The sequence below is a fragment of the Rhinopithecus roxellana genome, chromosome 16 (assembly GCF_007565055.1).
Source record: "Rhinopithecus roxellana isolate Shanxi Qingling chromosome 16, ASM756505v1, whole genome shotgun sequence".
Taxonomy (NCBI): domain Eukaryota; kingdom Metazoa; phylum Chordata; class Mammalia; order Primates; family Cercopithecidae; genus Rhinopithecus; species Rhinopithecus roxellana.
The window spans coordinates 6,900,279-6,972,367 of record NC_044564.1 but is presented as its reverse complement, the minus strand read 5'-3'; the positions used below and the strand labels follow the sequence as shown (position 1 = coordinate 6,972,367).

Sequence of the window (72,089 nt, the reverse complement as noted above, 5' to 3'; positions counted from 1 at the left end):
TAAGTGCAGGGGCATGAGGAAGTGGAACAGGGACGGGAAAACCAATAAAGAATTTATACCTATTGGCCCAGTGTAACTTAATAGCGCTCTAGGTTACCAAGCAGTTACTCTTGTGTGCAACCGGAACATAATCGTATGGGGAAATTCTGAGAAATTACATCAAACACACACCTCACAGTCATCCCATCTTAGGGGTGCAGTTGCCAGGCTATTTGTATACCTATCCTTTTCATCGATGAGTGAAGGCTGCTCCCAGGAGATGTCAATTCCCTGCCATTACAGCCTGGTGTGCACTTGCATAGAACAGCTTTCTGTAGTTTCTCAAACACTCCTCAAGTGAATAGAGGCAGCTCCTGGCAGTCGGAAAACTCTAGGAACACACTGAATTGATAAGGCCCGAGGGTGGGGTCCCGCTACCTACCCCTGGGTTGAGGGTATCGTATCATTTCCCAGCTGGTGGGTCAGTAAAAGTTAGTTATCTTTGTAGAGTGGCCATGTAATTTATTATCAGAACTATGACACTTTTAAAAGTGAAGGGGACACTGCCTGGCCAGTGGTTGTATGTGTATTCGGTCTCTCTGTTGTGAATTATTGAAAAAATAGTTTGAATAGAAATGAGATGGCTTAAGAGTCAAGAGATCTAACTCTGATAAAGAAAATGTGTTACATATACACCACAGCATACTACGCAGCTACAAAAAAGAATGAGATCTTATCCTTTGCAGGGACATAGATGGATTTGGAGGCCATTATCCTAAGCAAACTAATACAGGAACAAAAAACCAAATACCACATGTTCTCACTGACAAGGAAGAGAACACATGGACACATAGAGGGGAACAACACACACTGGGGCTTGTTGAAGGGTGGAGGTTGGGAGGAGGGAGAGGATCAAGCAAAATAACCAGTGAGTACTAGGCTTAATACCTGGGTCATGAAATAATCTGTACTACAAATCCTCATGACAAAAGTTTACCTATGTAATAAACCTGTACTTGTACCCCTGAACTTAAAATAAAAGTTAAAAAAAAAAAAATGATGCTGGGACAACAGGTATGAATGGGAATGGTTCCAGGCACACCATGTGGATGGTCACTCCACCTCTCTGGATACCCTTCCTATGTAGGCCTGTAAACTTCCTCCTTCTAGCTTTTGTGTTAACAAGTTCTATAGTGATTAAAATAACTGAGGAAAAGGGCAGCCAGAGTCCTATCTGTGTGGTTGGATATATAACAAAGACTATGGAAGATGTAAGGGATTCATTCATTCATTCATTTACTCACTCATCGAACACTAAATATCTACTCTGTTCTAGGCACTGTCCTAGACTTGCAGGCCACAGAGATGCCTAGGGCAGCATCCCTTAAAAGATTCTAGTTAAGCAGATGAGACAAATGCAGAATCCAATAAATTACGATATAGTACTTAACTGCAATGCAAATGTTTTCCTAAATTATACATGGAACACAATGATAGCACTAAGAAAAGGGAGAGAAAGAAAATGTGTGGTGGGGGACTGTCAGGAAAGACTCTCTGGGGAAGGTGAAATGTGTGCTTAGAAGGATTAAAAACAGTTTCTCCAAGAGCAAGAAGGGGAAGAGTTTCTAGGCAGAGGTAATGGTATGTTTATAGGTAAAGATGAACAAAATGAATATTTAACTGAACACTTACTGTGCACCAGCATTGTTCCAGACCATGGGGAATTACTGATGACCAGACTCCTATTTTCAAATAATTATACACCAATGATCATTGAATGGATAAACAAAATGTAGCATATACATGGTGTAAAATATTACTTAATATAAAAAAGAATAAAATTTTGATACATGCTACAACATGGATGAACCTTGAAAATATTGTGCTAAATGAAGTAAGCCAGTCATAAAAGAACAATATTGTATGATTTTATTTGTATGAATTACTGAGAATAGGCAAATTCATAAAGACAGAAAGTAAAAGAGGAGTTAGCAAGAGTGGAGAGAAGGGACTGGGGAGTTATTATTTAATGGGTACACAGTTTCTGTTGGGATGATGAAAAGTTCTAGAAATGGATAGTGGTGATGATTGCACAATAATGTGAATGCACTTAATGCCACTGAATTGTACATTTAAAAATGGCTAAAATGGTCAACCTCATGTCATGTATATTTTACCACAATTTTAAAAACTTCCTATTTTGGTAGAGCCTACATTTTGGAAGAGGAGACAAACAATAATAAATGAACAGATAATAGACCAAGATGATTTTAGATTATGATAAGTACAATGAAGGAAAAAGACAGAGGGATAAGATGGAAGGACTAGGGGAGTTTATTTTGGGGCCCTCAACATGTGTTTATCAACAGCAGCTTGGTACCCCTAGAGAATTAAGACTACTAGAAGAATGCTGGGAGACAGGGCTAGAAAAGTAGTTGGAGGCCAGGATCCACATTACGGAGAATCTTGTATATTAAGATGCTTTGGCTTTATCCTGAGAACCAACGAAGAAAGGCAGTCATGTGGTTAGCTTCGGCCGCAGTGCACAGGAAGCATTGGTGGGTGAAGCCAGATGCAGAAACACATGTGTAGGAAGTTGTTTCTGCTATTCTGCTCTGTGGAGGAAGGCCTCAACTTGGGTGGTGGCAGAGGACAAGAGAGGTGGAGAAGTATTCCCCAAGGCCTGGGAATTGGTCAAATGTGGAAATCGAGGGGGCAGGAAGGAATCCAGGTTTCTGGCTTGGGAGACTGGGTGGATAGTGGTACATCAGCTAAACTAAGGATCAGAGCTGAAGGAAAAGATGGCAAGTTTGAGATTTAACATGTTGAGTTTGAAGGGTTTGGGGAAGCTGTTGATAGAGGACTCTGGAATGTAGGAATGACCGGCATCAGAAATATAGATTGTAAAGCCAGTGCAGTGGCTCACACCTGCAATCCCAGTACTTTGGGAAGCCAAGGTGGGAGAATTGCTTGAGCTCAGGAGTTTAAGACCAGCCTGGGCAACATAGGAAGCCCCCATATCTATCAAAAAAAAAAAAAAAAATAGCCAAGCATGGTGGTGTGCACCTGCAGTCCCAGCTAATTGGGAGGTTGAGGCAGGATGATTGCTTGAGCCTGGGAGACAGACATTGCAATGAACCAAGATTGTACCACTGCACTGCAGCCTGGGCGACAGAGTGAGATCCCGCTTCTTTATATATAATGGAATCACATACACTGAAGAAGGTTTAAAAATCACAAGGATAGCTGACAATTTCTCAGATGTGAGTACAGCGTGAGAAGAGGCCAGAATCAGGACTCTGGGATACACCTAATAGAAAACAACGGAGATACAGGGGAAAAGAGAAAAATGATCAGCAAGGCAGGTCACCAGGAGGCAGAAGTAGTCAACAGGCAATCGCTGTCCTATTGAGCAGTCAGGAGGTCGTCCAAGATCTTTGCCACTGCAGATTCCACGAGGTTTCAGCTTAAACATGCCTTGCTCCAGAAATTCTTTCCCGGCCCATGAAAGGATAGGCTGAACCTACTAAGTGCTTCCATCTTGCCAGAACTCCTGGTCCTGTCAATGATCAATCTCCATTGTAATAATCGTGAGGCTAGGACTGTCTTCCCCACCAGGCTGTGGGCTCTGTGAGGACATCCCAGGCTGGTTGCTCTCACCATTGCTTCCCTGGTGCTCCAAACAGTACCTGACATGCCATAGAGGCTCAGTGCTCTGGTAGATAAGTGCATAGGTGAAGGAATGATTTAGTTAATTATTTTGGGGTGTGTGTGTGTGGTGTGTATGTAAGGAGAATTTAGGGTATGTGTTACTGGAATTCGCAGGGACAGGTAGCAGAGCTCTGTCAGCTGACAGTTCCCCTTGTCCCAGCTTTAACTTCTCTTTAGCTTGGGAAATGGCAAAGTCAGCAATACATCTGTCCCTGTGCTGCTCCGAAGATACTGCGCATCAACCTGTGGTGTCCCCTGTGGCAGCAAGGGCAGCTTCATGCAGGACACGAAGGGGGCCACTAGCCTGTTCTTTTTCCTGGCCCCTCAGAAGTTTTGGACAGCCTGCCAGGGGCTAAGCCCATGCAGCCACAGTGCTGAGACAGAGAGAGGCTGTGACAGGAGGTTTTGGGGTGAGCTCACGCTGCCAAACCTGGAGTGGGGCCTCCAGCTCCCCTCTGGCACCGTTTGTGTCTTCCTGCCTCCTCCCAAACCACTCATCCCAGGTGGGTCATGAAGAAGAGAACAGTATAGCCACATATTTATAGTCTCTGTGAATCACTGGTGACTAATTTTTCCCATTTTGTCACCCCAAATAGTTTTCTCTTTAGGCTTCCAGTGAAGGCACACCACCAACCAATCATTTCCATGAAAATGTACATATTTATTTAAAAAAATTCCTCTCTTAACACAGAACAGAATGTTCACTGAACAATGACCAGCTTTCTTTCTTTAAAAGTGGCATTTTTATCTGCACCTAGTTCAGTAGTGGCAGAGAACTTTCTCCACTGAATCTCTGGACTAGGAGGACATTCTGAGGCTCTATGGTCTATCTTCTTACACTCAGGGAAGATTTTAAAATGAAAGAAAAAAAAAGGCCATGTGCAGTAGCTCACACCTGTAAATCTAGCACTTTGGGAGGCCAAGGTGGGCGGATCACCTGAGGTCAGGAGTTCAAGACCAGCCTGGCCAATATGGTGAAACCGTGTTTCTACTAAAAATACAAAAATTAGCCAGGCTTGCTGTTAGGTGCCTGTAATCTCAGCTACTTGGGAGGCTGAGGCAGAAGAATCACTTAAACTAGGAAGGTGGAGGCTGCAGTGAGCCGAGATTGCGCCACTGCACTCCAGCCTGGGTGACAGAGCAAGACTCCATCAAAAAAAAAAAAAAAAAAAAAAAAAAAAAAAAAAAAAAAAAAAAATTCCCAGGGTGAAAAGTATCACTGCTATTTTCCTATTTTCCACTGTGTTTGTTGGCTGGATCTCCTTAGCAAAGAAATGGTCTTTCAGTATTTTGGTTACATATCATTGTGTTCCATTTAGTAAATCCAGCTTACAAAAAGGAGGCTGGGGCAGCCAGTTTCCAATGCCCCAGTGCCTGTGACAAGTTCTTATTTAATGTTAATTGCTCCCTGTAAAACTTGGCCTCTTGAATTTTGTTTTTCCATGATCAGCATTCTTTACGTCTCCAACCAAAAGGCTCCATCACTCACGCATAACTCGGATAATTTATTGCATTGCCTCTGAGGAATTTCTTTCTATGGCATGTTTCTAGAAAACTCATTCAACTCCTAAATAAAACAATGGAAGGATGGATGGGATGGGATCAGGAGAAGGATCTGGAGAGAAGATGTGGGGTAAAAGGAGAAAATATCTAAGGATGGTGTTTAATCAGAAAACAAGATTTTCAGTTAGCACTTCTAAATTGCTGAGAAGCCAGGTGTGGTGGCTCATACCTGTAATCCCAGCACTTTGGGAGGCCGAGGCAGGCGGATCACAAGGTCAAGAGATTGAGACCATCCTGGCCAATATGGTGAAACCCTGTCTCTACTAAAAATACGAAAATTAGCTGGGTGAGGTGGTGGATGCCTGTAACCCCAGCTACAGCTAAGGCAAAAGAATCGCTTGATCCCAGGAGGTGGAGGTTGCAGTGAGCTGAGATCTACCACTCCACTCTAGCCTGGGTGACAGAGTGAGACTCCATCTAAAAACAAAACAAAACAAAACAAAACAAAACAAAATTGCTGAGAAATGAATTGACAAAGCTGTTTAGTACAGAAGAGAGTGTTCAGCTTAAAGATGGCCCATGTGTGTGTAAGGAGGTGACAGAAAGTGTGCTGAGAAGGTGCAGCCAGCTAAGTGGTAGGACCAGGCAGGGGGAGGTGGGAGAGAGACTGGCTGGAAGGAAGGAGAGTCAGGAGGCCATTGGGCATCTGAAGAGCAGACAGGATGGGTTCTGGGAAGCCCTGGTTTTCCCTGACGTGGCTGTGGCCCAACCAAGCTCACCAAGCTCAAGACTCACATCCTGCACCTTTCCCCAAATTACTCCAGCGAGGGCTGGCTGCCTCTCTCAACTCCCACTGCATGAATGTGTTTGTGCAATAATTTAAGCTGGCAACCCACAGCCATTTGAGGCATGCAATGTCATTTTGCCCTTGAGAGCTCAAACCTGCTACTTTGGGTTTGATTCAGTTTCGTATTCCCAGAAGCAAATGACTTTTCACCTCTGGGTCTCCACCCAAAGCATGTTTGGACCATGGACCCAGGCAGGCTTCGAGGAGCCAGATTTTCCTGCCTGCCAACTGAGGTTTGCTAGTGCTGATTTTACACATTCCTATTAGTTTTTAATGAGTATTTTGTTTTAGTTATAAAATAGCAACTGCAGAGCCATAAACTTACAGATCACGTGGTTGGAAGTGCATGCTTCAATTTTCAAAGGGTCTCTATGTAGAATGAGGTTCCTAACTCTTTATTAACTCCTATCTTTGGTCAACTACTACACAAGAATGAATTGAGTGCTTACTTTATTCAAAGCCCCAAGCTAGATACTGTGTTCGTCTGTTTTAACACTGCTGATAAAGACATACCCAAGACTGGGTAATTTATAAAGAAAAAGGGGTTTAATGGATTTACAGTTCCACGTGGCTGGGGAGGCCTGCCAATCATAGTGGAAGGCCAAAGGCACATCTTACATGGTGGCAGGGAAGAGAGAATGAGTACCACAGGAAAGGGGTTTCCCCTTATAAAACCATCAGATCTCATGAGAATGATTCATTACCAGGGAACAATATGGGGAAAACCGCTCCCATGATTCAATGATGTCCCACCAGGTCCCTCCCACAACATGTGGGCATTATGGGAGCTACAATTCAAGATGAGATTTGGGTGGGGACACAGGAAAACCATATCAGATGCTATAGAAAGACTGAAAAAAATCCAAACCTCCTCTCAGGATTCGACACAGGAAAGGATTGAAGAAGTGAGTACCAACTGGTTGACTGCATCAAACCAGATGTACCCTTCCACCTGTTGCTGGTACTCTATTACCTCCCCAGCCTCATTTTCCTTCATGCTGTTGCCCTCTGTTCTCCAACTATCAGAAACTGAGAAGTTTCTTTCTTTCTTTTTTTTTTTTGAGACAGAATCTCACACTTTCACCCAGGCTGGAGTGCAGTGGCATGATCTTGGCTCACTGCAAGCTCCGCCTCCCGGGTTCACGCTATTCTCCTGCCTCAGCCTCCCCAGTAGCTGGGACTACAGGTGCCTGCCACCGCACCCGGCTAATTTTTTGTATTTTTAGTAGAGATGGGGTTTCACCGTGTTAACCAGGATGATCTGATCTCCTGACCTCGTGATCCGCTCACCTCGGTCTCTCAAAATGCTGGGACTACAGACATGAGCCACCATGCCCAGCCCAGAAACTGAGAAGTTTCTAAAGAAAGTTGGGATGGGCCATGAAGAATAAGACCTTCAAGTACAGGTGAGGGATTTGTGTTTTGTACTTACTATAGAGCCTTTGGATTATCTGATTTTGTGAGGTTTTTTTTTTTTTTTGACGCTATCAATTCCATATTATTGTCAAAGGCATTTCAGAACCTAGGACTAGCTCTGATCCCTTGACCAGCACTTTCCAGGGTCTTTGATACTGGAAATGTTAACAGATGTGTGATTTTTTTTTTTTCCCAGTCAGGCAAAAAAGGGTAGTAGTCTCAAAGGAACCACACAACAAAGACACCAAATACTTGACTTTTGAGGCCCAAGGCCTCAATCCAGGTGTGAAACAGGAGTGATCAAAAAACTACCTACTGGGCACTGTGCTCACTACCTGGGTGACAGATCATTTGTACCCCTAACCTCAGCATCACACAATAAACCCATGTAACAAACCTACACATGGAGCCTGAATCTAAAATAAAACTTGAAATTATTTTGAAAAGATGTGATATATAAAATCTTTACTTAATAGTTCTCCCTGTCCCCTGCCCCACCCCAGACCAATAGCCTCTAAGCTGGAGAAGAGGAAGAGAGTTTAGGGAGTGAGATGCATCCTGGGAGGCCTGAGCCCTGTTTCCTTTTGGATCCTGGCATGGAGGAGATGACAGAACACACCTATAAGGATGGGGTTCAGGCAGGTGAGGACCATGTCTCACTTCCCTGGGAAAGCCCTGAGTGGTGCTGAGCCTCAGAGGGTCCTCTGGCCACCATGGTGTGGCAGCTGCAGAGCAGAAGTAGAATGTGGCATGCCTAGGCAGAGAACCCCTGACCCCCACCCTACTCCTACCCCTCCTTCTCACCCCGAACATCCAGGTTTACTTGGCTTTTCCAGGGGGTGGAAGTGAGCACAGAGAGAGACCTCCAGGAAGCTGCCAGCTTGCAAAGGGGCTTTCAGCAGGAATGGGGGCATGGAGCAGAGAGGATGCTGCCACAGGGATCATCTACCAGGGATTGAACAAGGGCAGCCCCTGTAATGGCTTGGAAAGGGAACGTGTTTAAGGACCAGACAGGAACATGTTACATCTCAAAAAAAGAACTCGGGGCAGATTGAGCAGAAACATAGCCTCCCTTTTCCATGGATGCTCCAGATCCTGCCCTTGGCATCAACTCCAGGGAGTAAGAATGAAAATCTTAAATTTAATAGAATTAGAATACTGAAATGATTGAGAAAATGACTTAAGGGACTGTTTTACTTGGAAGTAGTTTTTCAGCATCAGCCAAAATAAGAGCTTGAAATGAAAAATAAGACCAATTACAGAAAAATAAAGAAATGACCTTGTACATAGAGGAGCCTCCTGACTAGGGAAATCAAACCCTTGCATTGATCAGGGGTTCGGGGGTTCTCTGCCTACACATGCCACACTCCACTTCTGCTGCCATACCATGGTGGCCAAGAGGACCCTCTTCCAGCCTCTACCCCATCCTCTTCCCTTCCCTTCCTTCTTTTTCTTTCCTTCTTTCTTTTGATGGAGTCTCGCTTTTTCACCCAGGCTGGAGTGAAGTGGTGCAATCTCGGTTCAGTGCAACCTCATCCCCCTGGGTTCAAGTGATTCTCCTGCCTCAGCCTCCCAAGTAGCTGGGATTACAGGCGCCTGCCACTGCACCCCTCTAATTTTTGTATTTTTTTTTTTTTAGATGGAGTCTCGCTCTTTGCCCAGGCTGGAGTGCAGTGGCATGATCTCGGCTCACTGCAAGCTCTGCCTCCCAGGTTCACACCATTTTCCTGCCTCAGCCTCCTGAGTAGCTGGGACTACAGGCCCCCGCTACCAGGCCCGGCTAATTTTATTCTTATTTTTATTTTGAGTAGAGACGAGATTTCACTGTGTTAGCCAGGATGGTCTTGATCTCCTGACCTCGTGATCCACCCGCCTCGGCCTCCCACAGTGCTGGGATTACAGGTGTGAGCCACCGCACCCGGACCCCAGCAACTCTTTATCTACCTTTCATCCAGATACATTTTTCCCTTGTGAAATTTGCGTAGATTACTTGTTCAGGGGGAGCAAAGGTTAAATGCTTCCAGTTTGTGGAAGAATGCAGAGTCCCTGATACCTGGATGTAGACTCGGGGTAGTGTTCCTTTGTTAGTTTTGAGAATGTCTTCTTGATCTCTGTGCAAAAATTATTTCTTCCCGGCTTCCACATTTCTCCCCACTCCTCTTTACCTCCTTGGCTCCTTCATATGCTCTTCTCCCATCTCCCTATATAAAACTTGGTCTCAGATCATTCATTCCCACTATGTATGATTTATAACTGGGCAAGTGACTCCTCTTCCTAGGTTGCATATTTTAAATGTTATTGATGACTTCAGTGAATTCTCTAATATTAGAATTTTAGTTAGAGAATTTTGGAAGTACGGGGGACTTCCAGGACCTTAAAGAATAAGGATGAGTTTACAATCAGTTTTTTACCCACTGAGAAAAGACGAGAGTAGAGGCTGGGCACGGTGGCTCATGCCTGTAATCCCAGCACTTTGGGAGACTGAGGTGAGTGGATCACCTGAGGTCAGGAGTTTGAGACCAGCCTGGCCAACGTGGTGAAACCCCGTCTCTACTAAAAATACAAAATTAGCCAGGCTTGGTGGCGATTGCCTGTAATCCTAGCTACTTGGGAGGCTGAGGCAGGAGAATCACTTGAACCCGGGAGGCGGAGGTTGCAGTGAGCCGAGATCGCGCTATTGCACTACAGCCTGGGTAACAAGAGCGAAACTCCATCTCAAAAAAAAAAAAAAAAAAAAAAAAGATGAGAGAGGAGTACTAGATCAGGAGCCATGAGACTTGTGGTCTGATGTAAGATGTGTTGCTAATATGATGTGTGATTTATTAAACACTTTATTATAACCATTTCAACTAAAAGTATAGAAAATAGTATAATGTAATTGAACCCCATGACACATCACCTAGCATAGTAATTTAAACAATTTTTCCAATCTTGTTTAATCTATATGCCTCCTCCCCTTTTTATTTGCTGGTGACTGTTTTACAGCAAATTTGCAGATATTGCATAAATTCATTGACCTACTTCAGAATGCATCTTTCAAAATGAGAATTTAAAAATTAAAATATCGGGGGGGGGGGGCAGAGCAAGATGGCCGAATAGGAACAGCTCCAGTCTCCAACTCCCAGCGCGAGCGACACAGAAGACCGGTGATTTCTGCATTTTCAACTGAGGTACTGGGGTCATCTCACTAGGGAGTGCCGGACAATCGGTGCTGGTCAGCTGCTGCAGCCCGACCAGCGAGAGCTGAAGCAGGGCGAGGCATCGTCTCACCTGGGAAGCACAAGGGGGAAGGGAATCCCTTTTCCTAGCCAGGGGAACTGAGACACACGACACCTGGAAAATCGGGTAACTCCCACCCCAATACTGTGCTTTAAGCAAACGGAAACACCAGGAGATTATACCCACACCTGGCTGGGAGGGTCGCACAGCCACAGAGCCTCCCTCATTGCTAGCACAGCAGTCTGCAATCTAACCGCAAGGCAGCAGCGAGGCTGGGGGAGGGGCGCCTGCCATTGCTGAGGCTTAAGTAGGTAAACAAAGCCACTGGGAAGCTCGAACTGGGTGGAGCTCACAGCAGCTCAAGGAAACCTGCCTGTCTCTGTAGAATCCACCTCTGGGGACAGGGCACAGCTAAACAACAACAACAAAAAAAGCAGCAGAACCCTGTGCAGATGCAAACGACTCTGTCTGACAGCTTTGAAGAGAGCAGTGGATCTCCCAACACGGAGGCTGAGATCTGAGAACGGACAGACTGCCTGCTCAAGTGGGTCTCTGACCCCTGAGTAGCCTGACTGGGAGACATCCCTCACTAGGGACAGTCTGACACCCCACACCTCACAGGGTGGAGTACACCCCTGAGAGGAAGCTTCCAAAGTAAGAATCAGACAGGTACACTCTCTGTTCAGCAATATTCTATCTTCTGCAACCTCTGCTGCTGATACCCAGGCAAACAGGGTCTGGAGTGGACCTCAAGCAATCTCCAACAGACCTACAGCTGAGGGTCCTGACTATTAGAAGGAAAACTATCAAACAGGAAGAACACCTATACCAAAACCCCATCAGTACATCACCATCATCAAAGACCAGAGGCAGATAAAACCACAAAGATGGGGAAAAAGCAGGGCAGAAAAGCTGGAAATTCAAAAAATAAGAGTGCATCTCCCCCTTCAAAGGAGCGCAGCTCATCACCAGCAAGGGATCAAAGCTGGTCAGAGAATGACTTTGACGAGATGAGAGAAGAAGGCTTCAGTCCATCAAACTTCTTAGAGCTAAAGGAGGAATTATGTACCCAGCGCAAAGAAACTAAAAATCTTGAAAAAAGAGTGGAAGAATTGATAGCTAGACTAATTAATGCAGAGAAGGTCATAAACGAAATGACAGAGATGAAAACCATGACATGAGAAATACGTGACAAATCCACAAGCTTCAGTAACCGACTCGATCAATTGGAAGAACGAATATCAGCGATTGAGGATCAAATGAATGAAATGAAGTGAGAAGAGAAACCAAAAGAAAAAAGAAGAAAAAGAAATGAACAAAGCCTGCAAGAAGTATGGGATTATGTAAAAAGACCAAATCTATGTCTGAGTGGGGTGCCTGAAAGTGAGAGGTAAAATGGAACCAAGTTGGAAAACACTGTTCAGGATATCATCCAGGAGGACATCCCCAACCTAGTAGGGCAGGCCAACATTCAAATTCAGGAAATACAGAGAACGCCACAAAGATACTCCTCGAGAAGAGCAACTCCAAGACACATAATTGCCAGATTCACCAAAGTTGAAATGAAGGAAAAAATCTTAAGGGCAGCCAGAGAGAAAGGTCGGGTTAACCACAAAGGGAAGCCCATCACACTAACAGCAGACGTCTCGGCAGAAACTCTACAAGCCAGAAGAGAGTGGGGGCCAATATTCAACGTTCTTAAAGAAAAGAATTTTAAACCCAGAATTTCATATCCAGCCAAACTAAGTTTCATCAGTGAAGGAGAAATAAAATCCTTTACAGATAAGCAAATGCTTAGAGATTTTGTCACCACCAGGCCTGCCTTACAGGAGACCCTGAAGGAAGCTCTAAACATGGAAAGGAACAACCGGTACCAGCCATTGCAAAAACATGCCAAAGTGTAAAGACCATCGAGGCTAGGAAGAAGCTGCATCAACTAACGAGCAAAATAACCAGTTAATATTATAATAGCAGGATCAAGTTCACACATAACAATATTAAACTTAAATGTTAATGGACTAAATGCTCCAATTAAAAGACACAGACTGGCAAACTGGATAAAGAGTCAAGACCCATCAGTCTGCTGTATTCAGGAGACCCATCTCACATGCAGAGACATACATAGGCTCAAAATAAAGGGATGGAGGAAGATCTACCAAGCAAATGGAGAATAAAAAAAAAGCAGGGGTTGCAATCCTAGTCTCTGATAAAATAGACTTTAAACCATCAAAGATCAAAAGAGACAAAGAAGGCCATTACATAATGGTAAAGGGATCAATTCAACAGGAAGAGATAACTATCCTAAATATATATGCACCCAATACAGGAGCACCCAGATTCATAAAGCAAGTCCTTAGAGACTTACAAAGAGACTTAGACTCCCATACAATAATAATGGGAGACTTCAACACTCCACTGTCAACATTAGACAGATCAACGAGACAGAAAGTTAACAAGGATATCCAGGAATTGAACTCATCTCTGCACCAAGTGGACCTAATAGACATCTATAGAACTCTCCACCCCAAATCAACAGAATATACGTTCTTCTCAGCACCACATTGCACTTATTCCAAAATTGACCACATAATTGGAAGTAAAGCACTCCTCAGCAAATGTAAAAGAACAGAAATTGTAACAAACTGTCTCTCAGACCGCAGTGCAATCAAACTAGAACTCAGAACTAAGAAACTCAATCAAAACCGCTCAACTACATGGAAACTGAACAACCTGCTCCTGAATGACTACTGGGTACATAACGAAATGAAGGCAGAAATAAAGATGTTATTTGAAACCAATGAGAACAAAGATACAACATACCAGAATCTCTGAGACACATTTAAGACAGTGTGTAGAGGGAAATTTATAGCACTAAATGCCCACAAGAGAAAGCAGGAAAGATCTAAAATTGACACTCTAACATCACAATTAAAAGAACTGGAGAAGCAAGAGCAAACACGTTCAAAAGCTAGCAGAAGGCAAGAAATAACTAAGATCAGAGCAGAACTGAAGGAGATAGAGACACAAAAAACCCTCCAAAAAATCAATGAATCCAGGAGTTGGTTTTTTGAAAAGATCAACAAAATTGACAGACCGCTAACAAGACTAATACAGAAGAAAAGAGAGAAGAATCAAATAGATGCAATAAAAAATGATAAAGGGGATATCACCACGGACCCCACAGAAATACAAACTACCATCAGAGAATACTATAAACACCTCTACGCAAATCAACTAGAAAATCTAGAAGAAATGGATAATTTCCTGGACACTTACACTCTCCCAAGACTAAACCAGGAAGAAGTTGAATCCCTGAATAGACCAATAGCCGGCTCTGAAATTGAGGCAATAAGTAATAGCCTACCCACCAAAAAAAGTCCAGGACCAGATGGATTCACAGCTGAATTCTACCAGAGGTACAAGGAGGAGCTGGTACCATTCCTTCTGAAACTATTCCAATCAATAGAAAAAGAGGGAATCCTCCCTAACTCTTTTTATGAGGCCAACATCATCCTGATACCAAAGCCTGGCAGAGACACAACAAAATTGCAGAAAAGGCTTTTGACAAAATTCAACAGCCCTTCATGCTAAAAACGCTCAATAAATTCCCTATAGATGGAACGTACCTCAAAATAATAAGAGCTATTTATGACAAACCCACAGCCAATATCATACTGAATGGGCAAAAACTGGAAAAATTCCCTTTGAAAACTGGCACAAGACAGGGATGCCCTCTCTCACCACTCCTATTCAACATAGTGTTGGAAGTTCTGGCTAGGGCAATCAGGCAAGTGAAAGAAATAAAGGGTATCCAGTTAGGAAAAGAAGAAGTCAAATTGTCCCTGTTCGCAGATGACATGATTGTATATTTAGAAAACCCCATTGTCTCAGCCCAAAATCTCCTTAAGCTGATAAGCAACTTCAGCAAAGTCTCAGGATACAAAATTAATGTGCAAAAATCACAAGCATTCTTATACACCAGTAACAGACAAACAGAGAGCCAAATCATGAAGGAACTTCCATTCACAATTGCTTCAAAGAGAATAAAATACCTAGGAATCCAACTTACAAGGGATGTCAAGGACCTCTTCAAGGAGAACTACAAACCACTGCTCAGTGAAATCAAAGAGGACACAAACAAGTGGAAGATCATACCATGCTCATGGATAGGAAGAATCAATATCGTGAAAATGGCCATACTGCCCAAGGTTATTTCTAGATTCAATGCCATCCCCATCAAGCTACCAATGAGTTTCTTCACAGAATTGGAAAAAACTGCTTTAAAGTTCATATGGAACCAAAAAAGAGCCTGCATTGCCAAGACAATCCTAAGTCAAAAGAACAAAGCTGGAGGCATCACGCTACCTGACTTCAAACTATACTACAAGGCTACAGTAACCAAAACAGCATGGTACTGGTACCAAAACAGAGATATAGACCAATGGAACAGAACAGAGTCCTCAGAAATAATACCACACATCTACAGTCATGTGATCTTTGACAAACCTGAGAGGAACAAGAAATGGGGAAAGGATTCCCTATTTAATAAATGGTGCTGGGAAAATTGGCTAGTCATAAGTAGAAAGCTGAAACTGGATCCTTTCCTTACTCCTTTTTTTTTTTTTTTTTTTTTTTTTGAGAAGGAGTCTCGCTCTGTCACCCAGGCTGGAGTGCAGTGGCCAGATCTCAGCTCACTGCAAACTCCGCCTCCCGGGTTTAGGCCATTCTCCTGCCTCAGCCTCCCGAGTAGCTGGGACTACAGGCGCCCGTCACCTCTCCCGGCTAGTTTTTTGTATTTTTTTAGTAGAGACGGGGTATCACCGTGTTAGCCAGGATGGTCTCTATCTCCTGACCTCGTGATCCGCCCGCCTCAGCCTCCCAAAGTGCTGGGATTACATGCTTGAGCCACCGCGCCCGGCCCCTTTCCTTACTCCTTATACGAAAATTAATTCAAGATGGATTAGAGACTTAAATGTTAGACCTAATACCATAAAAACCCTAGAAGAAAACCTAGGTAGTACCATTCAGGACATAGGCATGGGCAAGGACTTCATGTCTAAAACACCAAAAGCAACGGCAGCAAAAGCCAAAATTGACAAATGGGATCTAATTAAACTAAAGAGCTTCTGCACAGCAAAAGAAACTACCATCAGAGTGAACAGGCAACCTACAGAATGGGAGAAAATTTTTGCAATCTACTCATCTGACAAAGGGCTAATATCCAGAACCTACAAAGAACTCAAACGAATTTACAAGAAAAAAACAAACAACCCCGTCAAAAAGTGGGCAAAGGATATGAACAGACATTTCTCAAAAGAAGACATTCATACAGCCAACAAATACATGAAAAAATGCTCATCATCACTGGCCATCAGAGAAATGCAAATCAAAACCACAATGAGATACCATCTCACACCAGTTAGAATGGCAATCATTAAAAAGTCAGGAAACAACAGGTGCTGGAGAGGATGTGGAGAAATAGGAACACTTTTACACTGTTGGTGGGATTGTAAACTAGTTCAACCATTATGGAAAACAGTATGGTGATTCCTCAAGGATCTAGAACTAGATGTACCATATGACCCAGCCATCCCATTACTGGGTATATACCCAAAGGATTATAAATCATGCTGCTATAAAGACACATGCACACGTATGTTTATTGTGGCACTATTCACAATAGCAAAGACTTGGAATCAACCCAAATGTCCATCAGTGACAGACTGGATTAAGAAAATGTGGCACATATACACCATGGAATATTATGCAGCCATAATAAAGGATGAGTTTGCATCCTTTGTAGGGACATGGATGCAGCTGGAAACCATCATTCTTAGCAAACTATCACAAGAAGAGAAAACCAAACACCGCATGTTCTCACTCATAGGTGGGAACTGAACAATGAGATCACTTGGACTCGGCAAGGGGAACATCACACATTGGGGCCTATCATGGGGAGGGGGGAGGGGGGAGGAGGGAGGGATTGGATTGGGGAGTTATACATGATATAAATGATGAATTGATGGGTGCTGACGAGTTGATGGGTGCAGCACACCAACATGGCACAAGTATACATATGTAACAAACCTGCACGTTATGCACAGGTACCCTAGAACTTAAAGTATAATAAAAAAAATTAAAATATCATCATTATCCCTGAAAATAGTGACATTAGTTAATTGATATCATCTAATGCCTAAACCATATTCAGATTTTCTTGTCTTAAAATTTACTCTTTTCAGTTGATCTTCTCAAATCAGACTCTGAGTAATGTTCACGTGTTACATTTTTGTCACTGTGTTTTTAAATATATACCAGCCCCATACCTTTTTGGTTATTATTTATTGGTACCCTATTGTTAGTAATACTAAAATTTGCTGGCAATTCTTTAACTCTTCTCTGCCTCTCTCAAAATACCTGACTTAAAATAATACTTCGTAATTTCAAGTTAATAATAGGCAATACGCAAGCTTATTTTATTCTTTATATCCTCCTCTCATTATTCCCACGTTTTGTTTATTGTATGTAACTACATAGTCGGAGCATTTATCCATGAACAGTATTCTCTTACCTTGTAACCATCATTTAATGTTAGTTCTACAGTTAAATATATGCTTACTGTTTATCACCAGTTCTTAAGTTGATGTCTCTCCAGTCATTTTGGTTGCCTAAAGCTTGTTCTGTGGTAAGTTCCTTAAGAGTTCTTGAATAGTGAAGGTAGCCCTTATATTTGAAAGTAATTTTCGTTGCATATGAAATTTTGACTCATCTATTATTTTCTTGAGGATCTTTTTTTTTTTTCTTTCTTTCTTTCTTTTTTTTTTTTTTGAGATGGAGTCTCATTCTGTTGCCCAGGCTGGAGTGCAGTGGAACGATCTCAGCTCACTGCAAGCTCCGCCTCCCGGGTTCCGGCCATTCTCCTACCTCAGCCTCCCGAGTAGCTGGGACTACAGGCGCCGCCGCCTCGCCCGGCTAGTTTTTTTTGTATTTTTTAGTAGAGACGGGGTTTCACCGTGTTAGCCAGGATGGTCTCAATCTCCTGACCTCGTGATCCGCCCATCTTGGCCTCCCAAAGTGCTGGGATTACAGGCTTGAGCCACGGCGCCCGGCCTCTTGAGGATCTTAATATCCAGAATCTACAAAGAACTTAAAACATTTGCAAGAAAAAAATAAACAACCCCATTAAAAAGTGGGCAAAAGACATAAACAGACAATTCTCGAAAGAAGACATTTATGCAGCCACAAACATAAGAAAGAAAGCTCAACATCACTGGTCATTAGAGAAATGCAAATCATAACCACCATGAGATACCATCTCATGACAGTCAGAAAGTCAAGGAACAACAGATGCTGGTGAGACTGGAGAAATAGGAACACTTTTACACTGTTGGTGGGAATGTAAAATAGTTCAACCATTGTGGAAAATAGGGTGGCAATTCCTCAAAGACCTAGATCCAGAAATACAATTCAACCCAGCAGTCCCATTACTGGGTATATACCCAAAGGACATAAATTATTCTATTATAAAGATACATGCATACGTATGTTCATTGCAGCACTATTCCCAATAGCAAAGACATGGTATCAGCCCAAATGTCCATCAATGATACACTGGATAAAGAAAATGTGGTACATATACATCATGGAATACTATGAAGCTATAAAAAGGAACAAGATCATGTCCTTTGCAGGGAAATGGATGGAGCTGGAAGTTATTATCCTCAGCAAACTAACACAGGAACAGAAAACCAAACTCTGCATGTTCTCACTTGTAAGTGGGAGCTGAACAATGAGAACACACGGACACAGGGAGGGGAACAACCCACACTGGGGTCTGTCTGGGAGTGGGGAGGGAGAGCATCAGGATAAATAGCTAATGCATGTGGGGCTTAATACCTAGGTGATGGGTTGATAGGTACAGGAAACCACCATGGCACACGTTTAGCTATATAACAAACCTACACGTCCTGTACATGTATCCTGGAACTTAAAATAAAAATAAGTTAAAAAAAAAGTAAGTTAGTGTTCTCAGGACTAAAGAACATAATTGGATTTATAAGTTAATGGTGGCATAATTAATGAATTTATTTATTTAATGTATATGTAATATACATATAATTTATGAATATATTTATTTAATATAGATATTCCAAACATTCTGAGGTAGCTAACTGAACTTTTTGGTTGAGCATGAGAAAACTATGGCACATAAATTGAATAAGTAGAAATGGTACATATCTTCTAGGCCTGCATCCCACAAACCAAATGATCAGTGAGAGATAGTAGTGAAAACCAGGTGTGCCTGTACAAACATGAAGGTATTGCTTTGGGTTTCTTTCCTAGCTTTCTGGTTACTCCCTTATAATTAGGAGCACATAGTGAAAGCACTAGCAGGGACCTTGATGTTGGAACCTAGGCATCCCTGTATTTCCTTGGACACTATTCACCTTTTACTAAATCTTTAAGGCCAAAAAACTTGTATTCAGCATCAGGTCCTGCCACACAAGCTTGTGACCTAGAAAAGCAGATGGTTGTGGGAACTTTTATTTTTATTTATTTTTATTTTTTATTATACTTTAAGTTCTAGGGTACATGTGCATAACGTGCAGGTTTGTTACATATGTATATTTGTGCCATGTTGGTGTGCTGCACCCATCAACTCCTCAGCACCCATCAAATCACTATTTATATCATGTATAACTCCCAATGCAATCCCTCCCCCCTCCCCCCTCCCCATGATAGGCCCCAGTGTGTGATGTTCCCCTTCCCGAGTCCAAGTGATCTCATTGTTCAGTTCCCACCTATGAGTGAGAACATGCGGTGTTTGGTTTTCTCTTCTTGTGATAGTTTGCTAAGAATGATGGTTTCTAGCTGCATCCATGTCCCTACAAAGGACGCAAACTCATCCTTTTTTATGGCTGCATAGTATTCCATGGTGTATATGTGCCACATTTTCTTAATCCAGTCTGTCACAGATGGACATTTGGGTTGATTCCAAGTCTTTGCTATTGTGAATAGTGCTGCAATAAACATACGTGTGCATGTGTCTTTGTAATAGAATAATTTATAATCCTTTGGGTATATACCCAGTAGTGGGATGGCTGCATCATATGGTACATCTAGTTCTAGATCCTTGAGGAATTGCCATAATGTTTTCCATAATGGTTGAACTAGTTTACAATCCCACCAACAGTGTAAAAGTGTTCCTATTTCTCCACATCCTCTCCAACAACTGTTGTTTCCTGATTTTTTAATGATTGCCATTCTAACTGGTGTGAGATGGTATCTCATTGTGGTTTTGATTTGCATTTCTCTGATGGCCAGTGATGATGAGCCTTTTATCATGTGTCTGTTGGCTGTATGAATGTCGTCTTTTGAGAAATGTCTGTTCATATCCTTTCCCCACTTTTTGATGGGGTTGTTTGTTTTTTTCTTGTATATTTGTTTGAGTTCTTTGTAGATTCTGGATATTAGCCCTTTGTCAGATGAGTAGATTGCAAAAATGTTCTCCCATTCTGTAGGTTGCCTGTTCACTCTGATGGTAGTTTCTTTTGCTGTGCAGAAGCTCTTTAGGTTAATTAGATCCCATTTGTCAATTTTGGCTTTTGCTGCCGTTGCTTTTGGTGTTTTAGACATGAAGTCCTTGCCCATGCCTGTGTCTTGAATGGTACTACCTAGGTTTTCTTCTAGGGTTTTTATGGTATTAGGTCTAACATTTAAGTCTCTAATCCATCTTGAATTAATCTTGGTATAAGGAGTAAGGAAAGGATCCAGTTTCAGCTTTCTACTTATGACTAGCCAATTTTCCCAGCACCATTTATTAAATAGGTAATCCTTTCCCCATTTCTTGTTTCTCTCAGGTTTGTCAAAGATCACATGGCTGTAGATGTGTGGTATTATTTCCGAGGACTCTGTGCTGTTCCACTGGTCTATATCTCTGTTTTGGTACCAGTACCATGCTGTTTTGGTTACTGTAGCCTTGTAATATAGTTTGAAGTCAGGTAGCGTGACGCCTCCAGCTTTGTCCTTTTGACTTAGGGTTGTCTTGGCAATGCAGGCTCTTTTTTGGTTCCATATGAACTTTAAAGCAGTTTTTTCCAATTCTGTGGAGAAACTCATTGGTAGCTTGATGGGGATGGCATTGAATCTAGAAATAACCTTGGGCAGTATGGCCATTTTCGCGATATTGATTCTTCCTATCCATGAGCATGGTATGTTCTTCCATTTGTTTGTGTCCTCTTTGATTTCACTGAGCAGTGGTTTGTAGTTCTCCTTGAAGAGGTCCTTGACATCCCTTGTAAGTTGGATTCCTAGGTATTTTATTCTCTTTGAAGCAATTGTGAATGGAAGTTCATTCCTGATTTGGCTCTCTGCTTGTCTGTTACTGGTGTATAAGAATGCTTGTGATTTTTGCACATTAATTTTGTATCCTGAGACTTTGCTGAAGTTGCTTATCAGCTTAAGGAGATTTTGGGCTGAGACAATGGGGTTTTCTAAATATACAATCATGTCATCTGCAAACAGGGACAATTTGACTTCTTCTTTTCCTATGTGAATACCCTTGATTTCTTTCTCTTGCCTGATTGCCCTAGCCAGAACTTCCAACACTATGTTGAATAGGAGTGGTGAGAGAGGGCATCCCTGTCTTGTACCAGTTTTCAAAGGGAATTTTTCCAGTTTTTGCCCATTCAGTATGTTATTAGCTGTGGGTTTGTCATAAATAGCTCTTATTATTTTGAAGTACGTTCCATCTATACGGAATTTATTGAGCGTTTCTAGCATGAAGGGCTGTGGAATTTTGTCAAAAGCCTTTTCTGCATCTATTGAGATAATCATGTGGTTCTTGACTTTGGTTCTGTTTATATGCTGGATTATGTTTATTGATTTGCGAATATTGAACCAGCCTTGCATCCCAGGGATGAAGCCCACTTGATCATGGTGGATTAGCTTTTTGATGTGCTGCTGAATCCGGTTTGGCAGTATTTTATTGAGGATATTTGCATCGATGTTCATCAGGGATATTGGTCTAAAATTCTCTTTTTTTGTTGTGTCTCTGCCAGGCTTTGGTATCAGGATGATGTTGGCCTCATAAAATGAGTTAGGGAGGATTCCCTCTTTTTCAATTGATTGGAATAGTTTCAGAAGGAATGGTACCAGCTCCTCCTTGTACCTCTGGTAGAATTCAGCTGTGAATCCATCTGGTCCTGGACTTTTTTTGGTGGGTAGGCTATTAATTATTGCCTCAATTTCAGAGCCTGCTATTGGTCTATTCAGGGATTCAACTTCTTCCTGGTTTAGTCTTGGGAGAGTGTAAGTGTCCAGGAAATTATCCATTTCTTCTAGATTTTCTAGTTGATTTGCGTAGAGATGTTTATAGTATTCTCTGATGGTAGTTTGTATTTCTGTGGGGTCCGTGGTGATATCCCCTTTATCATTTTTTATTGCGTCTATTTGATTCTTCTCTCTTTTCTTTTTTATTAGTCTTGCTAGCGGTCTTTCAATTTTGCTGATTTTTTCAAAAAACCAACTCCTGGATTCATTGATTTTTTGGAGGGTTTTTTGTGTCTCTATCTCCTTCAGTTCTGCTCTGATCTTAGTTATTTCTTGCCTTCTGCTAGCTTTTGAATGTGTTTGCTCTTGCTTCTCCAGTTCTTTTAATTGTGATGTTAGAGTGTCAATTTTAGATCTTTCCTGCTTTCTCTTGTGGGCATTTAGTGCTATAAATTTCCCTCTACACACTGCTTTAAATGTGTCCCAGAGATTCTGGTATGTTGTATCTTTGTTCTCATTGGTTTCAAATAGCATCTTTATTTCTGCCTTCATTTCATTATGTACCCAGTAGTCACTCAGGAGCAGGTTGTTCAGTTTCCATGTAGTTGAGCGGTTTTGATTGAGTTTCTTAGTTCTGAGTTCTAGTTTGATTGCACTGTGGTCTGAGAGACAGTTTGTTATAATTTCTGTTCTTGTACATTTGCTGAGGAGTGCTTTCCTTCCAATTATGTGGTCAATTTTGGAATAAGTGCGATGTGGTGCTGAGAAGAATGTATATTCTGTTGATTTGGGGTGGAGAGTTCTATAGATGTCTATTAGGTCCGCTTGTTACAGAGATGAGTTCAATTCCTGGATATCCTTGTTAACTTTCTGTCTCGTTGATCTGTCTAATGTTGTCAGTGGAGTGTTGAAGTCTCCCATTATTATTGTATGGAGTGTAAGTCTCTTTGTAAGTCTCTAAGGACTTGCTTTATGAATCTGGGTGCTCCTGTATTGGGTGCATATATGTTTAGGATAGTTAGCTCTTCCTGTTGAATTGATCCCTTTACCATTATGTCATGGCCTTCTTTGTCTCTTTTGATCTTTGATGGTTTAAAGTCTATTTTATCAGAGACTAGGATTGCAACCCCTGCTTTTTTTTTGTTCTCCATTTGCTTGGTAGATCTTCCTCCATCCCTTTATTTTGAGCCTATGTATGTCTCTGCATGTGAGATGGGTCTCCTGAATACAGCAGACTGATGGGTCTTGACTCTTTATCCAGTTTGCCAGTCTGTGTCTTTTAATTGGAGCATGTAGTCCATTTACATTTAAGGTTAATATTGTTATGTGTGAACTTGATCCTGCCATTATGATATTAACTGGTTATTTTGCTCGTTAGTTGCTGCAGTTTCTTCCTAGCCTCGATGGTCTTTACATTTTGGCATGTTTTTGCAATGGCTGGTACCGGTTGTTCCTTTCCATGTTTAGGGCTTCCTTCAGGGTCTCTTGTAAGGCAGGCCTGGTGGTGACAAAATCTCTGAGCATTTGCTTATCTGTAAAGGATTTTATTTCTCCTTCACTGATGAAACTTAGTTTGGCTGGATATGAAATTTTGGGTTGAAAATTCTTTTCTTTAAGAACATTGAATATTGGCCCCCACTCTCTTCTGGCTTGTAGAGTTTCTGCCGAGACGTCTGCTGTTAGTGTGATGGGCTTCCCTTTGTGGTTAACCCGACCTTTCTCTCTGGCTGCCCTTAAGATTTTTTCCTTCATTTCAACTTTGGTGAATCTGGCAATTATGTGTCTTGGAGTTGCTCTTCTCGAGGAGTATCTTTGTGGTATTCTCTGTATTTCCTGAATTTGAGTCTTGGCCTGCCCTACTAGGTTGGGGAAGTTGTCCTGGATGATATCCTGAAGAGTGTTTTCCAACTTGGTTCAATTTTCCCCCTCACTTTCAGGCACCCCAATCAGATGTAGATTTGGTCTTTTTACATAGTCCCATGCTTCTTGCAGGCTTTGTTCATTTCTTTTTCTTCTTTTTTCTTTTGGTTTCTCTTCTCGCTTATTTCATTCATTTGATCCTCAATTGCTGATACTCTTTCTTCCAGTTGATCAAGTTGGTTACTGAAGCTTGTGCATTTGTCACGTATTTCTCATGTCATGTTTTTCATCTCTGTCATTTCATTTATGACCTTCTCTGCGTTAATTATTCTAGCTATCAATTCTTCCACTCTTTTTTCAAGATTTTTAGTTTCTTTGCGCTTGGTATGTAATTCCTCCTTTTGCTCTGAGAAGTTTGATGGACTGAAGCCTTCTTGTCTCATCTCGTCAAAGTCATTCTCTGACCAGCTTAGATCCGTTGCTGACAATGGGCTGCGCTCCTTTGCAGGGGGAGATGCACTCTTATTTTTTGAATTTCCATCTTTTCTGCCCTGCTTCTTCCCCATCTTTGTGGTTTTATCTGCCTCTGGTCTTTGATGATGGTGACGTACTGATGGGGTTTTGGTATAGGTGTTCTTCCTCTTTGATAGTTTTCCTTCTAATAAGGAGGACCCTCAGCTGTAGGTCTGTTGGAGATTGCTTGAGGTCCACTCCAGACCCTGTTTGCCTGGGTGTCAGCAGCAGAGGTTGCAGATGATGGAATATTGCTGAACAGCGAGTGTACCTGTCTGATTCTTACTTTGGAAGCTTCCTCTCAGGGGTGTACTCCACCCTGTGAGGTGTGGGGTGTCAGACTGCCCCTGGTGGGGGATGTCTCCCAGTTAGGCTACTCAGGGGTCAGGGACCCACTTGAGCAGGCAGTCTGTCCGTTCTCAGATCTCAACCTCTGTGTTGGGAGATCCACTGCTCTCTTCAAAGCTGTCAGACTGAGTCGTTCGCGTCTGCTCAGGCCTCTGCTGCTTGCCCTGTTGTTTTTTTAGCTGTGCCCTGCCCCCCAGAGGTGGATTCTACAGAGACAGGCAGGTTTCCTTGAGCTGCTGTGAGCTCCACCCAGTTCGAGCTTCCCAGTGGCTTTGTTTACCTACTTAAGCCTCAGCAATGGCGGGCGCCACTCCCCCAGCCTCGCTGTTGCCTGCGGTAAGATTGCAGACTGCTGTGCTAGCAATGAGGGAGGCTCAGTGGCCGTGGGACCCTCCCGGCCAGGTGTGGGTATAATCTCCTGGTGTGCCCGTTTGCTTAAAGTGCAGTATTGGGGTGGGAGTTACCCGACTTTCCAGGTGTCGTGTGTCTCAGTTCGCCTGGCTAGGAAAAGGGATTCCCTTCCCCCTTGTGCTTCCCAGGTGAGGCAATGCCTCGCCCTGATTCAGCTCTCGCTGGTCGGGCTGCAGCAGCTGACCAGCACCGATTGTCCGGCACTCCCCAGTGAGATGACCCCAGTACCTCAGTTGAAAATGGAGAAATCACTGGTCTTCTGTGTCGCTCGCGCTGGGAGTTGGAGACTGGAGCTGTTCCTATTCGGCCATCTTGCTCCGCCCTCTTTTCTTTTTTTTTTTTTGGCATCCCCATGGCTTTTTTTTTTTTTTATTATTATACTTTAAGTTCTAGGGCACATGTGCATAACGTGCAGGTTTGTTACATATGTATACGTGTGCCATGTTGGTGTGCTGCACCCATGAACTCATCAACACCCATCAACTCGTCATTTACATCAGGTATAACTCCCAATGTAATCCCTCTGCGCTCCCCCCTCCCCATGATAGGCCCCAGTGTGTGATGTTCCCCTTCCAGAGTCCAAGTGTTTTCATTGTTCAGTTCCCACCTATGAGTGAGAACATGCGGAGTTTGGTTTTCTGTTCTTGCGATAGTTTGCTAAGAATGATGGTTTCCAGCTGCATCCATGTCCCTGCAAAGGACACAAACTCATCCTTTTTTATGGCTGCATAGTATTCCGTGGTATATATGTGCCACATTTTCTTAGTCCAGTCTGTCACTGATGGACATTTGGGTTGATTCCAAGTCTTTGCTATTGTGAATAGTGCCACAATAAACATACGTGTGCATGTGTCTTTATAGCAGCATCATTTACAATCCTTTGGGTATATACCCAGTAATGGGATGGCTGGGTCATATGGTATTTTTAGTTCAAGATCCTTGAGGAATTGACATACTGTTTTCCATAATGGTTGAACTAGTTTACAGTCCCACCAACAATGTAAAAGTGTTCCTATTTCTCCACATCCTCTCCAGCACCTGTTGTTTCCTGACTTTTTAATGATTGCCATTCTAACTGGTGTGAGATGGTATCTCATTGTGGTTTTGATTTGCATTTCTCTGATGGCCAATGATGATGAGCATTTTTTCATGTGTCTGTTGGCTGTATGCATGTCTTCTTTTGAGAAAGGTCTGTTCATATCCTTTGCCCACTTTTTGATGGGGTTGTTTGTTTTTTTCTTGTAAATTTGTTTCAGTTCTTTGTAGATTCTGGATATTAGCCCTTTGTCTGATGAGTAGGTTGCAAAAATTGTCTCCCATTCTGTAGGTTGCCTGTTCACTCTGATGGTAGTTTCTTTTGCTGTGCAGAAGCCCTTTAGTTTAGTTAGATCCCATTTGTCAATTTTGGTTTTTGTTGCCATTGCTTTTGGTGTTTTAGACATGAAGTCCTTTCCCATGCCTATGTCCTGAATGGTAGTACCTAGGTTTTCTTCTAGGGTTTTTATGGTATTAGGTCTAACATTTGAGTCTGTAATCCATCTTGAATTAATTTTCATATAAGGAGTAAGGAAAGGATCCAGTTTCAGCTTTCTACTTATGGCTAGCCAATTTTCCCAGCACCATTTATTAAATAGGGAATCCTTTCCCCATTTCTTGTTTCTCTCAGGTTTGTCAAAGATCAGATGGTTGTAGATGTGTGGTATTATTTCTGAGGACTCTGTTCTGTTCCATTGGTCTTTACCTCTGTTTTTGTACCAGTACCATGGTGTTTTGGTTACTGTAGCCTTGTAGTATAGTTTGAAGTCAGGTAGCGTGATGCCTCCAGCTTTGTTCTTTTGCTTTAGGATTGTCTTGGCAATGCGGGCTCTTTTTTGGTTCCATATGAACTTTAAAGCAGTTTTTTCCAATTCTGTGGAGAAAGTCATTGGTAGCTTGATGGGGATGGCATTGAATCTATAAATAACCTTGGGCAGTATGGCCATTTTCACGATATTGATTCTTCTTATCCATGAGCATGGTATGTTCTTCCATTTGTTAGTGTCCTCTTTGATTTCACTCAGCAGTGGTTTGTAGTTCTCCTTGAAGAGGTCCTTGACATCCCTTGTAAGTTGGATTCCTAGGTATTTATTCTCTTTGAAGCAATTGTGAATGGAAGTTCCTTCATGATTTGGCTCTCCGTTTGTCTGTTACTGGTGTATAAGAATGCTTGTGATTTTTGCACATTAATTTTGTATCCTGAGACTTTGCTGAAGTTGCTTATCAGCTTAAGGAGATTTTGGGCTGAGATGATGGGGTTTTCTAAATATACAATCATGTCATCTGCAAACAGGGACAATTTGACTTCTTCTTTTCCTAACTGAATACCCTTGATTTCTTTCTCTTGCCTGATTGCCCCAGCCAGAACTTCCAACACTATGTTGAATAGGAGTGGTGAGAGAGGGCATCCCTGTCTTGTGCCAGTTTTCAAAGGGAATTTTTCCAGTTTTTGCCCACTCAGTATGATATTGGCTGTGGTTTTGTCATAAATAGCTCTTATTATTTTGAGATACATTCCATCAGTACCGAATTTATTGAGAGTTTTTAGCATGAATCACTGTTGAATGTTATTAGAGACCTCTTCTGCATCTATTGAGATAATCATGTGGTTCTTGTCTTTGGTTCTGTTTATATGTTGGATTACGTTTATTGATTTGTGTATGTTAAACCAGCCTTGCATCCCAGGGATGAAGCCCACTTGATCATGGTGGATAAGTTTTTTGATGTGCTGCTGGATTTGGTTTGCCAGTATTTTATTGAGGATTTTTGCATTGATGTTCATCAGGGATATTGGTCTAAAATTCTCTTTTTTTGTTGTGTCTCTGCCAGGCTTTGGCATCAATATGATGGCCTCATAAAATGAGTTAGGGAGGATTCCTTCTTTTTCTATTGATTGGAATAGTTTCACAAGGAATGATACCAGCTCCTCCTTGTACCTGTGGTGGAATTCAGCTGTGAATCCATCTGGTCCTGGACTTTTTTTGGTTGGTAGGCTATTAACTATTGCCTCAATTTCAGAACCTGCTATTGGTCTATTCAGGGATTCAACTTCTTCCTAGTTTAGTCTTGGAAGAGTGTAAGTGTCCAGGAAATTATCCATTTCTTCTAGATTTTCTAGTTTATTTGCATAAAGGTGTTTATAGTATTCTCTGATGGTAGTTTGTATTTCTGTGGGTTCGGTGGTGATATCCCCGTTATCATTTTTTTATTGCATCTATTTGATTCTTCTCTCTTTTCTTCTTTAGTAGTTTTGCTAGCGGTCTATCAATTTTGTGGATCTTTTAAAAGAACAATTCCTGGATTCATTGATTTTTTGGAGTGTTTTGTGTCTCTATCTCCATCAGTTCTGCTCTGATCTTAGTTATTTCTTGCCTTCTGCTAGCTTTTGAATGTGTTTGCTCTTGCTTCTCTAGTTCTTTTAATTGTGATGTTAGAGTGTCAATTTTAGATCTTTCCTGCTTTCTCTTGTGGGCATTTAGTGCTAGAAATTTCCCTCTACACACTGCTTTAAGTGCATCACAGGGATTCTGGTATGTTGTATCTTTGTTCTCATTGGTTTCAAAGAACTTTATTTCTGCCTTCATTTTGTTATGTACCCAGTAGTCATTCAGGAGCAGGTTATTCAGTTTCCATGTAGCTGAGCAATTTTTATTGAGTTTCTTAGTTCTGAGTTCTAGTTTGATTGCACTGTGGTCTGAGAGACAGTTTGTTTAATTTCTGTTCTTGTACATTTGCTGAGGAGTGCTTTACTTCCAATTATGTGGTCAATTTTGGAATAAGTACGATGTGGTGCTGAGAAGAATGTATATTCTGTTGATATGGGGTGGAGAGTTCTGTAGATGTCTATTATGTCTGCTTGGTGCAGAGATGAGTTCAATTCCTGGATATCCTTGTTAACTTTCTGTCTCGTTGATGTGTCTAATGTTGACAGTGGGGTGTTGATGTCTCCCATTATTATTGTATGGGAGTCTAAGTCCCTTTGTAAGTCTCTAAGGACTTGCTTTATGAATCTGGGTGCTCCTGTATTGGGTGCATATATATTTAGGATAGTTATCTCTTCCTGTTGAATTGATCCCTTTACCATTATGTCATGGCCTTCTTTGTCTCTTTTGATCTTTGATGGTTTAAAGTCTATTTTATCAGAGACTAGTATTGCAAACCCTGCCTTTTTTTGTTCTCCATTTGCTTGGTAGATCTTCCTCCATCCCTTTATTTTGAGCCTATGTGTGTCTCTGCATGTGAAATGGGTCTCCTGAATACAGCACACTGATGGGTCTTGACTCTATCCAGTTTACCAGTCTGTGTCTTTTAATTGGAGCATTTAGTCCATTAACATTTAAGGTTAATATTGTTATGTGTGACCTTGATCCCGTCATTTTGATATTAACTGGTTATTTTGCTTGTTAGTTAATGCAGTTTCTTCCTAGCATTGATGGCCTTTACAATTTGGCATGTTTTTGCAATGGCTAGTCTGGTTGTTCCTTTCCATGTGTAGTGCTTTCTTCAGGGTCTCTTGTAAGGCAGGCCTGGTGGTGACAAAATCTCTAAGCATTTGCTTATCTGTAAAGGATTTTATTTCTCCTTCACTGATGAAACTTAGTTTGGCTGGATATGAAATTCTGGGTTTAAAATTCTTTTCTTTAAGAATGTTGAATATAGCCCCCACTCTCTTCTGACTTGGAGAGTTTCTGCCGAGAGATCTGCTGTTAGTGTGATGGGCTTTCCTTTGTGGGTAACCTGACGTTTCTTTCTGGCTGCCCTTAAGATTTTTTCCTTCATTTCAACTTTGGTGAATCTGATAATTATGTGTCTTGGAGTTGTTCTTCTTGAGGAGTGTCTTTGTGGCGTTTTCTGTATTTCCTGAATTTGAATGTTGGCCTGCCTTACTAGGTTGGGGAAGTTGTCCTGGATGATATCCTGAAGAGTGTTTTCCAACTTGGTTCCATTTTCCCCCTCACTTTCAGGCACCCCAATCAGACGTAGATTTGGTCTTTTCAATCACATAATCCCATACTTCTGGAAGGCTTTTTTCATTTCTTTTTCCTTTTTCTTTAGACTTCTCTTCTCGCTTCATTTCATTCATTTGATCCTCAATTGCTGATACTCTTTCTTCCAGTTGATCGAGTCAGTTACTGAAGCTTGTGCATTTGTCACGTATTTCTGAGGTCATGGTTTTTATCTCTGTCAGTTCATTTATGGCCATCTCTGCATTAATTATTCTAGCTATCCATTCTTCCATTCTTTTTTCAAGATTTTTAGTTTCTTTGCGCTGGGCATGTAATTCCTCCTTTAACTGTGAGAGTTTGATGGACTGAAGCCTGCTTCTCTCAACTCGTCAAAGTTATTCTCCGTCCAGCTTTGATCCATTGCTGGTGTTGAGCTGCATTCCTTTGGAGGGGGAGATGCGCTCTTATTTTTTGAATTTCCAGCTTTTCTGCCCTGCTTTTTCCCCATCTTTGTGGTTTATCTGCCTCTGGTCTTTGATGATGGTGACGTACTGATGGGGTTTTGGTGTGGGTGTCCTTCCTGTTTGTTAGTTTTCCTTCTAACAGTCAGGATCCTCAGCTGTAGGTCTGTTGGAGATTGCCTATTGCCTTAGGTCCACTCCAGACCCTGTTTGCCTGGGTATGAGCAGCAGAGGCTGCAGAAGATAGAATATTGCTGAACAGCGAGTGTACCTGTCTGATTCTTGCTTTGGAAGCTTCCTCTCAGGGGTGTACTCCACCCTGTGAGGTGTGGGGTGTCGGTCTGCCCCTAGTGGGGGAATGTCTCCCAGTTAGGCTACTCAGGGGTCAGGGACCCACTTGAGCAGGCAGTCTGTCCGCTCTCAGATCTCAATCTCCCTGTTGGTAGGTCCACTGCTCTCTTCCAAGCTGTCAGACAGGGTCGTTTGCATCTGCAGAGGTTTCTGCTGCTTTTTTATTGTTTAGCTGTGCCCTGTCCCCAGAGGTGGTATCTACAGAGACAGGGAGGCCTCCTTGAGCTGCTGTGGGCTCCCCCCAGTTCGAGCTTCCCAGTGGCTTTGTTTACCTACTTAAGCCTCAGCAATGGCAGGTGCCCCTCCCCCAGCCTCGCTGCTGCCTTGCTGTTAGATCACAGACTGCTGTGCTAGTAATGAGGGAGGCTCCGTGGGCATGGGACCCTCCAACCAGGTGTGGGATATAATCTCCTGGTGTGCCATTTGCTAAGACCCTTGGTAAAGTGCAGTATTGTGGTGGGAGTTACCCGATTTTCCAGGTGTTGTGTGTCTCAGTTCCCCTGGCTAGGAAAAGGGATTCCATTCCCCACTTGCACTTCCCAGGTGAGGCGATGCCTCGCCCTGCTTCAGCTCTCGCTGTTTGGGTGGCAGCAACTGACCAGCACTGATTGTCCGGCACTCCCTAGTGAGATGAACCCAGTACCTCAGTTGAAAATACAGAAATCACCCATCTTCTGTGTCGCTCGCGCTGGGAGCTGGAGTCTGGAGCTGTTTCTATTCGGCCATCTTTATTATTCTGTTGTATTCAAGCAGCCTCCTAGGTACCTATATGATGGAAGATGGAGCAAGATTTCTGGTCTACTCTCAAAGGCTATACAGAAGCATTCCACCTGATATGGCAAGATGCTCAGAGGTCTTCATAGACCCTTCTGATTATATCTACCTTCAAGAAAGATTTTTTTTCCTCTTACTGATGCTTATTAGCACATTTCTGGGTTAACATCTGGGCTCCCTTCTTTGAAAAGAAAAAATCTTATTAAAGTCTTCAGATGCTTCTTACCCACTGACAGTCCCCTATTGTGACTTGGGGAAACTGGCATCATATCCTGACAGAGACCACACTCCAGTTCCAACTGAGAAGTTTAGGGTTTACCAAATGGGTAGACTGGAAACTTTTTTTTAATCCAAAGTGCTATCTTATGGTCACTTGTTATTTAGAATTTCTTTTAGTTTGAATTTCTGGGAATATCTTAAAGTTTTCCATTAAAAAAATTGTGATTTTTGGCCCTGCGTGGTGGCTCACGCCTGTAATCCCAGCACTTTGGGAGGCCAAGGCAGGCGGATCACAATGTCAGGAGATTGAGACCATCCTGGCTAACACGGTGAAACCCCATCTCTACTAAAAATACAAAAAATTAGCCAGGTGTGGTGGCGGGCACCTGTAGTCCCAGCTACTCGGAAGGCTGAGGCAGGAGAATGACTTGAACCCAGGAGGCAGATCTTGCAGTGAGCCAAGATCATGCCACTGCACTCCAGCCTGGGTGACAGAGCGAGACTCTGTCTCAAAAAAAAAAAAAAAAAAAATCGTGATTTTTTTAGTGGTCATGCATTTGTTGAGGAAAAAAAGGTCAGGCTGATCTCAGAACTGAAAAATATAAGTTATGATTCTTGGGGTCAAAGAACTTAATTAGCTTTAAAAATTACTGTAGGCTGTAATTAATGCATTTATTTATTAATATATGGTAGGAATCCTCACATTCTAAAGTAGCTATGCCACTTAGTTGAGTATGAGAAAACTATGACATAGAAATAAAGGAAGTAGAAAGTAAATATGTCTTCTAGGCCAGCTTCTCAAAATCAGGTGATTGGTGGGAGATAGTGGTAAAAGTCATGCGTGCTTAAACGAATACAGACGCTACTGCAAATTAGATTTCTTTTCTGGCTTGCTGGTTACTTCCTTATAATTATGAGGATTTAGTGAAAACAATGGCAGGAATGGAACCCTGATGTTGGAGCCTAGGTGTCCCTGTGTTCCATTAGACCATTACACACCTCTTGCTTTATCTTTAAGGCCAAAAGAGTTATATTCAACTTCAAGTCCTGCCATAAACAAGCTTGTGACCCAGAAAAGCTGGTGGTTGTGTAAACTTGCTGAAATAACTAAGGCAGAAATTTTCCAGAGAGTGTGTAAGTCCTACATTACTATTGTTATTAACAATAAAATTATTAGGGAGGATTAATAAAGCACCTGATACACATTGATGTGTTTGTGTGTTAATATAGCTGTGTAGTAGTCATTAATGCTATTCATCAAATACTTCTGACCCTCCATTTTAGAGGTATCTGGTTGGGTTGTGCCTCCTGGCTCCCTTGTGTTTGGGTGGGGTCATGGGATGTGTTGTGTACCATAAGTTATGGTCAGAAGTGGCATGGGTCACTTCTGGACTGGAATATTTAGTTGGCAATGTAAAATCTTCCAGTGTCTTTCTCAGCTTCTGACAAAATGGTGATCAATGTTCACAATGGTGCCTGATCTATCATTTTGGATCCCTGATTGATTAAAATGAGCAACATCCTTATATTTTTCTATGGTGGATGTTTAGGGCTAATTAGAAGTAAATCTTTAGTTGTTTTTTTTTTTTTTTTTTTTTAGAGAGGAGTCTTGCTCTGTCCCCCAGGCTGGAGTGCAGTGGCCGGATCTCAGCTCACTGCAAGCTCTGCCTCCTGGGTTCACACCATTCTCCTGCCTCAGCCTCCCGAGTAGCTGGGACTACAGGCGGCCGCCACCTCGCCTGGCTAGTTTTTTGTATTTTTGTATATTTTAGTAACCATGTTAGCCAGGATGGTCTTGATCTCCTGACCTCGTGATCCGCCCGTCTCGGCCTCCCAAAGTGCTGGGATTACAGGCTTGAGCCACCGCGCCCGGCATAAATCTTTAGTTTTGAGATCCAGCTTGAGATTGTTTATTTCCACAGTATATCACAGCTTACCCTGACTGACAAACATGGCTTTTTCCAAGATATAAAGGGTAGCTTAGTGAGGATGCTGGACATAAGGAGAACAGAAGAATTAAAAAGGAAGGGGATCACTCAGCCCAGGAGTTTGAGTCTACAGTGAGCTATGATTGTGTCACTGTACTTTAGCTTGGGTCACAGAGTGAGACCTTCTCTTAAAAAACAGAAGGTAACCAGCCTGGCCAACATGGCAAAACCCCATCTCTACTAAAAGTGCAAAAATTAGCTGGGCATGGTAGCGCATGCCTGTAGTTCCAGCTACTAGGGAGACTGAGGCAGGAGAATTGTTTGAACCTAGGAGGTGGAGGTTGCAGTGAGCTGAGATTGTACCACTGCACTCCAGCCTGGGTGACAGAGTGAGACTCTGTCTCAAACAACAACAACAACAACAAAGATAAAAGGGACAGGGTACTGAGAATTCATACTGTCGTGACACTTTGGTGTTGGGGGGAGGAGTAAATATTCTTTTTGGATTATTCTATCTTTTCAGTTGGATTATCCTTACCCTCAAACTGAATAAGACTCACAGGGTTTTCACTGTTTCTCAAAAATATTCCAAAGTGTATTGCCTCTGTGTGCTTGGCTGGTTTTTACTATGTGAAATGTGTTGCCCATTTCCTCATCCTTTGTAACTTTCTTTGTCAAAATTCAGTCTATTTTTAAGGATAAACTTATGTCACTTTTCCAAAAAGTTCTTTCCAATTTCCTACCAAACCCATGTGCTTTCCACTTCTGAAGACTAACAGGATTTATAACTCCTTGACTGGGACCCATTGTCAGGCATATAGAAGATGTATTTGTAGAAATGTTTTATTCTACCATATGGAAGCCAGTCTATTGAGGATAGCTGAAGTGGGTTTCCTAAAATATGGATTCCTATCAGTACCTAGTCTGAGATTAAATATGTATTTGGTCAAAGTCATGGATAGAAACTGAGCGTTTTTCAAAAGCAGTGGCAACAGAAGCCAAAACTGACAAATGGGATCTAATTAAACTAAAGAGTTTAATAGCAAAAGAAACTATCATCAGAGTGAACAGGCAACCTACAGAATGGGAGAATTTTTTTTCTTTTTACTTTCTTTCTTTTCTTTTCTTTCTTTTTTATTTTTTGTGAGACGGTGTCTTGCTCTGTTGCCTAGGCTGGAGTGCAATGGCTTGGTCTCGGCTCACTGCAACCTCCACCTCCCAGGTTCAAACAATTCTTCTGCCTCAGCCTCCTGAGTAGCTGGGACTACAGGTGCGTGTCACCATGCCCGGCTAATTTTTTAGTATTTTTAGTAGAGACGGGGTTTCACCGTGTTAGCCAGATTGGTCTCAATTCACTGCGCCTGGCCCAGAATGGGAGAAAACTTTTACAATCTATCCATCTGACAAAGGGCTAATATCCAGAATCTATAAGGATCTTAAACAAATTTACAAGAAAAATAACAACCCCATCAAAAAGAGGGCAAAGGATATAAACGGACACTTCTCAAAAGAAGACATTTATGTGGCCAACAAACATATGACAAAAAGCTCATCATCACTGGTCATTAGAGAAATGCAAATCAAAACCACATTGAGATACCATCTCACACCAGTTAGAATGGCGATCATTAAAAAGTCAGGAAACAACAGATGCTGGAGAGGATGTGGAGAAATAAGAATGCTTTTACACTGTTGATGGGAGTGTAAATTAGTTCAACCACTGTGGAAGACAGTGTGGCCATTCCTCAAGGATCTAGAGCTAGAAATACCATTTGACCCAGCTATCCCATTACTGGGTATATACTCAAAGGATTATAAATCATTCTGCTATAAAGACACGTGCACACGTATTCATTGTGTGTGCGGCACTATTCACAACAGCAAAGACTTGGAACCACCCCAATGCCCATCAATGATAGACTGGATTAAGAAAATGTGGCACATATACTCCATGGAATACTATCCAGTCATAAAAAAGGATGAGTTCATGTCCTTTGCGGGACATGGATGAAGCTGGAAACCATCATTCTCAGCAAACTAACTCAAGAACAGAAAACCAAACATCACATGTTCTCACTCATAAGTGAGAGTTGAACAATGAGAACACATGGACACAGGGAGGGAAATATCACACACTGGGGCCTGTCAGCGGGTGGGGAGCTAGGAGAAGGATAGCATTAGGAGAAATACCTAATGTAGTTGACGAGTTGATGGGTGCAGCAAACCAACATTACATGTGTATATGTATGTAACGAACCTGCACGTTCTGCACATGTATCCCAGAACTTAAAGTATGAAATAAATAAATAAATAAATAAATAAATAAATAAATAAATAAAAATAACTTAAAAAAAGAAACTGAGTGTTTTGCTCCCAGGTTAATTCTCTTACTGGTATCCAACACCAATTTTCATGACCTCTTTGAGTGCCACATGGAATATAGTAAGGAAGAATAACCCAATAATCTCTTAGATCATGTCTTAATTATGACATACCAACATTTTGTTCCTTTTACCAGTAAATTCTGTCCCGTAATTTCTTCAACCCCCTTTTCATATCTTTGTTCCTCAGGCTGTAGATGAAAGGGTTCAGCATGGGTGTCACTACTGTGTACATAACTGTGGCTACCCGGTCCCTAACCACTGAGTACATGGACAGGGGCCTAAAATAGACATAAATAATACTCCCATAGAATAGGGATACTGCAGTGAGGTGGGAACCACAGGTAGAGAAGGCCTTCCACTTCCCGGCTACAGAGGGGATTCTGAGCACAGTGATGATGATTCGCAGGTAGGAGAAGATGATACACAGGAAGGGGGTCATGATGACAGCTAAGGTCTCAGTCATGACCACCATCTGGCTGGAGGATGTGTCAGAGCAGGACAGCTTTAGCACAGGCTGGGTGTCACAGAAAAAGTGCTTAATGACGTGAGAGGCACAAAAAGACAGGCGAGACATAAGTAGCACGCGGAACAGGGAATGTAGGTGGGAGATGCTGCAAGAACCCAATAGCATGAGTAGGCAATGCCGTGGGTTCATAACCACATCATAGTGTAAGGGGCTGCAGATGGCCACCAGCCGGTCGATGGCCATAGAGGCCAGCAGGTAGCTGTCAGTGTTCGCAAATGCCATAAAGAAGTACATCTGGACCAGGCAGCCCACATAAGAGATAACCTTTGTCTTGGATAGAAAATTCACCAGCATCTTAGGCACTATGGCTGTTGCGAAGCAGATATCCATGAAAGACAAGTTGCTGAGAAAAAAGTACATAGGGGTGTGGAGCCTGGGGTCAGAGTAGATGGCCAGGATGATGAGCACATTCCCCACCACGGTGACCAGGTACATGATGAGGAAGATGGCAAAGAGAGGTTTCTGCAGCTGAGGGTTGGAAGAGAGGCCCAGGAGGACGAACCCTGAGGTGCTGCTGCTGTAATTCTTTGTGTCCATGTCTCTGGACTTCCTGGATAGGGTTTGGAGAAGCAGTGGGAGAGACTTAAAGGGCAGTTTGACCAAGACAGCTTCTTTCCCAACCTCAAATCTATTTTAAAAATCTTACTGCTATTATACTTTGAAAGAATGTTTAGTTCTGAAACTACATAGAAACAGATAGTAAAATTCAACAATAGAAAGGTTAAAGGATGACAAGCTGTCTTCTAAATTAGAAGCTAAAGGTTTTCCATGTGCTCATAGGAACTTCCACGTGGCCTAATTTCTTGAGTTCTCATTTCCCTCGTAAAGATTCTTCTGAGGTTGTTTCTTGACCATCTACTTAACCTTATTATTATTTTTTGTCCCGGGGAAGAGGTTGCTGGGTTCTACTTAGAATTAGAATGCTGTCACACAAGGAATCCCTATGAATGAAGTTATCTCATTCAGCATTCTTTCTTGCTCATAGTTCCATAGATGGTAGTAGTAGTTGGGATAGAACAAAACTAAGCAAAACAGAATTAATCAACGCTCCTTGGTACTTGTAGAATTCAGATAACTTCCTTACATCTTCAGAGCAAAACTTTCTAATGTTTATTTAAGCATTTCTCTTTGGCTAATATAATCTGTTACTTTAATTATCGTCTTTTGGTTCAAGGATACCAGTTGAAATGAGAGTACTCCCAGAAATAGCCTAGGTAACCAAGATTAGTTCTTTGAATATATTAATTTTTCTGATTAAAAAAACTATGAAGCCCTCATTCTCAACATTAAAATATTGCAGGACTATAAAACGTAGACTATAAGAGTCCTATTTCCACCAATATCATGGAAAGAGAAGGCAGAGATAGCCTTATAACCACTATTAAACTACACTGCTGAGATGGTTGACTGAGTGGGTAACAAAGCAAAACTGAAGAATCAGGAGGCATAAATATTAAAAAAGAAGAAAATGTCATTTTTTTTGTGGCATGATTGTGTACTAAAAAATGCAAGATAATTATTTGAAACTCTTTTAAAACCTATGGCAATTTCACCAGTGGCCAGACGCATTGTAAAACTAAAAGTATTAATGCTCTTTCTGTATTAGACAAATGTAATGAAGAAAAGGTTTCAATTGATAATGGCAAGAAAGTCTAGGTGATACTTAGAAATTAACCTGAGGGACAAAATAAATACAAAAGAATGAGTAAGACCTATCAGAAGAAACTATAATAGAACACAAAATGAATATTTGAATATGTAGAGAACTATACTCCTGAAAAGGAAGACTATATTTTAAAATATGAATTCTTATTAATAAAATTCAATGCACTTCTAATAAGACCTGAAGGGAATTTTTAATGGAACTTGAAAAGATTGTTCTAAAATTCATCTAGAGTATTATGTGGCTAAAGACAGACAACATTATTTTGGAAACATTAGAATAATGATGGGAATTTTTTTAACCCCAGATAAAAGCACAGTATATTGAAAAGCAATAAGATAATGACACACATAGGGAAAAATAAAAAATTGACCAATATAAAGCATTTTGTATATCTGTATGTCTATATTTAGGTCATGATCTATATTAAACTTAACATATAATAAAGATTTATTTCATAGCAATGGAAAAAGAATGAGCTATAAAACAAATGCTATTTATGACAATTGGAACATTTGGAAAAAAATAAGCCTAAACTTCTTTGTAACCCACAAATAAAAATAAGTTATCAGATTGGCACTACATTTTTGGGGATCATATCCAAAGGACAATAGACCTTCACATATACTGAAAGTGTGACTCAGTGTAGACCTTTTGGCAGTCTATATCAGAGTTGGAAATATGCATCTCTTTATCCAATGGTTCTACTTACAGCACTCTATCCTTTAGAAGTAGTCATATTTGTGTAGTACACAATATGTGTTGCTTGTAATACCAAGCAAACCAACCAACCAGCCAAAGCAACCCATAGAGGGAACAATCTCAATACACACGTAGGTGAATGACTAAACAATTTATGGTGCATTCCTGTTACTCAATAGCATGCACTCTAAAGAAATAAGATGGCTAATGTTAGCCAACATTTATTAGCACTCAGTACATGCCACATACTGAGCTAAGTGCTTTGCCTGTTTTTAAAAATCATTGTATTCTCCCCAAATCCTAAGTGATAGGCACTATAATTATTCCAATTTCATAGATAAAAATTAGAGTTTATCCAAGTTAAGTAACTTACCAGATCCCACCATGAGTAAGTGGTAAAACTGAAATTTGAATTCAGGCAGTCTGGTGGCAGAGCTGGAGCCATTTATTGCCAAGTGATGCCATCACTATTATACCACTGTTTATGATATTTTACTAAGTGACAAAAGTGAGTTGCAGAACAATGCATATAGAATAATCCTATTTTTGTAACAAAAATAACTCTTATATGTTGTGCTTATTTTGGTGTGTGTGTTTATGTGTATGTGGCTGCCTCTTGAAGTGGGCTGGAGTGAGAAGTAACTTCCATATTTAACTTTATATTGCATATATATTTACTTAATTGACAAAAATTGTATCTATAGTGTACAACATGATGTTGTGAAATATGTATACATTGTGGAATGGCTAAATTGAGCTGTTTAACATATGCATTCTCTGACATAGTTATCATTTTTTTGGTGTGGTGAGATTATATTGCTTGTATTTAAAAATAATGAACACATGATTTTCTACATTAATTTTATAATTAAAAGGGTGAAAGTTCTGAACAATTTCATCTCCTAGCCAACTTTTTCTCTCCATAGATCTATATGCACACTGTAGATTGTACTGGAGCCATACTGTCCCTCACAGACAGTTATGATGGATGTTTTTGTGTGTATTGCACTCATGAGATAATTTCTAAGGTGTGGAATAGATTCTGAGATACGAAATGCAAAGTTGGAGTTTATGAACGTTGAAAAGCTTAATAGATACTTACAACCTGAGACAACTATTCTTCATCCTACTCCTGGGGAATGTATCTATTTGACTCTCCTAACTCTTTCCCCAGTTTCTTCTCTGTGTCTTTCAGCCTCACTCCCGGGACATTGTGTTTGTTGGGGGTGAAGGGCTATTTGATATCCTTTGGGCTTGAACTTGGAGTTTCTAAGATTAGTGTGATATTTACCTCAGAGGTAGTAGCTTAACCCCCTCTCATTTAGCTGGATTTGACAGCATTGTATATTTTCTCATGCCTTGGGCAAATCATTACAGTTCTGTGTATCTATTAATAAGATGGGGTGTGTGTGTGTGTGGGGTAGGGGCTAGTTTTTGTGTGTGTGCTGTTCTTCCCCACCTGCCACTGTCATTTGGAGACTCAAGTGACAGTTGAGTGACAGTTTGTCAAACCCTAATACACGTGGTTAGTATTATTGCTCACACAATCAGCTAGAGAAATGACATTTTAATGATGGGGCTTGTTAGTGGTGGGAAGAACGAGAAGGGACTGGGAGTCTTTCTAAGCCTTTTAAATCACATCATCTCACCTGAAAAGGTATTTCCTCTCTTCCTTGATAGACAGGAAATGTGGACTATTTCTATACTTCTCATCTTTCGCTATTGTAATTTTCACACTGTGGACATTTGTCATCTCGGGTTGTTTCTCCTTTCCTTGCTTCCTCATCATTTGTGTAGTGTCCTTCTCTTAGCCACTGGCCCACATGAAACCAGAGAGTACACACTGGCAGCAAGAATGCACTTTCCAAATTGGATAACAATGCTGGGTGGACAGTGTGCTGGTGGAAAGCTATGCATTATCCATGCTTCTGCTTCCCTGAATGAGCAAAGATAGTTGGAAAGTGACTAAACTGGAAAAAGACAGCTAACATTTATTAGACAGAGTCTGTGCTTAGCCCTTGTCTCATCTAATCCTCACAATAACACTATGTTTGAAGTACCACTATTTCCCCCTTTATAACAAAGGAGGCTGAAATTCAGAGAGTCACAGAGCTGGTGAGTGGTGTATCTAGGATTCAAACCCAGGCACAATGATTGCAAATTATGTTTTAAACTGCTCTGACATACCTCTTTCCCAAAATGTATATGCGTAGTAGGGAACTAAGCTGGTGTGTCCTCTGCCAACAGAGGTCGTCTTACTGCCAAGTGCCTTCAGCCTCTTTGCTGACCCACTCCTTCCACTCCATCCTTTGCTCCTACGTATTGGAATTCTTTCGATTTCCTTCCTTCCTACTCCCATTTCTGCCTCCCATTCCACGAAGCCATATCCTCTCCTCTTCTCCTTGCCTTCAGAGAGGACAGGCTATAGATGACTTTGGACCTCAGCTCTGTCAGATCTTGACTCAACAACAGTTCTCTGATTTTGCAGCACCAGTACCTGACCTTAGGATCCCTCCTGGGCCTACATTTTTATTTTTTGTTTTGTTTTATTTTTTTTTTATTTTTGAGATGGAGTTTTGCTCTTGTTACCCACGCTGGAGTGTTATGGCGTATCTTGGCTCACCGCAACCACTGCCTCCTGAGTTCAGGCGATTCTCCTGCCTCGGCCTCCCAAGTAGTTGGGATTACAGGTATGCACCACCATGCCTGGCTAATTTTGTACTTTTAGTAGAGACGGGGTTTCTCCATGTTGGTCAGGCTAGGGTCGAACTCCTGACCTCAGGTGATCCACCTGCCTCTGCCTCCCAAGGTGCTGGGATTACAGGTGTGAGCCACTGTGCCCAGTCGGGCCCGTTTTTGGAAACCTAGTTTCTCCCTTTCTATTCTCTTTTCACTGGGAGTCTGACAATACCTTGATATCTTAAGGTACCTGTAAGACACCCAGATCGGCAGTGTTGACTGCATAGGCCCCTTTCAGTGGTATGTCCCATTTAGGGATTCGGCAGGGTTCTTTTTAGGTTGGGTCTTTCTCTTTTCAGTTCTCTGAAATCTCTTTTTTTTCTGCCTAGTTTTTACTCCTGTATTAGATTAGAGCTTTACCTCCTGTCTCTTTGCTCCAGAAAAGGTGGTATCTCAGCCTAATTTCCCATTTCCTGCTTAGTTTAGGTTGAAAGCTCTTCTGGACACCTTAAGTCCCTCAGATCCAGGACTGAACCCAGTTCCTCCAGCTCAGACTGTTCTCAGCTAGATTCCACTCCACTGTTGGTTTTGTCTTTCTTCTGAGAAATCACTAGTTTCTGGGACGCCTGGCTCTGTCTCTGTCTTTCTCAATAATTTAATGAGTTAAAATTTCAAGTTGTCAGTTTGTTTTCTGGTGCCTCACATATCCGTGACTAGTCAGTATTCATCAGTGCAGCTATAAACACAGGAACGACAGGCTACGTATCCTGGGTCATAAGGAGGGATAACAATATGGATTCTCAGGGAGCTTTGCTTGCCTTGGAGTTATAGGGCTTTAGATCCCTGTGCCTTCCACCTTTGCCTTCTCAACATTCCAGAGATAGGCCGCTCAGAATATGCAGAAGTGCTCTAGTTCTTCATGGGACAGATCTATCATTTTGGTGCAAAAGTTATTGCGGTTTTTGTCATTGAAAGTAATGGCAAAAACTGCAATTACTTTTACACCAAGCCAATAGAAACTTTTTTCCCCATCCAGCCTCATCAAGGCTGGAGTTTGCCTTTCTATTTTTTGCTATGTGATAACTGTGGCTTATTGTCCCATTCTCATCCATTAATACATAGTGCAATAAGTCTAACCTGCCCTTCTTTACAGGCCCCACCTAATGAAATACTCCTCAGATGGTGTGGACAGGACAGGCTGTCTGGTCTCTCACTCCTTAGTATTTTTCTTACCCTCCTCTCCAATATATGTGAAGATTCATCACATCTTTGAAGAGCCCAGTGACCAGAGAGTGCCCACAGTGTCAGCCATGGGACACAGAAAGCTGAGATGCAGAGAAGCAGCATCCAGTTCCGGATTGCAAAACAGACTGACCATTGTGAAGGCAAGCACTGTTCTCCATCTCCTCTTTTCCAGCAACCTTGGAATCCTTGGTTTGAAATAAAATAGTCTTAGGCTACCCTAAAGCTACCCCAAATTCTGGATTTCTTCTTCTCTCTCTAATATCCATTTCAAAGGTCAGCCTGGTGACGTGGTGAGACCTCTGAAATGGAAGCCAGAAGAACAATGTTCTAGGTTTGACTTTGCTGTTGAGCAACCTTCAAACAGTTACTTAATCTATCAGAGCCTTGGTTTTATTCATTTCAAAGAAGGCAAAAATATCTGGGAAATTGATTTTTTAATGAGATTCACTATATAGAAGGTGGTATCTCAGCTTAATTTCCAATTTCCTACTTAGTTTAGCAGGAAAAAACAAAACAAAACTCCATGACTATCCACACCCCCAACCAGACTGGCACATTTATTACAGTTGATGAACTTATTTTGATACCTTAAGGTAGTAGAAATGAGACACCTCCAAAATTAACTGTGCTATAGAAATGTGAGGGTGAAATGTGAATCTCCAATTCATCTCACTCACCCATTGTTCCAATGATTAGTTATTCCCTGTCTCAGAGTCCCCAAGCGATTGTCTAGTTGCTTGAATATCTTCTCTGCTGGAGACACCATGTTCCTTCACTGACATAGTTTTCTCCTTACCCATCTGGTCTTCTGTGTCTTGTGACACTCCCTAATCTTAAATCCAGACTTGCATATTCCCTCACAACCATTTCTGATTCCCATGGTGAGTATAGCACCTCATAACTGGGTTTTGCTATGGCTATTCCACTGAACACAGGGCTGAAAGTCAGGGGGCACGTTTCTGGTTTCAGCTCCGCCATGAGTTCACAGAGCCTTATCCCACAGCAATCTGCCTCATTTCTATGCTAGCAATGGTAGATTGTTAAGATGAATTACCTTGTCCTTCTTTGGATTTAAAATTCTAGATTCTAGGCAAATGAATGCTTAAAATGTGCCTATTGAGATTCTTTTTGTGAATAATTACCTTCGCTCTGTCTCAACATACCTTTGGTAGCCATCAGATCAACCAGACATACTGCAATTGGGATTTGCTGAAAACAAATCTTGTCTTCCTCAGCTGAACTGAGAAAGCCTCATCTCGTTTTTGCTTGTCTAGAGATACCCACTTTATTACAGCTCCTTCCCATGAATATTCTCAATTATGGTAACGTAATGGGTAGCAATTAAATAGCACTTACACATGGAAGCACTGCTCTAAGAACATTATATACATGAAGTCATTTGGTTTCTACAACAGTCCATTTTACAGGTACCAAAAGTGAAGTACAGAGAAACGAAGTGACTTGCCTAAGGACACACAGCCAGATGGTGATAGATTCCAGCTCCAAGTGTGTGCTTCCAGTCTCTTTGTTGGCCAAATGTTCTTGTTTATTCGTTCCTCTGCCAACTCAGTTTCCCTGGAGGAGATAGCTCCATGGGTCTCAGGTTGTAGGTTGTGGGCTGCACCCTTTAAGGGCAGGGGCTAATGATGATAACAGTGTCTTGCATAGAATAGGCACTTTAAATGTCTGATATTTAATCAAAGGGAGCAAGAAGAGAAATATATAGAGGGTCAATATTTCCTGGTTTTTGAGATGAAGGAAAAAAAGTCAGGAAAAGGGAAGAAGATTATATGAAGATATTGACCCCAGAGTTCCCATTGCCAAAGACCACTCAGCCTGCCTACCTGTGGGCGTGACAGGAGATTCAGAGGCCTGAACAGGCTTCAGGGCTGTCAGAGGGTTACAACTGGGCTCTGGATCTCTGAAGAAGTGGCCTCTTGAAGCATAGATCTAGCCTCAGAAATATGACAGTTCTTCACCTACAGTGAGAATTAGTGATAGAAAGGGAGATCCAGGGACCCATCCTCTATGCATATCAGAACCCTGAGGGGATTGGCCCTGTGGTTTTCCCAGGGGTGAAGAACATTACTATGGGGAACCTGGGTTCCAGAAGTGTAATCTGTTACACTTGGGTAGGAAATTAGAGCCATGCAGCAGCAGGGCTGGAGGTTTGTTCATGCACATATGTATATCCTATGCACATGTGTGTTTTCATACACATGTGTGCACCCTATATAAGGTATTTCTTCATGCACATGTATAATCTATGTACACGTGAGTGCCTACTCTACCTACATGCATGTACTCTTGTGAACCTCTGGGTTTACACTTATGTGTGCCTACCTGGAAGGACAAGTGATGACTTCTGACATCCCTGAGGTTCTGTGTTGCATGTATGACTGCATCTAGATACACATGCAGTGTTGTGGGGAAGGGGTTAAGGTACAAGCCCCCGGAGCCAGATTGACTATATTCTGATGCTGCCTCGGTGTCTTATGATCTATGCAGTTTTGCAAATAATTAACCTTACTGAGCCTCGATTATTTTGGTTTCATTTGCCTTTCTTAAACATTTTATTACTTCAATTTCTTTTTTTAAAACATTTGTTTTTATTTATTTTTCTTTTTTTATTATATTTTAAGTTCTAGGGTACATGTGCACAACATGCAGGTTTGTTACATATGTATACATTTGCCATGTTGGTGTGCTGCACCCATTAACTTGTCATTTACATTAGTTATATCTCCTAATGCTGTCCCTCCCCCTCCTCCAACCCCACAACAGTGTGTGATGATCCTGTGTCCAAGTGTTTTCATTGTTCAGTTCCCACCTATGAGTGGGAACATGCAGTGTTTGGTTTTCTGTTCTTGTGATAGTTTGCTGAGAATGATGGTTTCCAGCTGCATCCATGTCCCTACAAAGGACATGAACTCATTCTTTTTTATGGCTACATAGTATTCCATGGTGTATATGTGCCATATTTTCTTAATCCAGTCTTATGGACGTTTGGGTTGGTTCCAAGTTTTTGCTATTGTGAATAGTGCCGCAATAAACATACGTGTGAATGTGTCTTTATAGCAGTATGATTTATAATCCTTTGGGTATATGCCCAGTAATGGGATGGCTGGGTCAAATGGTATTTCTAGTTCTAGATCCTTGAGGATTCACCACACTGTTTTCCACAATGATTGAACTACTTTATAGTCCCACCAACAGTGTAAAAGTGTTCCTATTTCTCTACATCCTCTCCAGCACCTGTTGTTTCCTGACTTTCTAATGATTGCCATTCTAACTGGTGTGAGATGGTATCTCATTGTGGTTTTGATTTGCATTTCTCTGATGGCGAGTGATGATGAGCATTTTTTCATGTGTCTGTTGGCTGCATAAATGTCTTCTTTTGAGAAGTATCTGTTCATATCCTTTGCCCACTTTTTGATGGGGTTGTTTGATTTTTTCTTGTAAATTTGTTTATGTTCTTTGTAGATTCTGGTTATTAGCCCTTTGTCAGATGGGTAGATTGTAAAATTGTCTCCCATTCTGTAGGTTGCCTGTTCACTCTGATGGTAGTTTCTTTTGCTGTGCAGAAGCTCTTTAGTTTAATTAGATCCCATTTGTCAATTTTGGCTTTTGTTGCCATTGCTTTTGGTGTTTTAGTCATGAAGACCTTGCCCATGCCTATGTCCTGAATGGTATTGCCTAGGTTTTCTTCTAGGGTTTTTATGGTTTTAGGTGTAACATTTAACTAGGACAGTGCAGAGGTGAAATACGGGGTTGGAGCCCCCCAGACAGAGTCCCCACTGAAACACTGCTAGTGGAACTGTGAGAAGAGGGCCACCAGCCTCCAGACCCCAGAATGGTAGGTCCACCTGCACCTTGCACCCTGGGCCTGAAAAACTGTAAGCACTCAATGCCAGTCCTTGAGGCCAGCTGCAGGTGCTGAACCCAGTAGAGCCACAGGGGTGGAGCTGCGCAAGGACTTAGGGGCCCAATGCTTTCATTAGTGTGCTCTGGATGTGGGACATGGAGCCAAAAGAGATGATTTTGGAACTTCGAGATTTCATGATGGCCCTGCTTGGTTTTAGGCTTGCATGGGGTCTGTCGCCCCTTTCTTTTGGCCTGACTGGTACTGTCATCTGCCTGGTCATCAAAACCAAGAAGTTGGAAACAGCCCTTTACTGTTTTTCTTTTTTTTTTTTTTCTTTTTTTTTTTTGAGATGGCATCTCCCTCTGTTGACCAGGCTGGAGTGCAGTGGCACGATCTCAGTTCACTGCAATCTCTGCCTCCTGTGTTCAAGTGATTCTCCTGCCTCAGCCCCCCAGGTAGCTAGATAGGCATAGTGACCACCACTATGCCTGGCTAATTTTTGTATTATTAATAGAGACAGAATTTCACCATTTTGACCAGTCTGGTCTTAAACTCCCGACCTCAAGTGATCTGCCTGCTTCAGCCTCCCAAAGTGCTGGGATTATAGGCATGAGCCACTGTGCAAGGCTGCCCTTAACTTCTCATTGCTAGCTTCTCCTCCCACTACTTAATTAATAACTAAATCTGGTTACAGCTTCCTCCTTAAAATTTCTCACGTCTATCTCCCCTGTATGTCTCCACTGCCACTGCCCTATCTCAGGACTCAATGTCTTTTTTTTGGTGTATTACCTCAAACTCCTAATAGGTCTAATTGCCTCTAGTGTCTTTTGCCATATGTCATTCAGTCCTAGCAAGAAAGAGATGGAACATTCCAAATGAGAAGACTGATGAAGGGATTATTTTCAGAAGTGGGAGTAGGGTATAAGGAAATTTTCAAGGGATAATGCAGTACTCTTGGGCTGGCAACAACAGAGAGTCATTACACCTGTAGACCTGAAGGGAAAAATCACAGGGAGTAGATCTCAGAACCTGAACAAGCTGGCCATATGGAGAAAGTTGCCTCATAGGAGCTGTGGCCTTTGTTAGATGGATACAGCTAATTCACTGTGACCAGCAGAAAGGAAATTGATGGAATAATTACTCTGATCTCTGCCGCCTCCCTCCCTCAGGATCTCTTACCAGTATCTTGCATTGCCTGGAGGGAAAGGGAGACTTGTGAAACAAGTCTCGACATTATGAAACACAGAGCAGGGTGGACACAAGTGGAGAGCAGGGTGAATGGACAAATGGACTCTTTCCTGTCAACCCCATTCTATCTTCCATCTGGTGACCAGAGTGGTCTTTTCAAGTTACAAAAAATTTTGTTGGCCAGGCGCGGTGGCGCAAGCCTGTAATCCCAGCACTTTGGGAGGCCGAGACGGGTGGATCACGAGGTCAGGAGATCGAGACCATCCTGGCTAACACAGTGAAACCCCGTCTCTACTAAAAAATACAAAAAACTAGCCGGGCAAGGTGGCGGGCGCCTGTAGTCCCAGCTACTCGGGAGGCTGAGGCAGGCCAATGGTGTAAACCCAGGAGGCGGAGCTTGCAGTGAGCTGAGATCCAGCCACTGCACTCCAGCCTGGGCGACAGAGCGAGACTCCGTCTCAAAAAAAAATTTTTTTTTGTTATAATTTGGTCCCTTCTCTGCTCAATGTTCTTCAAATTCTCTCCCTTGTCTACATCCTGTATTTTCAAAGCAAATTGTCATGGTATGTGATGGCTCAGAATTAACATGCAGGAGTGTCAATTTTACTCACTTTTTAAAGGAAAGACAAGGGAAATACTGTCTTATATTTATGGCATGGAATGAGAACTTTGTATGAATTTTAGTGATAGAACTTATATAACCCAAATGTTTACAAGTTCTTCATCCATCAGTAGAGTTGCTCCTCCCTTGAAATGTCTACTTTCCCGGGTCAAGCCCCCAGGTTCTGTGACTGAATATCCCCACTGGTCTCCCCATGAGTGTGTCTTTTTACTCTGTTGCAGTTCTTTTTAGTTTGCCTCACCACAAAGTGAGATTGAGGCCACCTCCCTTTATTTCTCAAGACACACCCTGATCAAGGCCGTGCATTAACAGAGTGGTCTCCAACCTTTTTGGCACCAGGGACTGGTTTTGTGGAAGAAAATTTTTCCATGGATTGTGGGAGAAAGATGGTTTTGGGATGAAACAGTCCCACATTAGATCATCAGGCATTAGATTCTCATAAGGAGCAGGCAACCTAGATCCCTCGCATGCACAGTTCACAATAGGGTTCGAGCTCCTTTGAGATCGAATGCAGCCACTGATCTGACAGGAGGCACAGATCAGGAAGTAATGCTCACTTGCTTGCCACTCACCTCCTGCTGTGTGGCCTCCTGCTGTTCCTAACAGACCACAGATTGGTACCGGTCCATAACCCAGGTGTTGGGGACCCCTGTTAACAGACTCTACCAAGACTTAAAGTTAACACAAGGAAATCACAATGCAGAGAACACAAAAGCAGATAGCGGCTCTCACTGCCCCTAGATGCCACTGGCAGCACCCTCTTTGTTAAAGGGAACTCATTCTGATCTTTTCTTATCCTGGCAGGATAACCTTAAGTCACATTTATCTTACCCAGAGGAGAGTTTTCTTTTCCATAGTCTTCTTTTCTCGAGTTCAATTCTCTAACAACCTATTTCTGGACACATTTAAAGGGCTGTAGGTTTGCCAGATTTAGCAACTGTGGAAAGGTTCTAATACCAATAATTTCTTTAGAGATGCCACAATCCAATGAAAACAGTTATTTACATTATCTCATAAAATGCATACTATCTCAATCTGAAACTCTGTAATTATTTCCTGGTTCAGGAATCACAGAGCAATTAAAAGGTATTCTACTTAAAATTTGCTAATTTTTTTTTTTGACGGATTCTTGCTCTGTTGCCCAGGATGGAGTGCAGTGGCACGATCTCAGCTCACTGCAACCTCTGCCTCTCACGCTCAAGCAATTTTCTTGCCTCAGCCTCCCAAGTAGCTGAGATTACAGGCACCCACCACCACGCCTGGCTAACTTTTATATTTTTAGTAGAGATAAGGTTTCACCATGTCGGACAGGCTGGTCTCAAACTCCTGACCTCAGGTGATCCACCTGCCTCAGCCTCCCAAAGTGCTGGGATTACTGGTGTGAGCCACTGCACCCAGACTATAATTTGATGATGTTAAAATGTCTCACTTAGAATAGTCTCTCCCAAAAGGAAGTTAACAGCAAAGCCCCATAAGTCACTGAGCCTCATGTTGCAATCTGATGAACACTGCTATCTTCCCTGAAGGCTATGCATTATGGAAGGGCTGGAGCCATCATTTAATTTAAAATTTTAATATAACACAAGTAATACTTTACACACATGCTCACAGTGCAGATGGATAAAGATTGTTTTGTTCTTCTTTGTGTCTTCTTTGGGGTTGCCTATAGCACTTATAAATGTGGATTGGACCAATTAGTGCAATTTTGAAAAACTGAACATAAGGAAATTTTTAAAAAGTATTTACTATTCTGAAAAGACGTTTGGCAGTTTCTGAAAAAACTAGACATGCAACTACCATGCAACACAATGATTATACTCATGAGCATTTATCCCAGAGAAACAAAGACTTATGTTCATATAAAAACCTATATACAAATGCTTATAGCACCTTTATTCATAATGTTCCTAAACTGGAAGTAGCTCAGATGTCCATTAATGGGGGAATGGTTAATGAAATTGTGATACTTATATACCATGGGCTACTACTTGGTAATAAAAAGGAACACATTATTGATATACACAACAACCTGTATTAGTCTCCAGAGAATTATGCTAGGTAAAAGTAGCCAATTCCCTCTTCCCTGGAAATCACCATTTTCTTTTGTTTCTATGAATTTGACTATGTACTTTAGATATTTGATGTGAGGGCAATCATATAGTATTTGTCTTGAATTACTTTTGTGTTATTCTTTTGTTTTAATTTCTAAACCAATTACAGTAGAGAATGTGGCTTGTATGATTTCTGATGTTTGGAATTTGTTTAGATTTTATTACCTAATGCATAATAATTTTGTAAATAATTCTCACGTATTTGAAAAGAACATATTTCTATTGAATACAAATCTTTATTTTTATTGAGTCAAACATGCTAAATGTATTTCAAAATTTTACATATTTACTTAACTTTGTTTGACTTCATCTAATGATTTCTGAAAAAAGAAAATGTCTCCCACATTCATGGGGGATGTTTAATATCTCCCCCTTCCTATTCATTTTTGTTTTGTATATTCTGGTTTCAAAATAATTTTCTATGAAGACTTTGAAGACATTACTTCTAGTAGCCAGTGTTGCTGGTAGGGATTCTGACATTCAGCTGATTCTCACTACTGTGTAATTAAGAATAAAGTAGAACTCAGAAGACATATACCTATTAGGAAATAAAAACAATAAGAACAAACATTTAATTAAAGAAACAAGTAATGAACAATAAGATAAACTTCAGTAAATTGTAAGAAGGAATTAATGTTTAAATGCAAATTTAATGAAATAGAAAATAAAAATGTTAGATCCAATTAATAAACCTAAGCTGTTTTTTGAAAAGATTGGTAGAGTGGTCAAGCCCTTAGTAAGTATAAATTCATAAAAATGAGAGAAGACTAAATTAAATACTATTAAGGATAAGAAGAAAAGTTAAAATAAAATAAAACTGTGTACAATTCCCTGATGAATTTCTCATAAAATATAAATAATTGAAATGGTCAAAAAAGATGAAAACCTGGAGAGCCTAATTAATTATGGAGGCTTTCACTGGCTAGTTTAAAAATTTTAACTATTCAGTATTAGTTAAATTTTGAAATGGTAACCATAAGCTCTTTGTAAATACACATGAAAAGATACTCAATATCATTAGTAAACTGCAAATCAAAACCACATGAGATACCATTTCACACCCTCTAGAATGGCTATAATTTTTTTAAAAAAGGAAGATAGATGTTGAGAAAATTGAACCCTAACACAATGCTAGTAGGAGTGTAAAGTTGTGCAGGTGATTGGTGGTTCTTCAAAAAGTTAAATGTAGAATTACAATATGACCCACAATTCCATTTCTAAGTATATACTCGAAGGAACTGAAAACAGGTGGTCAAATACTTGTACACAAAAGTTTATATCAGCTCTATTCATGGGAGTCATAAAATGCTATCAACCCAAATGTCCATCAACTGATATTTAGATAAACAAAATGTACTATATCCGTTCAATGGAATATTACTTGCCATAAAGAGGAATAAAGTACTGATACATAATATACCATGAATTAACCTCAAAAACAGTAAACTAAGTGAAAAAGTCAGACACAAAAGGTCATATATTGTAGAATTCCATTATTTATATGAAATATCCTGAGTAGGCAAATCAATAGAGACAGAAAGTCGATCAGAGTGCTCACCAGAGTTGAGGAGGAGGAGAAGGAATTGAGAGGGTGACTTTTTTTTTTTTTTTGAGACAGAGTCTCACTCTGTGGCCTGGACTGGAGTGTGGTGGTGTGATCTGGGCTCACTGCAAGCTCCGCCTCCCGAGTTCAAGCGATTCTGGTGCCTCAGCCTTCCAAGTAGCTGGGATTACAGGAGCCCATTACCATGCCTGGCTAAATTTTTTGGATTTTTAGTAGAAACGGGGTTTCACCATGTTAGCCAGGCTATTCTCGAACTCCTGACCTCAGGTGATCCGCCCGCCTCAGCCTCCCAAAGTGTTGGGATTACAGGGGTGAGCCACCGCGCCCGGCCAGAGGGTGACTACTTAAGGAGAAAGGTGTTTTCCTTTGAGGTGATAAAAATATGGGACTAGACAGAGATGCTGATTGTACATTGGGAATGTGCTAAATGCCACTGCATTGTACACGTCAATATGGCCAATTTATATTATGTGCATTTTACCTCAATAAAAAACTCACAAATAAAAACACCATGCCTATGTAGTTTTACCAGTGACTTCCAGCAAACACCAAGAAACGGATAATTCTACATCATATAAGTTGTTCCACAGCATAGAACAAGAAGGAGAGCTTCTTAACTCATTCAGCAGACAAGGAAAACATTAAGAAAGAAAACAATAAGACTGTCTCACTTAGAAAAGTATACACAAATTTTTACTATAATATCAATAAACATTAACATTACTTATATTACATATGTACATATATAATATAAATTATTAAAGAAATAAAAAAATACATCATGACCAATTCGGGTTTATTCTAAGAATCCAAGAAAGGGTCAGCGTTAGAAAATGTATTATTGAACTTTACTACATTAGCAGATTACAGAAGAAAAACCATAAGGCTTCTTAATACATGTTAAAAGATTATTAAATTTAAAACAATATCTGATTAAAAATTCTTAATAAGTAAGAAACATGGTGAGACTTAATAAACTTGATAAACTTGAAGTTAAAAAAAAAAGTACAGCAAACGTCATAGGTAATGGCGAAATACCAAAGAAATCTCACTGAAGTCAGAGACAAACATGGCCCATATTTTGCATTTATTTAACATTTACCAGAAATGTTGTCTAATACATCAAGATAATTCAATACAATATAATCACCAATTATTTATTGAGTAGTATTTTTCTCTCCCGATACATATCTTTTAGAGGGACTAAAAAAGAATAAGGCATAATTATTGAAATAGAAGCATGGAAAACACATTATTATAGATAATATGATTGCCAAAATAGCCAACAGAATCAAGTAAAATATTATTAAGTTTGCTAGGAGAGTTTAAGAAGTTTATTTAGAACAGGCACTGTGGCTCATGCCTGTAATCCCAGCACTGTGAGAGGCTGAGGTGGGCAGATCACTTGAGGTCAGGTGTTCCAGACCAGCTTGGCCAATGTGGCGAAACCTCATCTCTACTAAAAATACAAAAATTAGCCAGACATGGTGGTGTGTGCCTGTAGTCCCAGCTACTCGGGAGGCTGAGGGATGCGAATCACTTGAACCTGGGAGACAGAGCTTGCAGTGAGCCGAGATCAGGCCATTGCACTCCAGCATGGTAACGGAGTGAGACTCTGTCTTAAAAAAAGAAACAAAAAAACATAACAAAACAAAAAAACTACTTAAACTTTTATGTTTACTAAAATAGAATCAAGTAAAAAAATTTTCAATTTGCTAAGAGAGTTTAAGAAGTCTACTTGTCTACTTATGTTTACTAAAAGACATAAAGGAAGGTAATGGCTAACATTTATTAAAATGTACTGTGTTCCAGGCATCCTTTCAGGTCCTTTACATAAATTATCTCATTTGATCTTCACAACAAACCAACAAAATAGGTACTTTTATTATTAACCTTTTACAGAAGAGGAAACTTAGGCTGGGTAATTAGTGCAAGGTTGAGCTGGTATTAATGACAGAAAGAGGAGTCAAACCCAGGTAGCTTGGTTCCTTATCTCATGCACCTTCACAGTTCTGTATATTGCTTGGTGCTAGCAGAGATCACCAATTGGTCACATAATCCATATTCCTGGATAGAAAGATAGTATAGTAAAAAAATGTTGGTTCTTGGCCAGGTGACTTACAGGTGACTAACACCTGTAATCCTAGCCCTTTGGGAAGCCAAGACAGGAGGATCACTTGCAGCCAGAAGTTGGAGACCAGCCTGGACAACACAGTGAGATGTCTGACTCTATGCTTTTAAAAAAGGTTGATTCTCCCTAAGTTAATACATATATTCCATATATCCTCACAAAATGTCAATAGGAATACTATTCAGCTTTTTAAAAAGTGGGATTATTTTTATTTTTATTTATTTTTCATTTATTTTAATTTTTTATTTCAATAGCTTTAGGGTACCAGTGGTTTTTGTTGCATCAATGAATTGTATAGTGGTGAAGCGAAGTCTGGGATTTTAGTGGACCCATCATCTGAGTAGTGTACATTAAACTTAATAGGTAATTTTTCATTCCTTACGCCATTCCCATCCTTCCCACTTATGAGTCTCCAACGTTCATTATACCAACTGTATGCTTTTGCATATCTGTAGCTCAGCTCTCACTTATAAATGAGAATATATGTTTGGTTTTTGATTCCTGAGTTACTTCAGTTAGTATAATGGCCTCCAGTTCCATCCAAGTTGTTGCAAAATACATTATTTCATGCTTTTTTATTGCTAATATTTCATGGGGTATATATAACACACATATATATAAAATTTTCTGTATCCATTCATCAGTTGATGGGCACTTAGGTTGATTCAATATCTTTGCAATTGTAAATTGTGCTGTGATAAGCATATGTGTGCAGGTGTCTTTTTGACATGCTGACTTGTTTTCCTTTGGGTAGATAGCCAGTAGTAGGATTGCTGGATTGAATGGTAGATCTACTTTAGTTCTTTGAGAAATATTCGTACTATTTTCCACAGAGGTTGTAGTAATTTACATTCCCACCAGCAGTGTATAAGCATTCCCTTTTTACCACATCTGCACCAGTATCTACTACTTTTTGACTTTTTAATATTGGCTGTACCAGCTGGGGTATGGTGGTATCTCATTGTGGTTTTAATTTGCATTTCTCTGATGATTGGTGATGTTGAGCACTTTTTCATATGTTTGTTGGCCATTTGTATATCTTCTTTTAAGAAATGTCTATTCGTAAGCCTAGCATGGGTGCTCACACCTGTAATCCTACCTAGCTCTTTGAGAGGCCAAGTTGTGCGGATTGCTGGAGCTCATGAATTTGAGATCAGTCTGGGCAACATGGCGAAACCCCATCACTATTAAAAAAATACAAAAAGGAGTAGCCAGGCATGGTGGCACAAGCCTGTAGTCGCAGCTATTTGGGAGGCTGAGGTGGGCGGATGGCTTGAGCGTTGGGGGCAAAAGTTGCAGTGAGCCAAGATCACGCCACTGCATAGAGCCAGACCTTGTCTCAAAAAAAATCCAAATAGTATGTTCATGCCATTTAACCACGATTTAATGGGATTATTTGTTTTTTTCTTGATGACTTGTTTGAGTTCCTTGTAGATTCTGGATATTAGATCTTTGTTGAATGCATAATTTGCAAATCTATTACAAAGGTTTTGAAGGAGAGAAAATGTGCAAAAGTAATGAAATAATTTTGAAAAATAAAACAAAAGAAAACAATGAGAGTGGATTTTCCTTCCCAGTCAGAAAAACATACAATGCTATGTTAATTAAAATGACGTAGTATTGGTAGAGAAAGAAACAATTCATCTGATGGAACAGAGTAGAATCCAGACACAAACCTATACACAAAGACATTTAGCTTTTTGAATGTGACAAGAAAGAAAATTGTGGGACAATTGTATATTTGACTGAAAGAAAATAAATTTAGATCTCTACCTAATACCATATGTAAAAATAGATTCCAAATGTATTTGGACATCTTAAAGGAAAAAATTTATAAAATTATAACAAGAAATACAGGAGAATATTTTTTGTAATTTTGGAGATGAAATAACCCTTCCTCAGCAAAATAGAATCCCCAATGCTCTAAATTAGAAGATTGACAGATTTGACTATATAAAAGTGAAAATGCGTGTGACAAATGATGCCATGAAAAAAGTTAAAAGAGAAGCACAAGGATTAGAAAAAAATATTTGACACATTTATATGATTTATCCACAGGGGATTGCTTCTAGGACCCTTGTGGATACCAAAATCCATGATGCTCAAGTTCCTGTAATAGAATGGCATAGTATTTATATATAACCTATGCACATCCTCCAGTACAGTTTAAATAATTCTGGATTACTTATAATCCCTAAGGTAATATAAATATTGTATAAATAATTGCTATACTGTACTGTTTTTTTGTATTTTTTCTTATTGTTGCAATTTTTTTCTAATATTTTAAATCCATGATGGATTGAATCCACACACGTGGAACCCACAGATATGGAGGGCTGTATGCACAGCAGACAAGATTACTATTCATATAATACAAGGGATTTCAATAAGTCAATATGGAAATTATAAATATTCCAAGTTGTGGTAGAGACAGTCATGTTTACCAAATATTGCATACGAAAACTTACATTTCTCATTCTCTGCAGTTTGGTGTGAATACACAACTATTCTGTCCAAAGAAATATGAATTTAAGTGATGTGTGTTATTTCTGGGTTAAGGCAAAAGAAACCCACAAGCAATTCTCTTAGTTTTTCTCTGCTAAGGAGTCTGTATGATTTGGATATGCGGTGGTGGACCTCTATCAATGTGGCTTTCTCTGAGTCACTATCCATAGAGCGCCCCGATGACTCACAGTGGACACATAGTGTGAGCAATAAATAAAGTTTCATTGTGTTAAGATATTGAGGTTTTGAGATTAATTTGCTGGTGCAGCATATATAGTCTAGTCTGGCTAATGTTTCGTTTGTTTTTTGTTTTTGTTTTTGTTTTTGTTTTGAGATGGAGTCTGGCTCTGTCGCCCAGGCTGGAGTGCAGCGGTGCGATCCGGCTCACTGCAAGCTCCACCTCCCAGGTTCACGCCATTATCCTGGCTCAGCCTCAGGAGTAGCTAGGACTATGAGTAGCTGGGACTACAGGCGCCCGCCACCTCGCCCGGCTAATTATTTGTACTTTTAGTAGAGACGGGATTTCACTGTGTTAGCCAGGATAGTCTCGATCTCCTGACCTCATGATCCGCCCGCCTCGGCCTCCCAAAGTGCTGGGATTACAGGCGCGAGCCACCGCGCCCAGCCGAGTCTGGCTAATGTTTCAATAGAAAAATGAGAAAACATATAAACAGATAATTCTCAGTGGAAGAAAGAAAAATGGTCAATAAACATTTATAATGGTATGCAAATTAAAGGAACAAAGAAATATTATTTTTGATCAGTATATTGGAAAACATGAAAGATGTGGACACTATAGAGTGTTGACTGTGTGAGGAAACAGGTGCTGTCAAACACTAGACTGGCATACAAATGCCTTTTCTGAAGGACAATTTTATAGTATCTAGCAACTTCTACTTTTATGTATGTATATAAGGCATAGAACACATTTGAACGATATGTATGTACAAGATGTTCACAGTAGCTTTGTAACAGAGAAAGAGAAACTATTGATATGTCCAATAATAAAGGAATGTTTAAATAAATTATAGTAGCTTCATATTATAAAATATTGTTAAAATCCTAAGGGCCCGTTAAAAACAATACTGTAGATTGTAGATACTAGTGACTTGGAACCATCTCCAAGACATCTTATTAGATGAAAATTTAAGATGCAAAATAATATATTTATACTGTGTGATTTCAAGGCTGTTAATATTTATATTTGCATATATAAAGATGTTTTTACACACAATGGGTTTGTGGGTGGGAATCAAGAAATACTTTTAAGTTTTACTTTATAACTTCTGTTTGAATTATTTCACAACTAGACTGTATTCATGTGTTATCTGTGGACTTAGGGGAATAAAGGAAAATAGAAATGTGTAAGACCAGAAAAATTGAATTAAATTATTTTTAACAGAGTGCTTTCTTTATGACCTTTCTCAGTATCAAGTATTGATTCATAAAATCTAAGAAAAAGCAAAAAGAAAACCCCAAAACTTATGATAGATAAAAATAGACTCAGGAGATAAGGGAAGGAGGTCATTCATTTGCTTAACCCTAAACTCACAGCATTGGCTCTATCAAATTACACAAGCCAATAGGGACCCTCTAAAGAAATCCCAACCTTGGCTGCACCTTGGAATCACCTGAGAGCTTTGAAAATACTGATATCTGGGTTGCATCCTTAGAGATTCTGATTTAATTGGTTTAGGGTGTGGCCTGGGCATCGGAATCTTCTGTGAAGCTTCCCGGGTGGCTAAATGGGCAGAGGAGGCTGAAAATCCCTGCCTTAGATAAAGTAGACATCATTACCGGGTTTTAAATTAGGAGATCAAAAGGAATAGGGGAATCAATTTGTATCCCTCAAAAATGATGTTATTCAAAGAACACATGAAAAAATGGCTCTGACTAAAACTGGTTTAAATATACTATCTCTCTCAAACTGGTTACTCAGTAGCTCTCTCCAATGCTGCCCTGGAGGACTGGCCTCAGATGGGAGTGGGCAAAGCCTCTGAGTTATGGCATCGTCTTTCCCCTTTTTAAAATCAAAGTAGAATATGGCCCCTTGAGAGCAGCCCAAGGGAAAAGTCGGGAGGCCTCACTCATGATGCTGTGTCAGAAAAGTTTCTGAGCCACTGTCATTTCAGAAGGTGCCTCTGAGGGACAGGTCCAATCTCAGCTTTCCTAACGAGGCTCTGGGGAGGACTTGCTATTGAACATTTAGGCTCCTTTTCTTTGATGTTAATTAACCACTTGAGTTGGCTACTGATAGCCTAATTAAATGGAATCCAGAGGTAAACGTTTGGCTTCTCCTTGGTGAATGGGTGCTTGGGAATTAAGCTTGGAATCTCTTAGCACATCAAGTCAGTCTCAAAGTAACCGTGGCCTCAGCTGATCCCAACACAGTTCCCTGGTACAGAGAAACCAATATTACCCAGGCATACCCATCCCACTGTCTAGTCAGAGAAACATGTTCTCCCTTGAGAGCAAAGTTATTTATCTCCTGATTAGAACATTGGCATATCTGGTTTGGAACTCTACTGAAACAGAAGCAAAATGGGACTCTGGGGGAGGTCATGGCTGTCCTTGGTGACCTTAGCTTCACACAGGTTAAGGTTTGGCCACAAATATCTCTGCTTTTTCTCCATGGTGTTTGGGTAGGCACCTGGGATTGAGAAATAGACACGGCAGTTATATTTCCTTTACCATGATGACCTAGTGAACATTGGTTGACATCTTTAAATTTGTTAAAATTATGTGATTAAAAAATATGTCCTAGTTCAGTAGGTGGCGAAAATTATTAGATGGTATTATGGCAAAGGAACTCAAGAAACTTTGAATTCCACTCTGAAATACAGGTACTTCTTCCCATGAGATTGCTAAGAGAAATGCTGCCCAAGGAATAATGGCAAACCAAAGCAAAGTAACATTTTATTGTTATCTGGACTTTGGGCCCTGCAGATAATTCAGTAAAGCTACAAGGTTTCTAAACTAGTTATATTTATTTTTAATTTTTATCTTCTTAACTTTTATATCTTTAGGGGATACAAGTGAAGATTTCTTACATGTACACTATTAATTTTTATCTTCTCAACTTTTATATATTTAGGGGATACAAGTGAAGATTTCTTACATGTACACTATTGCATAGCGGTGAAGCCCGGGCTTTTAGTGTACCCATCATTTGAATAGTGAACGTTTTCCCCAATAGGTAATTTTTCAACCTGCACCCCACAGCATCCCCCCTTTTGAAGTTCCCAATACCTATTGTTTCCATCTTTATATACACATGTATGTCCGGAGCCGTGAGGCCCGGAAATTGCCGCGGCCTCTGTTGCTTAAGCTCCGCATTGTGGAGACAAGATGGCGCACTTCCTGGTTCTTCATCATCAACTTTACCCGCGCGCGCGAACTTTTCCCGCCCGCGCTTAGATAACCTCCCATGCCCGGGAAAGACTAAGTCTACCGAGCATGCGCCTGGTGAGGTCTCTCATTATTCTCCTCCCCGCCTGCTCTGAGCCCTTCCTCTTCCCTGCCAGCCTATATAAGGCATTGCACTGCCGCCATTAAACGAGACTTGATCAGGATACTGTCTTGTCTCCATTTCTTGTGTCTCTTGTCTCTCTAAATTCCCACCCCCTCCTTCAAGGTCTGTGTTAATGATCCCGCTGGACGGGTCACGTGGCGCCCAAACGCAGGGCTTGGATACGAGGGAACTGTGTGAGGAAGAGGGCGCATAGAAAGGCTGGCGACTAAAGTGAAAGAAAAATCCCTCCGACCGTCGTGGGAGCCTGCTGCGTCGGAGTTGAGGGTAAGTTACGCGCCCGAAATGGGACAAGAATTAAGCCAGCATCAAATCTACGTAGGGCAATTAAAAGAGGCTTTAAAGACACGGGGAGTAAAGGTTAAAAGTGGTGACTTATTTAGATTTTTTGATTTTGTGAAAGATACCTGCCCTTGGTTCCCACAGGAAGGAACCATTGATATAAAAAGATGGCAGAGGGTGGGAGACGCCTTTCAAGATTATTATAATACCTTTGGGCCAGAAAAAATTCCTGTAACCGCCTTTTCTTATTGGAATTTAATCAAGGATCTAATAGATAAAAAGGAGGCCGATCCACAAGTAATGGCTGCGGTCGCCCAGACTGAGGAGATTTTAAAGGTCAGTTCTCAGACCGACCTCGGGAGCCCCCCGCCAGACAAAGAAGTAGATCTTATTTCTCTTGAAAGTGATGACGAGGGGGCCAAGGCTCCTTCTGTAAAAGACAAAATGATGCTAGGCGAGAAAAGGCCCAAAAAATACCCAATTCTGCAAACATCACAAAAAGATAAAAGTAACGACAATCCTGACCTTTCAGATGTAAATTGGGATGACTTAAAGGAAGAGGCAGCTAGATATCATAATCCTAACTGGCCTCCCTTTTTCTCGCGTCCGCCTCCCTATAACGGGACACGTGGCACTTCTGCACCCAACGTAATGGCGGTAGTCAATCCAAAAGAGGAACTCAAAGAAAAAATCACTCAGCTTGAAGAGCAAATTAAGCTAGAAGAGTTACATCAGTCACTAATCACTAGGCTGCAAAAATTAAAAACAGGAAATGAGAGTGTAACTAATTCAGAGAATATGGGAGGCTTCCCTCGCCCACCTCAGCGGCCCGGACAACATGTCCCAAAAGGAAGATTTTCTACTAGCCGAGACAGGGAATCCTCCCCTAAAGATATCTTCCCGGTAACTGAAACTGTAGATGGACAGGGTCAGGCCTGGAGGCATCATAATGGATTTGATTTCACTGTCATAAAAGAATTAAAAACTGCTGTTTCTCAATATGGAGCTACTGCTCCATACACTCTTGCTATAGTAGAGTCTGTGGCCGATAACTGGCTTACTCCAACAGATTGGAACACACTAGTCAGAGCAGTCCTCTCAGGGGGAGATCATTTGATTTGGAAATTGGAGTTTTTTGAAAATTGCAGAGATACAGCCAAAAGAAACCAACAGGCAGGAAACGGTTGGGACTTTGATATGTTAACTGGCTCGGGTAATTATACCGACACTGATGCTCAGATGCAATACGACCCTGGACTATTTTCACAAATCCAGGCGGCCGCTACAAAAGCCTGGAGGAAACTCCCTGTTAAAGGAGACCCAGGAGCTTCGCTCACTGGAGTCAAGCAGGGACCTGATGAGCCGTTCGCAGATTTTGTACATAGGCTCATAACAACCGCAGGAAGGATTTTTGGTAATACCGAGGCGGGTGTAGATTATGTTAAACAATTGGCTTATGAAAATGCCAATCCAGCTTGTCAAGCGGCAATCCGACCTTATAGAAAGAAAACAGACTTAACTGGATATATCCGTCTCTGTTCAGACATTGGGCCCTCCTATCAACAGGGTTTAGCAATGGCCGCAGCTTTCAGTGGACAAACCGTAAAAGACTTCCTTAATAATAAGAACAAAGAAAAAGGAGGGTGTTTTAAATGTGGCAAAAGGGGACATTTTGCAAAAGATTGCCGCGGGGATTCAAATAAAAACTCCGAAGCAAAGGTTCCAGGCCTTTGCCCAAGGTGTAAAAGAGGAAAACATTGGGCTAATGAATGTAAATCTAAAACTGACAGTCAGGGAAATCCTTTACCATCCCAACAGGGAAACGGGATGAGGGGCCAGCCCCAGGTCCCAAAACAAGCTTATGGGGCCGTCAGCTTTGTTCCAGCCAGCAGCAACAATCCATTTCAAGACTTAGTAGAGCAACCCCAGGAAGTGCAGGACTGGACCTCTGTTCCACCTCCCACACAGTATTAACACCTGAGATGGGAGCACAAGCTTTAGGCACTGGAATATATGGGCCTTTGCCTCCTGATACCTTTGGATTAATCCTGGGAAGAAGTAGTGTCACTGTGAAGGGTCTACAAGTTTTTCCAGGAGTAATCGATAACGACTATACTGGCGAAATTAAAATAATGGCCAGGGCTGTTGACAATATTATTACTGTCCCTCAAGGGGATAGAATAGCACAATTAGTCCTACTGCCTCTAATTAAAACAACTAATAAAGTCCAGCATTCTAACAGAGGAAAGGGAAGTTTTGGATCCTCAAATATATATTGGGTACAGCCAATCACTAATCAAAAGCCCTCCCTGACCTTGTGGCTAGATGGTAAGTTGTTTACAGCATTAATAGATACGGGGGCTGATGTAACCATCATCAAACAAGAGGACTGGCCCTCTCACTGGCCTACCACAGAGACTTTAACTAACTTAAGAGGAATTGGGCAAAGCAGTAATCCCAGACAAAGCTCTAAATACCTCACCTGGAAAGACAAAGAAAATAACTCAGGTCTCATTAAACCATTTGTTATCCCTCAATTGCCTGATAATCTTTGGGGCCGAGACCTACTCTCCCAGATGAAAATTATGATGTGCAGCCCTAACGATATAGTTACTGCACAAATGCTAGCCCAAGGTTATAGCCCCGGAAAAGGATTGGGAAAAAGGGAAAATGGTATTCAACGGCCTATTCCAGCCTTAGGACAATCTAACACAAAGGGGTTTGGAAATTTTTAGCTTCGGCCATTGACATGCCTGCACCCCAAGAGTGCGCTGACCCCATAACATGGAAGTCGGATGAGCCTGTTTGGGTTCATCAATGGCCTTTAGTTAATGAAAAGCTAATTGCGGCCCAACAGTTAGTGCAGGAACAGCTAATGGCAGGGCATATTGCGGAGAGTAACTCTCCCTGGAATACACCCATATTTGTTATCAGAAAAAAGGTCCGGTAAGTGGAGACTCTTACAAGATTTAAGGGCAGTAAACGCACTATGATCCTCATGGGTGCCTTGCAGCCCAGACTACCCTCTCCGGTAGCAATCCCTCAAGGATATTTTAAAATTATCATAGACCTTAAAGATTGCTTTTTTACAATTCCCCTTCATCCTACTGACCAAAAACGATTCGCCTTTAGCTTACCATCTATAAATTTTAAAGAACCAATGAAGCGATACCAATGGAAAGTGTTACCTCAAGTTATGGCCAACAGTCCCACCTTGTGTCAAAAATATGTGGCTACAGCCATACACTCAGTTAGAGAGACATGGAAACAAATTTACATTATACATTACATGGATGATATCCTCATAGCAGGAAAAATGGGAGAACAAGTTTTACAGTGTTTTGCGCAACTCAGACAAGAACTAACAACAGCGGGGTTACAAATAGCTCCAGAAAAAATACAACTACAGGACCCTTATACATATTTAGGTTTTCAAATAAATGGACCTAAAATTACTAATCAAAAGGCAGTTATCCGTAAAGATAAGTTACAAACCCTTAATGATTTCCAAAAGCTCCTTGGAGACATAAATTGGCTCCGGCCATACTTAAAACTCACCACGGGAGACTTAAAACCTTTATTCAACACCCTGAGAGGTGACCCCAACCCTAAGTCCCTTAGGTCGTTATCAAAAGAAGCTCTTTTATCACTTAATAAAGTAGAGGCGGCCATTGCTGAGCAATTTGTTACTAACATAGACTATTCACAGCCATTAACCCTTTTAATATTTAACACAACACTAACACCTACTGGTTTATTCTGGCAAAATAACCCTATTATGTGGGTCCACTTGCCTTCATCACCCAAAAAGGTATTACTCCCCTATTATGATGCCATAGCAGATTTAATTATTCTAGGGAGAGACAATAGCAAAAAATATTTTGGAATTGAACCCTCTACGATCATACAACCTTATTCTAAGCCACAAATCCATTGGCTAATGCAAAACACTGAAACGTGGCTGATTGCTTGCGCCTCTTATGCTGGTAACTTAGATAACCATTACCCGCCAAATAAGCTTATCCAATTTTGTAAACTACATGCTTTTGTCTTTCCTCATGTCATCAGGAAAACACCTTTAGACAATGCCTTATTAATATTCACTGATGGGTCATCCACAGGAACTGCTGCATATACCTTTGCAAACACTGTTGTTAAATTCAAAGCCAGCCATACTTCAGCTCAGCTAGTAGAATTGCAGGCCCTAATTGCAGTGCTGGCAGCCTTCCCTAATCAGGCCCTCAATATTTATACTGACAGTGCATACTTAGCTCACTCAATACCTTTACTTGAGACCGTAGCACAAATCAAACGTGTCGGACACAGCCAAGTTATTTTTACAATGCCAACAATTAATACATAACAGATCAACACCTTTTTTCCTTGGACATATTAGAGCTCATTCAGGATTACCAGGACCTCTATCCCAAGGCAACCAAATGGCTGACTTGGCAACCAAGACTGTAGCTATAACTACGAATACAAACCTAAATCAAGCACAGACTGCTCACGCCTTACACCACCTTAATGCTCGAACTCTAAGATTAATGTTTAAAATAACTAGGGAACAAGCTAGACAAATAGTTAAACAATGCCAGACATGTATAACCTACCTACCAGTCCCTCACTTAGGAGTGAACCCAAGAGGGCTAGTTCCCAATATGATCTGGCAAATGGATGTCACCCATTATTCAGAATTTGGTAATTTAAAATATATTCACGTATGTATAGATACATTTAGTGGATTTATACTAGCCACCCTACAAACAGGTGAAGCTACCAAACATGTAATAGCTCATTTATTACACTGTTTTTCTGTAATTGGGAAGCCTAAACAACTAAAGACAGATAATGGTCCTGGCTATACATCTAAAGCTTTCCAAGACTTTTGTCTTAAATTACAAATAAAACATACTACCGGTATTCCATATAATCCTCAAGGACAAGGAATAGTTGAAAGAGCTCACCTATCCTTAAAAACTACCATTGAAAAGATAAAAAAGGGGGAATGGTACCCTACTAAGGGCACCCCTAGAAATATTCTTAATCACACACTCTTTATTTTGAATTTTTTAAATCTAGACGATCTAAACAAATCAGCAGCTGATTGATTTTGGCATTCTGACTCCAAAAAACAATTTGCCATGGTCAAGTGGAGAGACCCATTAGACAACACATGGCATGGTCCTGACCCAGTGTTAATCTGGGGAAGAGGCTCAGTTTGTGTTTTTTCCCAAATTCATGATGCAGCCAGATGGCTACCAGAACGACTGGTAAAACAGGTACCTAACAATAGTCAATCCAGGGAGTAATTTTCTCCCTGAGAATACTCTTCTCCTCTATTGCAGAGATGAACTCCAATTACAGATTCCTCTGGACCCTCGTGCTGACTTACAAGGCATTCCAGGCTCATGCCGGTTTCGGTGATCCACGTGAAGCTCTTACGATATTACAACAACGGCATGGTAAGCCTTGTGATTGCGCTGGGGGATATTTCGCCAGCCCACCTAATCCTTATATCACAACTGTATCTTGCTCCTCTCACACAGCATACCTGCCGTCTAATTCCCTTAAGTGGAGGTGTGTATTAACCCCAAGAATATCTAGTGGAGGGGATAACATAACCTGCCCTTGTACCACATTTTGGGACTCTATACACAGCTCCTGTTTCACCGCTTATCAAAAATGTACCTCTGGTGGTAAAACATACTATACTGCTATCTTAACAAGATCTAGAACCCCTACTATAGGGGCCAGCAATGTCCCTACAGTATTAGGAAATACCAACAACATTATATCAGCTGGCTGTACTGGAACGGTAGGACAGCCTGTCTGCTGGAATATTCACCCCCCTCTTCATATCTCTGATGGAGGAGGACCACAAGACAAGGCCCGAGAAATTATGGTACACGAAAAACTTGAGGAGTTGCAAAGGTCCTTGTACCCGGAAATTTACTACCACCCCTTGGCCTTGCCCAAAACTCGAGGGAGAGAAAAAATTGATGCCCAGACTTTTGACCTCTTCACTGTTACACATAGTCTGCTCAATAATTCCAACTCTGGTCTAGCCAGTGATTGCTGGCTGTGCTTACCATTGGGAGATCCTGTTCCTCTTGCCATACCCAGTAATGACTCAAGTTATACACCCAATACTTCCTGTGCCATCATTCCTCCCCTTCGAGTACAGCCCCTCGAATTCTCTAACTCCTCTTGCATCTACTCTCCGCTTCTCAACAATTCCTACGACATTGACGTAGGCATAGCTGAGTTTACTAATTGCTCTATTATCACTAATGTTTCTCATTTGCTGTGTGCCCCAAACAGTTCAGTTTTTATATGCGGCAACAATAGAGCATATACATATTTGCCCACAAACTGGACAGGACTTTGTATCCTAGCCACTCTTCTGCCAGATATAGACATTATCCCTGGAGATGAACCTGTACCTATTCCAGCTATAGATCACTTTTTGGGAAGAGCCATAAGGGCAATACAATTTATCCCCTTACTTGTAGGACTAGGCATCACTACTGCCATAACAACTGGGGTTTCAAGCCTAGGGGTCTCTGTTACTCAATACACCAAATTGTCTCGCCAATTGATCTCAGATATGCAGGCCATCTCAAGTACTATACAGGATCTACAAGATCAAGTAGATTCCCTGGCAGAAGTAGTGCTCCAAAATAGGAGAGGCCTAGATTTATTAACTGCCGAACAGGGAGGTATCTGCTTAGCTCTACAGGAAAAGTGCTGTTTCTACGCCAACAAGTCCGGGATCATCAGAGATAAAATCAAGCAACTACAAGAAGACCTAGAAAAACGACGAAAAGAAATGACTGATAACCCGTTTTGGACTGGGTTCCATGGACTCCTCCCCTATATTATACCGTTATTGGGCCCCCTGCTTTGCCTATTGCTCTTACTCTCTTTGGGGCCTATAATCTTCAATAAGCTCATGACATTCATTAAGCAACAAATCGAGGCCATCCAAGCCAAACCCATACGGGTCCATTATCATCGCCTTGAACAGGAAGATCACGTGGTCCATACTTACGCTTGCCATAAACCACCTTCCCTGTGCGATGAACTGGACAGCCAATGATGGGTAAGAGAGTGTCATCTCTCACTAACCTAAGACAGGAGGGCCGTCATAGCTACTGCCTAATCCCATGACGGGTACCAGTGAAGAGATGTGTCACTCCAACCTAAGACAGGCACAGTTCCCGAGGGACTATCTTCTAGTCACTAATAATATAAAAAAGGAGGACCTGTCTGGAGCTGTGAGGCCCGGAAATTGCCGCGGTCTCTGTTGCTTAAGCTCCCCATTGTGGAGACAAGATGGCGCACTTCCTGGTTCTTCATCATCAACTTTACCCGCGCGCGCGAACTTTTCCCGCCCGCGCTTAGATAACCTCCCATGCCCGGGAAAGACTAAGTCTACCGAGCATGCTCCTGGTGACGTCTCTCATTATTCTCCTCCCCACCTGCTCTGAGCCCTTCCTCCTCCCTGCCAGCCTATATAAGGCATTGCACTGCCGCCATTAAACGAGACTTGATCAGGATACTGTCTTGTCTCCATTTCTTGTGTCTCTTGTCTCTCTAAATTCCCACCCCCTCCTTCAAGGTCTGTGTTAATGATCCCACTGGACGGGTCACATGTACCCATTGTTTAGCTTCTACTTATAAGTGAGAACATGTGGTATTTGACTTTCTGAGTTATTTCACTTAGGATAATGACCTCTAGTTCTATCCATGTTGCTGCAGAAGACATGATTTCATTCTTTTATTATGGTTGAGTAGGACTCCACAGTGTGTGTGTGTGTGTGTACACATTATCTATCTATCTATCTATCTATCTATCTATCTATCTATCTATCCATCCATCCATCTCATATTTTCTTTATTCAATCCTCCACTGATGGACACTTAGGTGGGTTCCATATCCTTGCCATTGTGAATAGTTCTTCAATAAACATATGAATGCAGGTATCTTTTTGATACAACGGGCCCAGTTTCATTTGTCTGCATATGACTATCCAATTTTTGCAGCACCATTTATTGAATAGGGTGTCCTTTCCTCAGTGTATATTTTTGTCAACTTTGCCAAAGATCAGTTGGTTGACTGTACGTGGCTTTATTTCTGGGTTTTCTGTTCTGCTCCATTGATCTTTGTGTCTATTTTTATACCAGTACCATGCTGTTTTGGTCACTATAGTCTTGTAATATAATTTGAAGTCAGAAAATGTGATGCCTTCAACTTTGTTCTTTCTATTTAGGATTCCTTTGGTTATTCAGGCTCTTTTTTGGCTCCATATACATTTTAGGATTTTTTCCCTAATTAAAAAAATTACATTGGTAATTTGATAGAGATTGCATTGAGTCTGTAAATTGCTTTGGGAAGTGTGGTCATTTTCACAATATTGATTCTTCCAATCCATGAGCATAGAATGTTTCTCCATTTGTTTGTGTCATCTATGATTTTTTTTTAAATCAGTGTTTTGTAGTTCTACTTATAGAGATCTTTTACTTCCTTGGTTAAATATATTCCTAGGTATTTTATTTATGTTTTGTAGCTATTGTAAATGGGATTGCCTTCTTTATTTGTTCCTCAGCTAGATCACAATTGGTATATAGAAATGCTACTGATTTCTGTACATTAATTTTATATCCTGAAACTTTATTGAATTCATTAATCAAATCTAAGAGGCTTTTTGGTGGAATCTTTAGGGTTTTCTAGATATTAAATCATATCATCAGCAAAAAGAGAAAATCCAACTACCTCTCTTCCAATATAAATGCCTTTTATTTTTTCTCTTGCCTGATTGCGTTTGCTGAGACCTACAGTACTATATTGAATAAGAGTGGTGAAAGTGGGAATCCTTGTCTTGTTCCAGTTCTTAAGGGGAATTATTTCAACTTTTTCCCCATTGATGTTGGCCGTTTTTTTTGTATATTGCCTTTATTGTGTTGAGGTATGTTACTTTGATGTCTAATTTGTTGAGGATTTTTATCATGAAGTGTTGCTAAATTTTACTGAATACTTTTTCTGCATATATTGAGACTATCATATGGCTTCGGTCTTTATTTCTGTTTATGATGATGTATCACATTTATTGATTTGAATATGTTGAACTACTGTTACATCCCTGTGATAAATCTCACCTGATCATGGTGTATTATCTTTTTAATGTGCTGTTAGATTTGATCTGCTAGTATTTTGTTGAGAAATTTTGTATATATGTTCATCAGGGATATTCCTCTGTAGTTTCATTTTTCTCTCGTGTCCTTGTCTGGTTTTCGCATCAGTGTGATACTGGTCTTGTAGAATTAGGGAGCAGTCCAGGCTCAATTTTTTGAAATAGTTTCAGGAGGACTGGTATTAGTTCTTCTTTGTATGTTTGGTAGGATTTGGCTATGAATTCACCTGGTCCTGGGCTTTTTGTTATTGTTGTTGTTAGGAAGTTTTTTGTTACTGATCCAACAAGACAATGTGTCTTGTTCATCTCAGGAGATTCTATCCTTCCAGGAATTCATCCATTTCCTCTGTGTTTCCTATGTTATAAGTGTATAGTTTTTCATAATAGTCTCTGATGATCTTTTGCTTTCTATGATGTCAATTGTAATATTTCTTTTTTATTTCTGATAGTGTTTATTTGGACCTTCTTTTCTTGCTATTGGTCTATCAATTTTCTTTTATCTTTTTGAATAGTTTTTAGTTTTGTTGATCTTTTTTTGGTTCTAGTTTCATTTAGTTCTACTTTGCTCTTTATTATTTCTTTTTTTCTGCTAACTTTGGGTTTGGTTTGTTCTTGTTTTTCTAGTTCCTTGAGGTGCAATGTTAGGTTGTTAATTTGTGATCTTTCTACTTTTTTATTGTAGTCATTTAATGCTATGTAATTCCCTCTTAGCACCACTTTTACTGTACCCAACACGTTTTGATATGTTGTTTTGATTTTCATTTGTTTCAAAAATATTTTAAAATTCTATCTGAATTTCTTTATTAACCCAGTGATTGTTCAGGAGCATGCTGTTTAATTTTCATGTATTTGTATAGTTTCCAAAGTTCATCTTGGTATTGATTTCTAGCTTTTATGCACTGTAGTCTGAGAAGATACTTGATATGATTTCACATTTTAAAAATGTGCTGAAACTTGTTTTTTGGACTAATATGTGGTCTATCTTGGAGAATGTTCCATGTGGTAATCAAAAGAATGTATATTCTGTAGTTGTTGGGTACGATGTTCATTAAATGTCAAGTAAATTTGGTCTAGAGTCCAATTTAAATCCAGTGTTTCTTTGTTAATTTTTTGTCTTGATGATCTGTCTAGTGCTGTGAGTGGGGTGCTGAAGTCTCCCATTATTATTTTATTGCTATCTATCTCTTTCTTTAGGTCTCGTAATATTTGTTTTGTGAATTTGAGTGCTTCAACATTGGGTACATTTGTATTTAGGATTTTTATACCCTCTTGCTGAATGAATCCCTTTATCATCACATAATGTCCTTCTTTGTCTTTTATTGCTTTTTTTTTTTTTTTTTTTTTTACATTTTAGCTGTCATTGTTTATTATTGTTTTGGCTATATTCTGTATAATTTCAGCAGCATTTTAAAGAGACAATGTGTCTATGTACAATGAAAAAACAAAATGGCTTGCAACATCAGAAATACAGTTTAACTGTACAATATTAAAGAGAATCTATGCTAAGTATAACCTCCTTTTTCTGCAACATGAACAACTTACATTAAGTATCAGCATTATTAATGTGACAATAAAGAAAACGTCCTTACAGGAGTGAAATCCAGCATCCTGAAAAATATTGGTTTCTACACTACAAGGCAGTTATAAAGTGTTCACATTTTAACAAATTTGAAGAAACCACAATAAACTTACTAATGGGATCATCTTGCTGATAAGAACTTTCTAGAAATGTAGAATAACCATTAACAATGTATAAATCTAGTATCTATGTGCTCCACAGCCCTAGAACCCAGTAACTGATTTAAAGAACTCAATATGTCCAACATGGATCATTTTTACATGTCGTGATTGTTAATGAATGTCTGCTAATGACAGATAACCTGCACCTTCTAGGGGGTCACAAAGAAGTGACATCACTTAGAAGCAATAAGAGCACCTTCACGAAGACTTAAAGAATACAATATCCAATTAGAAAAGCCATATTTTAAACATTTGTACAAGAATAAACTGCTGAAACTTAGTAACTGAAATCTGTACAGCAATTTACAATAGAGCTAGAAGGGATTTTATCATTATCCTGCATAGAACTGGTCTGCATTTGGT

The 72,089-nt window shown here is 40.8% G+C and overlaps 1 protein-coding gene across 1 annotated transcript; it reads right to left on the bottom strand.

The window, feature by feature from the left end:
- Positions 1-36,304: 36,304 nt before the first annotated feature.
- Positions 36,305-43,597, bottom strand: LOC104676932 (olfactory receptor 1L6). The gene is made up of 2 exons (XM_010381802.2): positions 43,580-43,597; positions 36,305-37,324 (listed from the first exon to the last, which is right to left on the bottom strand). Exon 2 carries the CDS (start codon positions 37,238-37,240, stop codon positions 36,305-36,307), a length of 936 nt encoding a protein of 311 aa, XP_010380104.2. The 5' UTR covers positions 37,241-37,324; positions 43,580-43,597.
- Positions 43,598-72,089: the final 28,492 nt, after the last annotated feature.

Excerpts from the sequence above, each read along its gene's own strand:
- LOC104676932 (XM_010381802.2), bottom strand. The coding sequence starts at position 37,240 with ATGGACACAAAGAATTACAGCAGCAGCACCTCAGGGTTCGTCCTCCTG.